At 35.9% G+C, this 72,089-nt stretch overlaps 1 protein-coding gene across 1 annotated transcript; it reads left to right on the top strand.

Moving 5' to 3' along the window:
- The first annotated feature begins 26,174 nt into the window (after positions 1–26,174).
- LOC131065104 (plant cysteine oxidase 4) lies at positions 26,175–28,628 on the top strand. Its single transcript, XM_057999507.2, has 5 exons — positions 26,175–26,464; positions 27,123–27,325; positions 27,414–27,555; positions 27,679–27,888; positions 28,420–28,628. The coding sequence occupies exons 1-5, from the start codon at positions 26,353–26,355 to the stop codon at positions 28,539–28,541; spliced, it is 789 nt and encodes a 262-aa protein (XP_057855490.2). The 5' UTR covers positions 26,175–26,352; the 3' UTR covers positions 28,542–28,628.
- Positions 28,629–72,089: the final 43,461 nt, after the last annotated feature.

Raw genomic sequence — 72,089 nt, forward strand, 5'->3', positions numbered from 1 at the left:
AGGGGATGGATTAGGCTAATTAGGAAGGGGTTAGAAGAATCTAGAAGGGGATTAAATTTTGCAAGTGGATTTGGTGGGTGAGGGAAAATAGGATTTTATTAAAATAAAAATTCATTTATTTCAATAAATGTGTGCAAGTTGCATTTGTAGGAAAATGCAAGTGGGGAGGGATAAATGATTTAAATAAATGTTTGATTTAATTTATTTAAAAGAGGAATAGGGGATTTAATTAAATAAATTGATTTTATTTATTTAATTGAATGGAATTTAATTTTAATGAATGAATTAAAATAAATTGAATAATTTATTTAATTAATAGGAGAATGTTTGGAGATGAATTAATTAAATATTTATTTAATTAACTGATGGCTAGTGGATTTTTAATCAAATAAATAGCGAATATTTATTTAATTAAGCTGGACAGATTTGTGTGACTGCATTTGCCCCTTTTTGAGACGGTGCGGTTTATCGCGTCGTTTCAAAGAAAGAAAAACTAGTGTGAGAAAATGCCCCATAAAATGTAAATTTAATGGGTGGGATGCCCCCTCGAGAGATGGGTCGAAATTTTTTGAAAAAACTGGCGATCTCTCGAAAAAGAATGAAAATTGGCAGGGTGGTAGAAGAGAAGAAGTTAGCCATACGGGTGAACAATAGAAGAAAACGGGGGAAAAATGGAGAAATTGGGGGCTCGAGAAATTCATGAGAACCACGACAGTGAGCGGGGGGAAGTTACGGTGACGGCGAAGGGTATAAATGGGGTGAAAGGAGTGAAAACAAGATCATTTGTGACCGCGACCAGTGTGAAACTGGAGCTCTGATAGTGACCTTTTGGAGGAGCGAGCAGCAGTCAGGATGCCGATACCGATTGCAAAGTACAGATTTGAGCGAGTCCGACAGTTCCAGCACCCAGATGACTACGGACTAGCGGTACGCAAATTTGAAATTTTAATTTTTATGCACTCTTGATACATTTTTAGTTGAGTCCAAGTCGGGTCAGAGCAAGAGTGCTAGAACTACGGTTTTGGCGCTTTTGCTTCATGAACTAGCGTTACTATGCTGCAATAGCGCTATTGCCCCTTTGTTTGAGCGCTTTTGCAATGTGTTAGCGCTATTGTATGTAAGTTTAGGCACTATTGATTAATAAGCGCTATTGAGTGCTTAATTGAGCGCTATTGATCCTAATTAGTGCTATTGTGTAGTTGTTTTAGCGCATTTATAGTTTAAGTGCTATGGGATAGCTGATTGAGTGCTTGTGTTAGGGTTGTAGCACTATTATTGGGAAACTAGCGCTTTTGTTGGTAAAATAGCGCTTTTGCCTTAGGATAAAGAGATGCCCCAGTTTGGATGAAGAAAATCTCCCGATGCCAATGATGGATGGAGGGCGATGTGGAGTGGGAGTCGTTTTGAACCATAGCAGCCTGATGAGACTTAGGCCATTTGTAGGATAAATGCCTGTTGAAGTCTAGGTGGCCATGATTGCTTACCTGTTGAGACCCGAAGATACTTGATCAAAGTATCTGATGATAGTCTAGGTTTAAACTTAAGAAAGTTTGAAAATAAAACAACTGATGGTGATTGATGAATGTCCATGTGCAAGAGGAGCTAGGCGTGTTGCAGTTACGCGAGCGCCATCCTGTGACACAGGGGTTGTGGGATCAATTGACAGAGGCAGAGATTGTTTGCATTGCCGCAATTGGACTATATGAGGTGATGCACATACTTGTGATTCGTATGAATCACGGATTGATCACAACATTAGCAGAGCGGTGGCACAGCGAGATGTGCACCTTCCATCTGGCTTAGGGGGAGATGACAGTGACCTTGGAGGATGTGTGGCGCATCCTACGGATTCCGATTTGAGGGGAGCTGGTCACATATGACAGATCATGGGGGACTCTTGCAGTGTAGAGGATTTTTGATGAGGATGTTTTCATTGATGATGGCTCCATTGCCTAGGAAGAGATAGCTGCTTTATATGAGCTTCTTCCAGCAGTCTTATCAGGTATTGTGGGAGGACTTTTGTGTCCGGACAGACGATCACATGGTTTGGCCGTGGGGTGGGGACAGGTGATTGAGATGATGGTGACCGAGGGGACTTGATTTGCGTGGGGGGCGTGTGTGCTAGTGCACCTGTACCAGGAGCTCCATGAGGTGGTTTATCAGGAGAGGGGTTCCTTAGTAGTGGGCATGACGTTGCTGCATATTTGGGCCTGGGAGCACCTACTAGTGACTCGACCAGTGAGTCTGAGATTCCACGCAGTAGACCAGCCGTACATGTTCATGTATAGCGACATGATGAGTCAGCCCCACCTGGGGAAGTTAGAGTGGTGGCGGTGAGCATTAGACGATCTGGATGCAGTGATATGGCGGCCATACTTGGAGTGTGAGCCATGGGATGATGATGCAGAGGCACTGCCGTATGTTTTTATGACTCGATTCCTCATTGGGAGGACCTCATACCATGTGGAGAGACAGGTGCTCGGGAGAGTGCTAAGATAGTTTGGACGGCAGCAGGGACTGCCCAGTGGATCAGAAGAGTATGCTCGGGTTATTCGGGAGAGGTACGCATGGGGCCCAGTGCTACCATATGATCAGGCACTGGTAGAGTTCTATACACTACAGGCGAGACCGTGGGATATACGACCGAGGGTCGTGGATGCAGGTGTTATAGATGAGTACATGCAGTACCAGGCAGCGCACCCTATCCTATGGATATCGGATCTAGTAGAGCCGATCCCAAATTTTGAGGATAAGAGGGGACGGAGACGAAGGAGAGAAGGAGGTCGAGGACCCAGGGCAGGTGGAGGAGATGGAGGAGGTGGAGGAGGAGGTGGGGGAGGTGGAGGTGGAGGAGGAGGAGGTGGTGGTTTGGGGATGCGGAGTCAGCAGAGAGGGAGAGGTGGACTGCCTCTATAGATATCACAGGGACCATTGATACAGGGAGGAGTTCAGCTGAGTGGGAGGGGGATGGAGAGGGAGATCCTGATGGATAGAGGGGAGGGGACTACTGGAGAGGGTGGTACAGGTGAGGCAGCGATGGACATCGAGGAGGGAGCCACTGGAGATCTGCGGGATCATATGATAGTACGCTTGCAGACCCGGATAGAGGATTTGGAGGCGGAGGTGGCAGCTAGGGATGTGCAGCTATTTGCACGGGAGTCAGAGCTGATAATGGTGCTACAGGAGAGAGATAGTGCAGTGGAGAGATTGGTCAAGCTACAGGAGAGAGTCCGGGTTGGAGTACGAGCACAGGGTCCTACAGGGGAGGTGATGAGGGAAATGCGGAGAGCACAGGAAGAGATAGATTACTGGCGGGGTTTATATGAGCAGGTTGTGCCAGTTAGTCAGCGAGCTCTTATCTATTCTCAGATGCGGCAGGCCAGATCAGAGCAATCGCAGAGGACGCAGAGCAGTGGGGGTGTGATGGGTCCTCTGAGAAAGGAGAGATCAGGAGATGCAGGAGTGAGTGGGGATTCGATGAGGCCTCCATGGAGAGATGGATCAGGTGGTGCAGGCACCAGTGGGAGAGCAGGTGGCGATGGTGGTGGTAGTACAACATCTGGCCAGAGTGGCATTTGAGAGAGCATTTTTGCATATATGTATTGTATCATTGTTTATTTATGGACTGTATCTTGGATGGCTCTTGGTAGCCGATTTTGTAGACTTCATTGTACTTTGATATATTAGATGATATATATGAGGAGATCCCATATTTGTGATGATATGCAGTGGATTATGTATGGATGTTTATGCAGGATGATGAGTTTATTGCTTAGATGGATTTGTGTATATGTATGCATTTGATGAGATGTTTCTTATATGCATGTTTTTATGATGATGTATGATGTGGGATACTGACATATGAATGCAGGTTTATATATGTATGATTTGGTATGATTTTTGATGTAATGCTTTATGTATGTAATGCTATGATGATTTATGAACAGGATTTTGGTGTTTCCTATGCAATGATAATGATGAGATAATGTTAATGCAATGGTTGAATGAATGATTTTTATGTATGGATATGCATCTAGATGTTTTTAGATGAATGTAATATGGATAAACAAAATGTAAAGTACAAATGTTTATATGATAATGCCTTAATGAATGCATATGTATAATGGATATATATAATGGTATGAACTAATGGCTGAAAAACAAATGGATTTATGATGCTAAATGCTTAAATATGTTTTAAGTAAAAATGATAATATGATGATATTACAATTGGTGGTTTTAGTTACTGCACCTTAATGCAATAAAAAAAGGATAATGAATGCAATGTGAATGAATCTTAAAAATGAGCGTAATAAGATACTTTAATAATGGATGAATGAATGCACTTTTTCACTAATGAATGTATGCAATGATAAATGATAAAAAAATGATGAAATGATGATGGATAATTTTGACACTAAATGAATGTATAGTAAACGTTTAAAAAAAAAAAAACACAATCAAAGACAATTTGATCCCATGAATGAATCTAATTATTTATGATTGATGCAAATAATTAATGAAAACTAATGTTAAAAATGAACTATATGCAATGTTAAGTTAAAAAGTGACATGAATGTTCTTAATGCAAGATGCAACTAAATGTGATGATGATATGACCATGAGGAATGCAAGCCTTTTGAGACTTTGCATGATGCATTGATGATGTATCAAAGTACTTGGTCGTGATTGTATCTAAGACCAACTTTTAATGGTCACTTTTGTATACAAGCCTATATATGAATGGATGGGTGATATGCAACGGAATGCAATATATAATGGATGGGTGATATGCAACAGAATGCAATATATAAACAGATGAGATGAAATGACGATCCATAGTGCTCTATTTTCATCATTGAGCTTTAAAATGTTGGAAGAGAATACAAGCATCTTGACATAATGATTCAAGATGACCTGAGTATTCCTTACATGGATTTTTATATAGCAAGTTAATACAAACGACTTGATATAAGGGTCAAGTCGACCAGAGTATTGCTTGCGGAAGAGACAAGGATTATCTCCGTTTATGCATGACTTGGATTGTCCTCCTTGATCTTAGGCTGATCATATCCTGAGACAAGTGCATATCGTACTAAGAAATAAAACCTTTATCCAATTTGGATGAGGAGGAACCAAAGAATGAGCATTGTACCTGCAAACAAACAGTATATACATAAAGAATAAAGAATAAAAATCCTTGGTAATGGTTCATGTTCATATGGTCGAGGTATACACTGTAGTTAGCAAGCCGTAGTGATCTATGACTGAATTTTGCATAAGATCACGTAGCTTAGTGAACTTCCCACGTAGACACCATTAGTATATGCCCCAGAATTTCATCGGAAATAATGCGCAAATGATACAAAATAATGCTGAAAGATCTCGATACAAATAAACAAATGATTGTACTCACAAATCAACCAAGTATTTGATAGCTTAACATAATTTTCTGGTCAAAGAAAATGTCACTTTTGTCTTTGTTTTGATAAGGAAGGATGCATCATTGTTGAAGATAGTTTGATTGTTGATGTCGATTGTTTTGGTCAATTTTGAGAAATGATCATCGTGCGAGTATTTTATTCAATGTTTGTTTTGTATCTGCTTGGATGAGTATGTACAATGTGTTGCCATGTTTTTGTTTGATTTTTTTTTTTGATGGTTTTTCGTTGTTTTTGGATTTTGTGAAACATTTTTGAATGTTTTTGGATTTTGTGAGTCACCAGTAATGTAAAATCCACTTCCATCATCTAGATTTTTAAGGGTATTGCCCCCAAGTGTAGACATGACTATGATAGAGTGGGATGCAAGACGCATGAAGTACTATCTCTTTATTGCAGATCAAATAACAAGCCATGGTTTGGATGGATGGATGAGTGTATGTATGAATGTGATCGCAACGAGCCTGAAAGATACTGGAGCCATTGTCATTACGAGTGGTGCCTATTTGCCAGGTTTTCACCATCGCATTTACCCAAGGTGCCACCGGAGTGGTTGTTCACCGTTTGGATGCATGATTTTTCTTTACTTTTTGAATGTTTTTGTATTTCTTCAGGACATTTTTCTGAATGTTTTTGGTATTTTCTGGTATGCAGGGGAACTTGATGCTTTGTGCAGCTTAGGTATAAAACTGTTTGAGGTGCATGTTGTTGATTGGATCTGCGAGCGGTTCTCCTTCTGATGTAGCCAACTGATATGCCCCAGACCCGAATATAGTAGTGACAACATATGGGCCCAACCAGTTTGATTCAAACTTGCCCTGATGTTCTCTGTTTGGTTGGTTGTGAGGATTCTCTCGTAGAACAAGATCACCTACCTCAAATGTACGAGATGTAACTCGATGATTGTAGCTTCTACTCATGCACTCCTGATAGGCTTTGAGGTGATTGTATGCAGCTTGTCGCTTCTCATCTAGTAACTCTAAGTCCTGAAGGCGTGAGACTCTATATGCTTCATCATCGATGAGATTGTGCAAGGAAACTCGTAATGATGGTATCTCAACCTCAATAGGCAAGATAGCTTTTGCACCATAGACCAATGAATAAAGAGTTGCACCTGTAGGGGTTCGAATGCTAGTTCGGTATGCCCATAGCGCTGGATTTAGTTGAACATGCCAATCATGACCGGCATCATTGACTGTCTTCTTTAGGTTCCTTAATATGTTTTTATTGGATGCTTCGGCTTGACCATTGCCTTGTGGGTAATAAGGAGTGGAAAAACGGTGTTGGATATGAAATTTCTCACAGAGTTCATGGACATCCTGATTTTTGAAAGGAAGACTGTTATCTGTGATGATGGACATGGGCACACCATACTGGTAGATGATGTAGTTGAGGATGAATGAGGCTATCTGCTTGCCGGTGACTTGGGTAAGTGGAACAGTTTCGATCCACTTTGTGAAATATTTGGTGGCGGTAATAATGAATTTATGGCCATTGGATGAAGATGGATGGATCTTACCCACAAGGTCAAGGCCCCATTGACAAAAAGGCCATGGTGTTGTGATTGGTTGCAGTTCCTGGGCTGGTGCATGTATCAAGTCGCCATGAACTTGGCATTTCTTGCACTTTCTAACAAAGTAGTAGGAATCTTTTTCCATAGATGGCCAATAGTATCCATTGCACAGGAGTTTCTTGGCTAGTGATGGACCACTTGAGTGAGTCCCGCAAATTCCTTCATGTACCTCTTCGAAAGCCTTTTTTATCTCACCCTGTTCTAGACATCGAAGGAGAGTACCATCAAGACTGCGTCGGTATAGGGTTTCAGCAATAATAGTATATCGAGCAGTTTGGCGAATGAAGGTTTTACGTTGGTTATTAGATTGGTTGGGAGGAAGGGTGTGATCGCGAAGATAGGTGTAGAACTCACCATACCATGGGGATTCAGAACTGACAAGGCGACATATCATTTCGGATTCGGGGATATCATAAGCAAGAATCCAAAGCTGTTCTACCAAGAACTTGTAGCGTGTTGAATTCTGTGGAAGATCTAGGAGAGATGCGATGGTAGCCATAGTGTCAGCAGCTTGATTCTGATCTCTTGGTATCTGCTCAAAAGTGATAGTAGTAAATGATGTTTTTAGATTGTCCACCATTTGCTTATATGGCATGAGTTTATCATCCTTGGTCTGATATTCATCTATTGCTTGTCGAATGACCAGTTGGGAGTCGCCATATACTTGCAGTTCTTGTAATTTCCATTGTACTGCTAGCCTGAGTCCTGTGATCAAGGCCTCATATTCTGCTATGTTGTTTGTGCATGGGAATGTGAGCCTGTAAGACTTCAGGATGCTATCACCTTGAGGTGTGATAAACAGAATGCCTGCCCCAGAGCCATGCCTAGTGTATGAACCATCAAAGTATAGTTTCCATGGTTGTGTTGTTGTGATCATGAATATCTCTTCATCTAGAAAATTGGAAATGAGAGGATGATCGCCTATGAGGGGTGCATCGGCCAACTGATCTGCAATAACCTGCCCTTTGATAGCTTTACGATCTACATACTCGATGTCAAATTCACTTAGAATCATCACCCATTTGGCCAAGCGGCCTGTCAATGCTACTTTGCTAAGTAAATACTTGAGTGGATCAATTTTTGCAATGAGTTGTACCTTGTGTGTTAACAGATAGTGCCTCAGTTTAGTAGCTGCCAAGAATACTGCTAGGCAAGCTCGCTCAATAGGTGTGTAATTGACTTCATAGCCCACCAGTGTGCGAGAGATGTAGTAAACAACACACTCTTTTCCTTCTGTATTATGTTGTGCCAGTAGTACACCCAATGATGTACTGGTTGCTGAGATATATAGTAACAACGGTCTACTTGGATTTGGTGGCATCAGCAATGGTGGATTCATGAGATAGTCTTTAAGCGTCTGAAATGCTTGCTGGCATCTAGCATCCCACTGAAAGCTGATGTTCTTGTGTAGCAGGTGTGTGAATGGGTGACACTTATCAGCCAATTGTGCGATGAATCTTCAGATGGATTGAAGTCGTCCTTGTAGTGTCCTTAGCTGACTGATATTCTTTGGAGGTGGCATGTCCATGATGGCTTTTACCTTTGCTTGAGATAATGTATCCTAGAAGCTTCTCGGAGGTCACTCCAAAGACACGTTTCTTTGGGTTGAGTCGAACATGGTATTGTTCTAGTCTATCAAAGATTTTATCTAAGATGTGGAGATACCCTTCTCTAGTGAGTGATTTTGCTAGTAAGTCATCAACATAATCTTCCATCATAGTATGCATCATGTCATGGAAGATGGTGGTCATTGCTCGTTGATAGGTTGCTCCTGCATTCTTTAGACCAAAAGGCATTACATTCCAGCAATATGTGCCCCATGGACATGTGAAGACTGTCTTATGTTTATCTTCTGGTGCGATCTTTATTTGATTGTATCCTGAAAAGCCATCCATGAGTGAAAGCATGGCATGCCCTGCTGTCAGATCCACTATGATGTCGATATTTGGTAGGGGGAAGTCATCCTTAGGACAGGCTTTATTCAGATCTCTGAAGTCAGTACAAATGCAGATGCCCCCTTTTGGTTTGCCGACAGGCACAATGTTGGAGATCCATTCTGCATAATCAATTGGTCTAATGAAACCAACATCTAGGAGTTTCTTGAGTTCTGTTTTGACTAGTACTGCAATTTGAGGATGCATCTTACGAAGCTTTTGCTTGACAGGTTTGGCTCCTTCTGCAATGGTAAGGTGATGCATGACTAAATCAAGATCAAGCCCCAACATGTCTGCATATGACCATGCAAAGTTGAGCTGACGCTTCTGGAAGAACTCTATAAATTTAGGCTGTTCCTCTAGAGTGAGAAGAGATGCTAGATGTATGAGATGAGGATTTTCAGGAGTCCCCACATTGTATTCTTTGGTTTCCTCGATGAGAATCATTGATTGTTCCTATTGTGTACTAGCAGGGAGAATGTAAAACCCTTCATCCTCAGGCGCCTCAGAGAGGTTTTCACCATTGGATACGCTTTTTTTTTTTACTTTTGTCGGATCAAACAGTGCCACAGTGTGGTTTTCACTGGAAGATCCATGTTTTATAGTTATATTTTTGCAGCTGAAAGGTTTGGCATCCACCCTGAAGTATGCTGCGCTATTAAGTTCAATGGCGAATCCAGCTTTGTGATCCTCGCTTGGTAGGTTATCCCTTAATTCCAAAAAGTCAATGATAGCCTCATCGTTTTGGAAGAAGTCAAGACATGGGGGATTTGGTTGGTTCCATTCGATGAGTTCAGGGTGAATAATGGGCATTACTTCATCGATTAGGTTAAGTGTGTTAGATGTATCAGTGAGGGTTAACACATTATGGTGGAGGTCGTTGATGGTACTCTCCCTATCAGAATCAGGCGTAGGATGAAACATAGGGTCTGTGGAAGATGTTTCCAGTTTAGGAACCCAAGTAGTCTTTATCTGTGCTTCTCCATAAACAAGGATGTCTTTGCGTGGCGGAGGTGGTGATGTGTCTTCCTCATCTGAAGTATTAAGCTGTACAGAATCAAATTCCCATTCATGTGAGTCGGTCTCTGAGTCACTTTCCAGCATCCGATTACTATACCATACTGGGATGTCTTTTGAGTTAAATACTGCAGGTGTGATTGGTTGATGTACCTTTGTAGTGATTGGTGCTATAGGAAGGTTGATGGGGATTAAAGAATCTGGTACAGGTAGGATTGGTAGTGTTGACTCAGTGGCTTCTACTGGAACTGCTAGTGCCATAGATGCTACTGTGGGTTCCGATACAGTTGTTGCTGCTAATGGTACTATTGATGGGATGGCTGCTGCGGATGGGATTACTGGTTCGATTGGTAGTTTAGGTGGTGGTGTTGGGATTTTGAGCCTCGATGGGGCGGTTGGGATGGTGCTTGATGCTGCTTTGATAATGAAAGGTGTCCTTTTTGCAATAGGATGACATAATGGTTTGCTGGGTTTTCCTTTGAATTTGAGTTTAGGAAAGATTTCTTTCTCAAAGCCTAGGCCTGTATTACCTTTGGGTTTTAATTCTGGTAGCAAAGGTTCATGTCGTCCTTGTTTGCAATATCCCAAAGCACTCTGACCATCATACCCCATTCTTTGCATAATGAGGAGAACTTTGCCATACTGATCTGTAGGCAGTTTAACTTGCGGTATATCAGTGGTGATGGGATCTTTATAGATCCAGTTCGCTAAGTCCTCATCTTGGGTTTCTTCCTCTTGACTCTTTCCAAGGATGAAAGGTGTCAAAGCACATGCTGGTGTGATCAGTGGTTGCTGGAGTAACTGCTGTGGTTTACCATGTGTTCTAGGAGAAGTGGGCATTTGTCCCACACAAAAGAGTTGACTCAAGTTGTATTCCTCGGGACCTTCCTCTGCTATTTTCATTTTAAGCTTTTCTTGCTTGGGTATAGTGGTGTTTGAACTGGCAAGAGAGGCTGGACTTATATATGATGTGGAGGAAATGGCTTCTCTATTATTAGGATCAGTAATCTCTGGTTGATGGCTGATATTATGGCAAAACGCAAAGGGATTTGCATCGCCCAAGATTGTGATCTCTGCACCGTTATGTGGGAATTTGATACATTGATGGTAGGTAGATGGAACAGCTTGCATGGCATGTATCCAAGGTCTCCCTAACAATAGATTATATGGCAGAGGAAGGTCCAGAACCTGACAGATGATGTGCTTTACCACGGGGCCTACTCGGATTGGTAGTACCACAGCTCCTTTGGATGAACGCTCTGCATCGTCATAGGCTTTGATTGTGATCTTCTTACGAGGATCCACTGATTCTACTGCATATCCCAATGTGGTGACCAACTAAAGTGTACAAATATTCAGGCCTACTCCATTATCGATCAAGACTCACTTGATCCTATGCCGATTGACAAGGCCTTCAATGTGTAGCGAAGCGTTATGAGGTTGCTGGAAGGAAGAGTTGTCACTTTCAGAAAAGGTGAGACAAGGTGATGACTTTAGACTTCCAACTATGGCTTGAAATTGGTCTGTATTTAGATTTGTAGGGACTAACGCTTCTTGGAGTGCTTGATCCAAGATAGTTTTATGGGATGGCGATAGGCACAATAGCTCTAAAATGGATATAAGCGCAGGCGTTTTGTCTAATTGTTCCACAAGATTGTATTGCTTTGGGATGGAGGTGGTGCCTTGTGGAGCTGCTTTTATGGTGACCTTGCCACGACGTGTAACAACATTACAATTTGAGTTGGGATTTTTGAAGGTTATAGTTGCAACTTGTTCACTGACATCATACAGATGATTTACAGTGTAATTATACGCAGCCTATGTATAATTAGTGGTATCAGTGCCTCGCCTGGAAGTGGAAGGACCTCTTTGATCTTGTGATGGAAGTGGATTTTTGAACATCAGATGATCATTATTGGTTGTTTTTGGGTCATGTCCTTCAATTTCAATTTCTCCTCGATCAATAAGATCCTAAATGAGATATTTCAATCGGTGACAATTACTTGTCTTGTGCCCTCTCCCTTGATGGAATTCACAGTGTTCAGTATCTCTCCACCATGTCAGTTTGACCTGAGGCTCATAGTTTGATAGTTTAGGTAGAGTGACCAAATTTTGAGAAATGAGTTGTCGCAATACTGTTTCAATGGGTTCCCCTAAGGGAGTGTATGTGCGTTTTTGTTTTTGCTGACGAGGTCTTGGTTCATCATGAGATGTGATGCGACCTTGATTAGAAGGAACATTTGTGTTATTCTGAGGTGGAGGATTCTGTCCTGCAAACTGAACCACAGGTTGTGCAGTTTGTATAGTCCTGGCATCCACAACCCCATCGTTGACGATATTCTTGTTTTTGTTCTAGAAGCTTGGTTTATCACTATTGAAGCACGGGCGAGGACCATCTTTTGGTTCATTAAAGATTTTGATGAGTCCTTTCTTGATGAGTGCCCGTTCACATTTCAAACCTTTGGTGATCATATCATTAAAAGAGTCTGTGTCTTTGACATCTAGGTGAAATTCCATTTCTTCGTTTAAGTTGGAAATGAATATTTCCACTAGTTCTTGTTCAGGTAACTGAAGAGAACGTCTGCTAGACATTTGGCGCCATCGTTGTAGGAATACTGAGAATAGTTCACCTGGTTTTTGTTTGGTGTTGCACAGATCAGCCATGGTGATGTCGTGTTCAATGTTATGAGAGTAATGAGCTAGGAACTTCTGGATGAGTTCCTCAAATGTTCTAATGCCACCTGGTAGTTGGGAAAACTATGATGTGGTTGTTCCTCCCAAGCTTTGGGGAAAAAGGCGCATTAGGTAGGTGTCTTCATATGCTACTTCGAGACAAGCGGAATGAAATTCTCTGACATGATCACGGGGATCTCCCTTTCCTCTATATTTTTCAAATTTGGGTGTTTTGAATCCTCGTGGAAAGGGTGGCATATAAAGATTCCTATCAAAAGGATAGGGACAGATGTCATTGAGTGAGAATTGGTTAGTCTTGACACCACTATGAAGTTGTTGGGCGAGATTCTCGACTTGTTGCCGCAACATCTCCATTTCATTTGGAGGAGGAGGTGGTGGGTTACCTTGGGGAATGTTATATCTGATGGGATCTCTACCTCTTTCCTCTTCATGGCGACTTTGTCTTTCTGATGCTTGTCTTAATTGGGCAAGATCAAAGTCAGAGGGGAGTTTTGCTCCTTCTTGAGCGAGTCTTAAGAAGTGAGCATCCACATTGCTCCTGAGTATTTCGTCAAATAGTCTGTTAAAGAGAGGGTTATGCTGGGCCCTTTCTATTGTTGCAGGAGTAGGAGTACTTGAGTTTTCGTCATTCGCATTTCCTCTAAGTGCTTCTTGAAATTCATTGAGATTTTCCTCTTCTTCTTCTTCCATTTCTATTTCTCGTTGCCTCGACCGTGATCGGGTTTGAGCCATTTTGCTTACAAACTTTTGTTGAAGTTGAGTGAAAATGATGATGATTTGTTGATGAAATGAAAGATTGATGGTTGGTGATTTGTGTTGCATGTGGATCTCTAGCACTTTTAAAGTAGATGTAACCGAAATTCCTTCTTTGAATTGCTTGCTTGTTTTGATAAGTTTTGATGTGATAAGGTGTAGAGCAATCTGAGATGTGTTACAGATTGAACTACCTAGTAATGAGAGGATTCACTCATGAACTAGTTTTAACCTGCGTAGATGTGTCTCTTAGGATGAGCTTATCCTAGATGTAGAAACAATCTAAAAAAGTGATGTGATGTGTTTGATTCAAGCAATATCTAAAAAGAGAATTTTAGGACAAGAACCTCTTAATGTTTTGAGAGTTGAAACGGATTGATGATGAAGTGATGATGTATGAATAAGATGATGGATGAAAATGTTTTCAACTTTCAATAAAAACTTTGTGTTACAAATGGGACAAACTCGACCTCTTCCCTTTCGGGTGTTGGTGGTATTTCTCGAGCTGTGTTGTATGTGATACAGACGTTTGGGAAGAAGTTGGGATTAATCTTACCTCCTTGGTTTTTGTGATAACTCAGAGCTCTATATTGCATAAAAGCTCTGCGGTTCAATGATTCGGAATCAAATTCATTTGTATGGCCTTGAAGGTAGAGACGCATGTGACGTAGAAAGACTCTATGTGAGACAAAGATTTGTCTATTTATATAGAAGAATTTCCTCCTTTTGATCAAAGCCTTTGAGCTTAATGGTCTTCTTTTCAAGTTGATATTCTGATGATGCTTCTTCTTTCGCAAGATGTGAAGAATGGTCATAAATTTTGACTCTTTGTTTGTTTGCACTTTGTTTTTGATGTGTTTGGTTAGATGAATACTTTGTTTTGGAAAGTGATTTTCTTTTGGATGTTTCTTTGACAAGAAAACAAAGCAAGCACACAAACACAAGAATGTTGCCTAAAAGGCACAAATGAGTATGGGTCTAGATCAACCCAATCCTTGGACTTGTATATGATCCTTCCTTTAGATGTATTTTAAGATGTATTTCCCAAAGCCTGAAGTCAGCTCAATTTGCACTTGGTCTTTAAAACGAACACACTTCAAACACTTTTTATCCCTAAGGTCAAATGGCCAGTTGTGATAAATTTAGCTCACATCTTGATATTTCTTCGACTTTGGTACTACATACCTTATGAATTCCGCCGTGGTAGGTAAGGATGTGATATACCAAGTCTTGCACGAGCATAACAAATAGATTATCCCTATGATGGGGGAGTCACCACTTTTATCAAGCCACAAGTGACTTTTCAAAAAACTATGTTTCTACTCAAGGAAATATGTATGGTGAGTATCTTGGGAGCAAAACCATCTATGCTCTTGCACTAAATTATATCGCAAATATCCTCAATCAATAGAATGGGTGGGCTACTACTTAAAGGTGTTTAGTCATGTTCGATGTCTTTGGACATAAGTTCATTCTGCAGTGACTCACTTAAGAGCCTTGTAACTGGTGGTGGGGCCCATTTGTCCTTTCGGCCAGTTACACTGTAGGAACAGCTATACCCAAGGCTACAGCTTTCGCTCTCACCTGATTTTTATAGCGGCTCGAAGGATTTACCGCGCGAGGTCGTTCCCAAGAGTGATGTGTCTCTTGGCAGACCTCTTTTAAAAAGATAAATTTTTTTTGAGTGTTACTAACACTTTTCTCTTGCACCTAGGACCACGAAAGCCAAGGGAGAGGATAGTGTGTGTTAGAGGTAGGACCGCTCGACTAACTTTTTGCACAAGTGTGCCAAGCATGAAAAACACTTGTTCTTTTTAATCCACCATTGCAATGTGATCTAACTATTTGGAGATATTGCTCCAATAGCCATGGTGTTCTTTTTAACTCTCAAAGGCAATGTGTTTTGTAATCTAGAAATTGGAAATCCTGGTCAACTTAATGAAAACACGTCTTGCTTGAAGTAAAATTATTCTTGAGCTTGAAGGAAAAATGGCCTATTCTTTTTAGATTGCCCAAAACAAAGTGTTGATTGTAGATTTCTTTAAGTTGATGCAAGAAAATAAATTTTGTTTTGTTGATTTTAAGCACCAAAATGAAGTTTGTTTCCTATCTTGCAAAAAAAATAAAGTTGTTTTGTTCAATTTTTAAAGCACCAAAGACAAGTGACCCTAACTAGAAAGCACGAAAATTTTCTTTGTTTCAAGTTTTAATGCACCAAAGGAAAATTTGTGATTTTTAATGGTGAGTTTTAACCTGCACAAGCAACAAATTGTTAGTAAAATCTATGTCCAAGGGGGGGCTTCCACAAGCCTAAAATTTTCACTTTTTTCAGTTATAAGGTGATTTTTACGACATTCTGTTACAATAGTGCTAGTCTGTGTTTGAACAGAGGCGTTAAAACGCGCTGAAAGAAGGGGAAAGACAAAGAGGTAAAATCGCTGAAAGAGGGTTAATAGCACCAAAACAACGTCACAAGTGCCAAAACAGTTCCAAAAGCGTTGAACTTTGGACAATAGCACTATTGTAAGAACAATAGCACTAAAACAATAAGTATCGATAGCGCTAGAACGAGTTCAATAGCGCCAAAGCGCAACCTGTGTGACACTTTCAACATTCAGACATGTTAGTTATGAAAAAAATAATGATTTTTTTTTTGGTGTTTCGATTCACGTCGGGTTCACCAAATGATGCCCTGCAAAATGGACAAGGTTAGTCAATGATAAACAACACAAGAAACCAGAAAATCGTTAGTGTTAGTCAATCAAAAACTAATCTAAACAGGCATATCAAGAGAGACACTAAAAACATGAAAGTATATTTAACTAAAGCAGCAAATATGATGAGGCATCTCCAAATACCTCCTAACATGCTCTTAGCTCTTTCTCCCTTGTTCCTCTCCTCTCCAAGTTCCAAAATAATGTAGCTCTCAGTAGCTTTTTGCACTATGGATGCTTATGGAGGATTGAAATTGTAGTATTGTGCTCCAAATGCAAAATGAAATGCTAATATTAAGCTATTGATACTAAAATGATTTATTTTATCCAAAATGACAAGATATTAGTTGATTATGCTAAAATGCTCTCTTAAAATGCCTATAGGTTAAATGCATTCAAGTTTTCAGGATCTAGATTATGAAGAAATGGGCTCTATTTATAGGAAAAATGGAGCAATGGATGGTTGAGATTGAGTAATCTCAACAAGGGTCAGGATTGAATGATTTCAAATTCATGTGAGGGCTTTCAACCCAATCCCAAGATGACAAGTGTCAATGTGAGATAGGTTGAGAGGAGAGGGAATAAGCATTAAATGCTTGATATGACCTTGGGAGTTAAAGTCAAGGTTGGTTGAATGAATAAACTCTTTATTCAAAGAATAAAGCTTTTATCCAATGGATAAATTCTTGTACAAATGTGAAATGGATGAATATGGTCAAAACAATAAATGTTTGGGGAGACAAGTTTGAAATAACCATAAATGGTTATGTAAGAGCCATAAATGGTCATGTAAGAGGCATTAGTGGTCTTGGAAGACTTTGGGGGTTAATTTGTTGAACACACAAAGCATTAAATGCTTTTCAAAGACTTTGGAGTCTTTGAGAAGTGACTTCATTTTGCTTAGGAATGTGACAATAATTAGGGGATGGATTAGGGTAATTAGGAAGGGGTTAGAAGAATCTAGAAGGGGATTAGATTTTGCAAGTGGATTTGGTGGGTGAGGGAAAATAGAATTTTATTAAAATAAAAATTCATTTATTTCAATAAATGTGTGCAAGTTGCATTTGTAGGAAAATGCAAGTGGGGGGGATAAATGATTTAAATAAATGTTTGATTTAATTTATTTAAAAGAGGAATAGGGGATTTAATTAAATAAATTGATTTTATTTATTTAATTGAATGGAATTTGATTTTAATGAATTAATTAAAATAAATTGAGTAATTTATTTAATTAATAAGAGAATGTTTGGAGATGAATTAATTAAATATTTATTTAATTAACTGATGGCTAGTGGATTTTTAATCAAATAAATAGCGAATATTTATTTAATTAAGCTGGACAGATTTGTGTGACTACAACAACATCTACCTGAAATCTGAAGGTGATCAGATTTTGATTTGTGAAGTATTTGTAGATGACATAATCTTTGGAGGAGATGATGAAATGAGCCATGCATTTGCAGATGAAATGAAGAAAGAGTTTGAGATGTCTCTCATTTGAGAGATAAAGTTCTTCATTGGTCTACAGATCCAGCAAATGAAAGAGGGTATCTTTGTTACCCAGTCCAAGTATGTCAAAGATGTATTGAAGACCTTTGGCATGGAGGAGAGCAAACCGGTTGGTACATCAATGGTGATCGACTGTAAATTGACTAAGGAAGGTGATTCAGCGTTGGTGAATTAGTAGGAGTACAGGTCAATGATCGATAAGCTGCACTATGTGGTGCACAATAGACCAAATATTGCTCATGCAGTGGGCATAGTAGCTCATTTTCAGAAAAGTCCAAGAGAATCCCACTTGGTAGCAGTCAAGAAGATTCTTAGATACCTGAAAGGGACAGTTGATTATGGATTGTGGTATCCATACAATGGTGATTTTAATCTCAAGGTATTTACCAATGCAGATTAGGGAGGTAATGTGGACGACCGGAAAAGCACAACCTGTGGAGCGTTCTTTCTTGGTGGAAGACTAGTCTCATGGACAAGTAAGAAGAAGAGCTGTACTTCTCAGTCTACAGCTGAAGCAGAGTATGTGGCAGCATTTATGAACTGCACTCAGGAAATCTAGATGAAACATGTATTGGATGGTTTCAAAGTACCTATATCTGAACCAGTGTGTATATTTTGTGACAATACTAGTGCAATCGATATTTCCAAGAATCCGGTATTGCATGCTAAAACTAATCACATTGAGTTCAAGTATCATTTCTTGAGAGAGAAGGTTCAAAACAGAGATGTTGTATTACAACATGTTTCCAGTAAGGAGCAGCTAGCAGATATATTCACTAAGCCCTTACCGAAGACTACATTTACCTATTTGAGAGGTGAATTAGGGGTTTTGCCCCTTCATGAAGTAAACTAAAGATGCGTGCTCCACATCAGCTAGGTATTATAGTGACAAATCTTGCAAGATTGATGCGTTGAAGAATGCTACTCCACAAGGGGAGAAACATAGTGGAGTATGGAAGCTTGTGCCTCCACTTTGGTATTGTTATCAAAGGGGGAGAAGATATATGATAGGGGAGAAGATATCTAATGTATGATATAAGATGAAGATATTTTAGTTGCACTGGTCTATGATGTTTTTACTTGCAATGCTACACTAAGTATTGCCATCAATGCCAAAGGGGGAGATTGTTGGCATATGATGAACCGGTATGATAATATGATAGTAATGTATGTTGTCATTGATGTCAATAAGTACAGGTCAACCGGTATGAAGATTGGAAGAAGTTGTTATTGATGATCAAGTTGGAGAACCGGTATGAAGATTGGAAGAAGTTGTTATTGATGATCAAGTTGGAGAACCAGTATGAAGAGATGTAGTGAACCGGTGTTAGAGTTTCACTAAGTGTGACTACTGGTTGGTAGTCTCAGCTCTAGGGTTTCCGGTTTGGAAATCTAGCTTGTGCGATGCAACCAGTGATATTATGTGATGAGTTAGCTAAGAAACAAGGATGAGATCGAGATGCCACGTCAGTTTTGTGCATGTAAAGGATTTCCTTGAGGATCTTGCATATGAAGATCGACTGCATTTAATGACTATCTCAGGAATGAACATACTTCTTAGAGGTATGAGAAGAAAGCGTGATGGGTTACTGATTTTTATGTGCGGTGAAGAATGGACGATGCAAAATGACTTGTGATCTGTTTGAGATTGTTTCATTCTATGTAATGTGTTTGTATGGTCAGGATTGGACAACTTGTAATTGTAAATCTAAATACTTAGGGTTTAGGGTTTATGTTACCGACCTAATTGTTGTCTATAAGGTTGATGATGTTTGTTATTGTAAGTGTTGGCAAAAGTTGTGTGTGTATTCGAGTGATGAGATACTTGCCACACCAGCGAGTGAAAACTGTAGAGTGTGATTGCATAGTAGAGGAATTGAAAAGGATCTACCTTAGCATGTAGTGTTGTTATCAGATCAAAGCTTTATCTATTGTCTTCTAACCATTTCAAACAGTAGGAAAATCCCTTGACCGGGTAGCTTTAACAGGCTTATTATAAAACCTCTAACTAGGTGACTCAAGTTCATTGAGTTCTTTAAATCCTCTAGCAAGGTAACCTTTAATAGGGTTTCAACCTTTAACAGGGTATATAGCCATCCCTTAACCGGGTGATCTTTAACAGGATCAGTTCCTAGCAGAACCTTATTGTAAAGTCTTTAACTGGACTAGGCTCCTAATAGAGCGAGCTTCAAAAGAGTTCAAAACAAGCTTGTGGGTATTCATCCCCACCGTGTTTTTTTCCATTTGGGTTTCCACGTGAAAATTATGTGTGTCATGAGCTGTGCATTTTTCATGTGATGATTGAGTATTCTTTGTTTAAATGACTATGCATGCAGAGCTAATGATTATGGTATTATTGATACAATACTTGCACATATGTATGGGTGAAGTAGTTATCAAGTATTGAATGATATTTGAAGCATTTAGTTTTACAGGTTTGAGTTGTCTGAAGTTTTACTGTGTTTAACTGGTATTGCCATGGTTAAGTTTAGTAATGAAGACAATCGGTTAGCATTATTTTAATATGATAATCTATGGAGAAGTTTTTATATGTACTGATTCACCCCCTCCCTCTTAGTACCAGTTAGGGTATTTATTGTTCATCATTATTCATCATATTTCCAGGTGTGTTGAAGAAGAGAATGGAAGATTTATCCTTATTGATCAACTGACCCAAGGCGACATGATAAACATCCAAAACTTTGCACAGATTCGAGGCTTCTCTAATCCGGGCTAGTCCCATCAAGGTCGTGTCATCAACAAACCACATAACACTACCCTTCTTCTCACACAACTCTGAAATGGCATTAAAGTCTCCCACCATAATCCAGGGATGAAAAGGGAATAGCCTTCACATAAAAGATATATGAGACCATAAATTTTGCTTACCTTGAAGATCAGTGGGGGCATAAATGTTAGTAAACAAGATATATCCCCCAGTTTCGAGACTAGAGGCAACCTCAGATAAAGAAGATCTGGAAGCAACCCACAGAATAGGATGAATCCTCAAGGGGTTCCAAAGGCAGGCCACCCCTCTAGAGGAGTTAGCTGCCCCAACACACTGACACTCGCCTCGCCCCCATAGCTTCGACACCACTCCCATCATACTTTCCACAAAAAAATTAGTTTCCTGCAGGAACAAGACATCATGAGAATGACTCCTAATCAATTCTCGAACAACTTTTTGTCTAGGGCTGCTGTTCAAACCTCTTACATTCCATGAAAGCACAATCATTTTGGGAGATTGGAAAAGTGAGAATCTAGAGTCTTTACTGACCTTGACTCAACCAAATTCTCCCCCATCAATTTGATCTTATCCAAATCCTTCTTTCTGCCAACCTTCAAATTCTTCTTTGAAGCACCTTTCTTAATATCTTTCTGATGAAGACCCAGGTGAACGAAGGTCTTATTACTTTTACCCCTAGCAGGTTCCAATTTCTGAGTTGTCGAAGAACCCTCCCCCTAGCCAAATTTACTTCCGCACCAGAAGTGGTTCCCAACTGGACCACTACTGGCTGATCCATTTCCATTTGCTAGCTTCTAACCACTTGCAAAGCCTGGGTAGAGTCCCCAATCACGCTTCCCAAAACCACCCCTGAAGCACCTTGATCCATAGGGATTAGCCCTAGATTCACTTCCTGGTGGCTAAGGTCATCCAAGGCTTCGAATCTGTTAAAGGTATCCTCATCCTATCTCTCCTGCAAGGACCTCTTTTGTCCTCTATTCATGTTCTTTGTCTTAACTGGGACAAGCCCATCAACACCTACTACCTCATTTGACATAGCAACCTTTCCTTTATCAACCCCATCTAGGTTATGGGTCGTTTGCTGAGGTTGGCAGACCACTGGTTTATATCTAGGGTACTTGTGCTGTAGATGATCATACTCATGACACAGACGACACCGAAATGGTAAAGTCTCATAATCCAACTACCGAAACCAAGAATATGATCCTGCACACATATCTATAACATCTGGCAAGGGTTTACTAAGGTCAATTTCAACACAGATACAAGCAAAAGTCATTACCTTTCTCCCCAGGGTTTGCGTTGAGGATCCCACTGGCTTCCCAAGCAGCGAGACAAGCATCCGCAACACATCCTCTTGGTAGCATTCCACCAAAAAATGCGGTAAATGAACCCACACTGGAACCCTATTTGGGAGCTCCTCTGAAGGGTTAAACCCCGCATGCCAAGGTTTGATGAACAAACCCACCTGGTTGTAAAAATACAAGCCTCCTTAAAAAACCCTATTGCGATCCTCTATGCAGTTGAAAGTAACCATGAAGTAGTTGTTTGCCAGCAACATAATCTCCATTTCCCCTTCCGGTGCCCAAGTCTTCTCCGCCCAGTTTTCCAAAAACTGTAGAGAAACCCTCATCCCCAAAAATTTGCAATATAGCGAGTGCTTTGAAAAGTATTCAACATCTTCAGCTATCATTTCCGGACGAATAGCCAACCTCGGCCTCTCACTGCATCTCTCCAGACAACCATTAATCTTCGCGATCCAAGAGCCACCAGCACTACCAGACCCCGAGTCTGAGGAAAAAAGATTATTATTAAAAGTCTTCATACTTTGGGATGGGGATTTTGAACCCACCGCAACACGAAAATCCATGGTAGGAATTGCCTTCGAGGCCTCACCACCAATACTTGACATTGGGCCTCATACAAAAAATAAAAAACCCACACCCCAAAGGGGGCAAGCAGGAAGACCCGACAACCAAGGCCCCACCCCTCCCCAACACCTGCAAAAAACAGTGCCAACCGCAGCCCCTTGCTCCACTGGCCAACCACAGACCTGTAGAAGAGCCCACACCCTAGCCGCGCACAACACAACCCCCCGCCCTTAGCCCACCATTCAAACCCCAGCCCCTGCAACTCCGCCTCTCCCTGCACAACCTCCATTGCCCTCCCCGCGATGCACCAACAGACTATTGGTCGCCCACAAGCTAGGGCCTCGGTGCCCTAGCTCGACCACCAGCAAGCTCCCGCACGCATGACATCCGTTCGTCCAATCAACAAAGCACAAAAAGTTATTTAGACTTACCCAGGTAAATATCTTTGAACTGTTTCTTCAACTTAATCACTAATACATTCCAAACATGAGAGGTCGATGATTGATTTGTATTACTCTTATTTATTTAGGCAATTGTAATTTATTTTCACTTAGAATGATTTTAACAAATTAAAAGAATTGGTTTAGATAAGTACTACCAAAGGGGTAGCTTCCTATATTAAATCATGGAAGAATTATACTGCATCATGCGAGATGGTCATCATCTCATCCGTCAATTCATAAATCCTCTCAATTTGTTATGCCTTGTACAAACCTAAAGTTTTTCAATCATATGTTTCTTCTTGGCCGCTTTGACATCAATAAAACCATTTCTTGGGCTCATTCGGAGCTGTCTATCGAAAACACAAAATCTGTAAATCATAATAGATTTTTACACAATTCTACTGGTTCAATCCTCTTAATCTGCCTTCTCAATACTGTAGAAATACAAAAAATTTGTTAAAAAACAATTATATTATGTAAATTTATATTTTTAATTAAATATTATTTTGTATGAAGAATAACCATTACCCACTTTTATAAATAATATTGATATCTTCACCTCAACAATCTCCTCCTTAACCCAAAATAGTAGCTCGATGCATAAATCTTGTTACCTGAGCGACATTGGTGTGAAATATTTCTAGCACAACGCCATCATCTAAATGCCCTCCTTCCAAACGCTGCCCACCAATGATTTTCTTGGTGTTCTTGTCACATCTTTCTCAACCTTGAAGAGCCTACACAATTGTTGGTCTATAGTCTCGTCCTCACATCTGCAACTGACTGCAAAATATTTTCTCCCATCCATTGTCATACTACCTTGCATCCCAAAACCAGTCGGATTAAAAAGCCACAACAGTTGGTCCAGGATCAAATCCCAAGGTCAAGCACAATAATGAACAAGATGGGTAGGAATGAGCCAACTACCAAACTAGGATTAAAAAATGTAGCTACCACCATCTCAATGGATCTTAAAGCAAACCAAACTGTTAGAGGACTTCCCTTGAAACTCAAAAGACTGATCGGGACCACACTAGGCAAGCACATGATAGCTAAGATAATCCCAATAAGATTACCAAGTACCCAATCCAATCTAACATCTGACAATTGTTCCATTCGGCCAAGATTACCTTTTGTAAACCATCCCAACTCTTAGACGTATACTTAATTTGTTCTAGCTCATTTTTAGCCACACCTTGTTTTTGAAAAAAAAAATAGCCACTTTATTGGATGTTTAATTGAAAAATCCACAAATTTGTCCAAACATTCCCAAATCCTTCTTATTAAGCCCTTCAACTTCCAATTCAAAATCTCCTTCGATTCTCCTTCGATTTAAGTCCATCAATGCTAATGAGTGAACCCCCTTCAATGTCAAGCCCACCAACACTTTTACTTATACACAACCATAACCCTCTCACCAACGCTTCTAATTTAACCTCATTGTTAGTAGATCAATCGATTTTCCTTAAAATGATCCAAATCACTCGGCCATTCTCATCCCTTAACACCCATCCTATTTTGGCTGGTCTCAAATAACCTTTTGAAGCTCCATCGAAGTTGATAGAGGAAAGAGCCACTTTGTGCATTTTCAGTCCTTTTTATTGGTCTACATAATACAAATTAATTGAATTTACTTTCAATAAAGTAAATTAATTTGAAAGTAAATTCTTTACGAATGTCTTATATAAATTAATTCATATGAATATTAAAGTAGGAAAAAATGTAACCATAAAATATTATATTCATGATATTTTTCTTATATTTTGGGTCCACTTTGATAATCATAAAATATTACATTGATGATATTTTCCTTATATTTTGGGTCCACTTTGATTACAACATCTTTTATGTTGAATAATAAATCTATAAGTGACATATTCTTGCACAAACACAACTTATCACCATATCCTATTCTAATTCCACAATCACTTGTGTCGAAAAGTTTATTTTGATCCAAGTCATTTTCCTGACCATGGACATGAACCTTCAACTTTTATATTTAACTTAAATTGTATTGACTCCCTTCTATTATTTATTGTGAGTTGACCTAGTGCATATTTGTATCAATTTGTGTGTTATGTTGTTGTATTTAAATACATTCATTCATTCATTTTAAAATCACATGAATCATTAGAAGAAGCATTCATATGAAAGGATAATAGTATTATCTTAATGCATTCTAATTGTATCATCAACTTGGATCATTATCTTAAGCATACTGCATGCTCGTTTGATGACTTTAAGATTGGTTCATTATCATAGAATTGATTTGATTAACATTTTGATTGAAGGGAGACAATCTTACAAAACTATAGATTTTTCAAAGGTGTTTGTAAATGCCACCACTTTTCCTAGTATACTTAAATATTAAGTTGAAGTGAAATTGCGATAGACGATCATGTCCTATCAATTTTCTTTTGCAAATTTATATTGAATTGTGCAAGTCAAACCATTTTTGCACTCATAGAGATCAATTCCACATACATAGATACAAAGCAAAACAAATTACAAATCAATTTATAAACATGTGAAGATGTTCATCTCTTCAAACAATAAAATACCAACATATCAATGAATTGATTAGTAACATCTTTAATATCATTTTCCTTCCTCAAAATCCAATAAATAATGCATCTAATTATTAAAATTTTATAAATTTAATTCTACATTTATTCTTCAAATCCTGTCTCAAGCATAGTTGATTAATTATTCAATTACTTAGATATTTAAGTTAAATTATTTCCACTAAAATCCTTAACTTTTCTAATCAATTTTAACCATTATATAACTGTGGTCCTTTTTTCCATTTGATTAATTCTAATCCTTAATTTTAAATTGTTAAATATTAAAAAAAATTATTTTCTTAAATATTAAATCAATATAATTTATACCATTGAACTTTTATATTCAATTTTAATTATTAATATATATATATTATAATAAATACATATATCTTATATTTATCATTCCAATTCCAATGACTTAAATCTAGGGTGAGGATAAAAAATCCTCCATAAAAAACATAAAAATAAATCTAGGTTGATTAATTTAGCTAAATAACGTTCTTATTTTATATTCATTTTAACTGCTATTATTTGGACGGTACGAAGCGTGTTATCGCGCGTTTTACACTGTCGATTTTGCAATTGACTAACACATCACTATCATACTATACGAAAGCAGAACAACCATGGCCCTATTACTTGAACATTAGTAAATGCTCACTCATCTTGAGACCAACTAGTCAGGCATAAATGTTTTAAATAATGGCAAAACGAGGAGCCAGTTTTCTGAGTGAAAAGTTCGAAGATATTTAAATGATGGAAACTGTGGGCGATGACCAGATTCGGCATGCAAGTTGTGGCATTTCATTACTAAATCAGGGGCTATTACAACTTGCAGAAACGTTGAGCTATACCGATTCCCAAATCAGGGGGTTATATATATATATATGCTTTGTTCAAAAAATTGTTTAGCATAGTGCATAGCTTATGCAGAGAGGAAAACATTTATAGTAATGTTTAAAAGGGTGACCCCGTGATAATATTAGGAGAGGATTGAATTGTAGTGATTATAGATTTTCATCTACAAAATCGTTTTAGTTACTTAAATTCATTCAGAGTATGATCTCAACATACATTTTGATAAAACAGAAAGATGACCGATAGCTGCGCAGTTCAGAAGCTGTATGAGATCTGTAAGGAAATCTTGTCGCCTGAAGAAGTGGTACCTCCACCATCAGATATTGCCAGATTGAAGGCTGTTCTTGGTATGTGAATGTTTTTATTCTTTCCTGCTCTTTTTCTCTTCCTCTAATGTTGTGGCCACTTCAAAATATTGATTTGCTTGAGGTCTGTTTGTTTCATTTCATTGGCTTTTTTGTTGCTATGATTAGTTTAACATGATCTAAGCACAGAGTTGCTCTGTTCTGTTTGAGGAATGGGTAATCGTATTACCTCCAATTACATTGGCTTTTTGGTTGTTATGATCAGTTTAATATGATCTAAGCACAGAGTTGCTCTGTTCTGTTTGAGGAATGGGTAATGGTATTACCTCTAATTTGAATTTTTTTCAATGTCTAAACAATATCTAAATATTTGTCCTACATAACTGCAACCCCTAAGAGTTTTACTTCTTTAGTAGATTTTTTTTTTTGTTTTCTATCTTTTGAATTCTTTTTTCTTACTATCTGTCTTTAGGATGGATCATAGAGTGATCCAAAATGTTGATTTTATTCTTACAGCTCTCTGATGATAGATCATAAAGTGTAATTTGAAACGTAAATGCAAACAAAATCACACACAATATAAAATATAATCCAGAAACATAACAGTAACAAAAAAAATCTACAGAAGAACGTACATAGATGTTCCTTTATTCAGTAGTAAGGAATATAATAATTCTATGGGGTGTGAATGAAATTGCAGATGCTATCAAACCAATAGACGTTGGGCTTCAAGGGAATGAAAGAGTGAGCTCAGGCAATGAAGAAGAGAGGCTGTTTTACAGTAATTTGGGTGCACACAAGAGACAAAGAGTGAGCAGGGGCACAGCACTCATAGCTTCCCCACAATCATCTCATCCTCCGCCTGTCACATATGTGCACATTCATGAATGTGACAGTTTCTCGGTAAATACAACTAAACCCTCACATTTTCCGCCATGGTTTAAGTTGCAGAGCTTGCAGGTACCTATCATATAAGAAATCTTTGGTGCAGATGGGGATTTTTTGTCTGTCAAAATCAGCAGTAATCCCTCTGCATGACCACCCCGGAATGACTGTGTTTAGTAAGGTTTTATATGGCTCAATGCACGTTGCTGCTTATGATTGGGATGACCAACATCATCATACTCAGCATTGTAAGAAGATTTCATTCTACTTACAGCTTTTGTCAGGCTTGTGAATCAAAGATTCAAGATTCACTGCAAATGTTTTCTAATTTGTTGTCATTAGTAACTGGGGATGGGTATATTTTTGTGCAGTTTGTGGAATGAGGTTAGCCAAATTGAAGGTGGACTGCATTTATAATGCTTCAAGTGGGAGTTCTGTATTATATCCAACAAGTGCAGGGAATATACACTGTTTCACAGCACTGACATCCTGTGCAGTATTGGATGTCATCTCTCCACCTTATGCAGATGGGGATCCCTCCTATTATGCTCTCCATCCTTATTTGGACCTTTCAAGAACATGTATGCTTAATGATATGTACAATTCATAATATGCTTAATGCTGTCTTTTGGATTAGACTATGTGCAAATTTTTTGATCAATGTTTGAGATTACACTTTGTAATCCATCATCAGGATATAAGAATGTTAAGAAAGACATAGGACTGTGTCCAAGTTTTTTTTATCAACGTTTTGGATCACTCCATGATCCATCATGAGGATATAAGAATCTTAAGAGAGACACGGGATCTTTTTTATCAATGTTTCTGATCACACTCTGTGATCATTCTTATCTCTTAATGATGGATCACAAAGTGTGAAATGTTGATAAAAAAGATCTTATGTCTCTCTTACTATTTTTATATCCTGATGATGGATCATAGAATGTGATCCAAAACTTTGATTAAAAATCTTGCACACAGTCTAATTCAAAAGACAGCATTCAACATGTATGCTGGTTATTTTGTTGATTTTGTTTCTATTGAAAATTAATAACGAGAGATATTTTTTGTTAAATTTATTGATTAGCAGTTGTATTTGGTCTTTTTGGCAGGGGAAGAACTCATAGATTACAAGGAGTGCCAGGATTTTGTGTGGTTGGAAGAGATAGAGAAACCACATAATTTCAAAGTCGAGGGCCAAATATACACAGGTCCCATAATTAATGTTATTTGAATTTTGTTTTATTTTTGTTAGAGTTTCATTTTGATTGCGGGTTTTCACTTTGACAATTGTAGGATTTGAATTTGTGACATCTTTTTTCAAGAGTACAATATTTTTATCATTAGATCAATTCAGGGGTACATATTTGCCAAGTGTTCAATGGTATTTATTGAGTTGAAATTTGAATTATTTTTTAATTATGTTAGTGTTTGGAAATATAAAATTAGATAAGAATGCTTTTGGGAAAAAAATAAAAATAAAACTAATGTTTATAATTACTATAAATCTAGTTAAATTTATTTATTTATTTTTTTTAAAAAGGTGGCAGTGCCACTTACTATATTTTATTTATATAAAGCTGATTCAAAGAGCTCCCGGAGAAAAGAACCAGTAAGAAAAACTCCGATTCTTGCTCTACAATACATAGAAAGGTTGTGAGATTTAAATCTCAAATATGCTAAAAAATGCAATATCTTATAATGTCCAGAATACCGAGTGCCACAAAACATCCCCCAATATCGAATGCTTTCTGGAATATATTGAACAAGGTGCAGTCCGAACCAAAACATCACGAGAGTTGTACACATTTACATAGCAATCCACAATCTGTCTCACTTATGCATTTATCCAACTTACAATCCAGCACACTTCTCAAATCGACATCCATTCACAACATACAGATACAGCAGAACCATAGGACCCTGCACTTATAATACCACACATACCAATTTATATCATTATGAAAAAGACCACTACATAGCTATATGTAGTATTATCTTGTACCCATATCCTCCAAAATTTTCCCCTTGAGAATTGGATAAGAATCGAAATCACAATTCCGACCCATCATATTAAGTTCCTCCTTGGAACTTCCCATATTTGCCAAATGATCTACAACTCGGTTCCCTTTTCTATACACGCGTGAAATGGTAAAGTTTGTAAATGTATCAATTAGTGTCCATGCTTGTTCAAGTAAATATCTTATCTGCCAATTATCAATATTTCTCTTTATGCAAGCGTTGATAATAATAGCTAAATCGCCTTCAATGTGAATATAAGAGATGTTCAGTTTTTTTACTAGTAGAATGCCTTCAAGTAAAGCATATGCCTCTGCAAAGTTGTTAGTACCCGGTGGAATAAAAGCAAATTTCAAAGCAAAAACACATCCTGTGTGATCCCTTATGCATACTCCTATCCCTGCATCACCCAGATTCCCTTTAGAGGAGCCATCAAAATTTAATTTGAAATGCATTGAATCCAGAGGACACCATTTCACTTTATTTCTATCAATTTTACTAGTTCTCACTCTCGGAAGACAAGGTGATACAGGAATAGAGATGCCCTTCCAGCAATTAATAACTTGACCATCCCAAGAAGTAAATTTCCTATTTGAATTGAATTGATTTGAAACATGAGCATTAACCAGTTCTGATACTGATTTTTCAATATAATTGAAAACATCAGAAAGAGGAGATGTTTGCTTTCTAAAAATACGCTTATTTCTTTCCCACTAAAGTGATCATACTACTATGGATGGGAACACTTTCCAAATACATGCAAAAAGAGAGGATGAGTATAAGACTGGCCATGACTGGAACAAATCCCATACATTATTTGGAAGAGGGGTGTTAAAGGAAAGCTTATCAAACACAAACATCCAATAATAGTGAGCAAAATCACATTGGAGGAGGAGATGATCTAACGTTTCACTATGTTCACCACAATGTACACAAGCAAATGGATGTGCAATATTCAATTTAACAAGTCTCTCATTGGTGAGTATTCTCTTATGTAGAGCAAGCCAAGCAAACATCCCTACCTTGGGAAGAACACTGTTGTTCCAACAAAAATTGTAGGCTCTTTGTGAATAGGATTGAATAGACATTTGATGAATTGCTTTATACCCTTCCTTGATAGAGTACTTTCCATTCTTCGCAGGGCACCATATCAATTTGTCCAAACTATTAGAGATAAAGATAAGACGGTTCTTGAGAATCAAAGAAAATTTTACCTTTTGACTCGGGGAGATTGGGAGTAGAGTTGGCTTCTTCCAAATGACACGATTTGAAGGCTTCTCAAGATCATCTATGTAATCGTAAAGGTGAGAACCCCAATGAGTAGTAAATATAGGGATCACATTTACTAGGGATTCCTCAAGATTAAGAGGGGGGAGACCACTCCATGAATCATGCCAAAAGTTGACTTCTTTGCCACTATGTACTTGCCACGATAAGTATCTAGTAACCACATTCCTAGAGTCCATTATGAAGTTCCAAACTGCAGACCCTGATGGAGGATCAATGATAGTAAATATACATGAAGGGGTAGGAATATCTAAATACTTTTCTTGCATAATTTGACACCACAAAGCATGTGATTTTTCATATATATTCCAAACTAGCTTTCCCCCAAAGGTCTTATTCCTTTTTGAAAGATCGTGCAGACCCACCCCGCTCGTAGATTTGCTTGGAGTCATTTTGTTGAGAGACAGAAGCAGGATCTTTTTATCTTCTGAAAGATTACCTTTCCAAATAAAATTTTGAATAATTTTCTCGATATGAGAGACAATAGATTTCAGGGCTTGAAGGACTGCAATGTAGTAGTTTGGAATTGTAGCCAGAACAATTTTGACAAGAAGGATTATGCCTGACAAAGATAACCATCTAGCTTTCCACACATAAATTTTTCTTTTTAATCTTTCAATCACAAAATTCCAAAAAGAAGGTTTCCCTGCTCCCATAAAGAAAGTGATACCCAAGTACGATGATGGAAGAGAATCCACTGGAAAGCCCAATGTCTGGATAATGTTGTTAGACACCATTTCAGAAGTATTGAATATGAATAGTTTAGATTTCTGCGCACTGATTTTCTGTCCAGATCCAAAAGTATATATGGCCAATATTTTCTTAATATGCCTTGCTTCTTGTATATTGGAACAACCAAATAAAAGTGTATCATTTGCAAATAAAGTGTGGGTGATAGAAATTGAGGTATTAGGGATGCATACCCCCTTCTAAAGACCCAGACTCAACTGCTTATTGACCAATCTGCTAAAAGATTTTGGCATGATAATGAAGAGAAAAGGTGATAGTGGGTCACCTTGTCGAACTCCTTGGGTGACTCGAAAAAAATCAAAAGGATTACCATTAACAATAACTGAAAAATGTGCCCCAGAGAGGCAATTTTTGATCCATTTGCACCACTTATTAAAAAAGCCAAACTTTTTAAGCACTCTCAAAAGAAAGGACCAACATAATTTATCATATGCTTTCAACATGTCTAATTTAGCTATAAAAGCAGGGAACTATGAAGAGTTAATTGAGTGCAAAACTTCATGGGCCACAAGCGCACCTTCTAATGTTTCCCTACCAGGAACAAAACCTCCTTGTTGAAGAGATGTTACTTTAGGTATCAAGGATTTTAACTGGAGATAGATAGCTTTTGTGAAAATCTTGTACACTGAATTACACAAAGAGATAGGCCTAAAATCTACAAAAGATTGAGGGTTATTGGATTTGGGGATAAGAGCAAGATGGGTTAAATTGAAGTTCTTGAGAGTAAAATATTTTTGTCTTAACTCCTCCAAATCCATTAAAAGATCAAAGCCTAAAACGTCTCAACACTTTTGAAAGAATAGTATGGTGAAACCATCAGGGCCTAGAGACTTGTCAGGAGCCATCGAAACTACCACCTCTTGTAATTCAGCAAGAGAGAAAGGTTGCATCAGATAGTCATTATCACATTGTGAAATCAGACAAGGATTGGAGTCTAGCAATATGTCGACACTGGACTCCTCAGGAACAAAAGGAGTGGAGGGAGCAAGAAGATTTTTATAAAAGAGTTCACCCTCTTCCCTAATTTCTTGTTCATTAGTTAATTTTACCCCTGAAGAAGAGGCATTTATAGAAAAGATAGTAGATGTAGCTTGCTTAATCTTTGCAGATGCCTGGAAGAATTTAGTATTTTTATCCCCTTCTTTTAGCCATAGTTCTCTTGATTTTTGTCTCCAATATTCCTCCTCTCTAGAGCACAATTCTTCCCAGTAGCTTTGTAAATGCTTCTGCTTTGAGAAAGTTTTTGGATTAATCCTAGTAGAAAAGATAAGTTCATTGACGTTCTTAAATTCCTTATCTACCTTTGTTTTTTCTGCAAAGATATTTCTAAATACTTCCCTATTCCAGACTTTGATATTTGCTTTTACAAACTGCATTTTCATATAAAGTTGAAACATTTTGTCCCCCCTGTAGAAGGGGGCACTCACCCACCATTGACGAAGCAGAGCATGAAAGTGTGGGTGCCAAAACCACATTATTTGAAACTTAAAAGAAGATCTATGATGAGAAACTTCATGTTTATCTAGGCATAATGAGATAGGAAAATGGTCAGAACCAGAGAACGATAGAATTTTAGAGCTGAAAGTATATTTCTGAAGGATCCATTCATATGAAGTGAAAAACCTGTCCAATCTACTTGCAATTTGAAGGGAAGTTCTTTGGTTTGTCCATGTAAATTTACCATTAGAAGGTGAAATGTCAGAAAGGGCGTTATCAGACAAAAGATCTAAAGTCTTCAATCACCTTAGACACTATAGGATTGCCTCCCTGTTTCTCATCCTAAGACAAGATGGCATTAAAATCACCTCCTAAGATTATTTTCTGAACTCCCTGTTGTTGGATCTGACAAGTTATAGTATTCCAAAGAGCATGTTTCTCTTGAGGAGTTGTTGGGCCATAGATATTAAAGAGAACAAAGGATAAATCAAAATTTTCAATAAGAATAAGATGCCAATTTGTCCCTTGGCTCAAAGTTTTTGCTTTGACTGTCTTGGTATTCCACAAGGTCAAAATACTACTGGAAGCCCCTACTGCAGGAATATGTATGAAATCCCATAAAGTCCATTTTTAAAAAATCTTTTGAGAGGCTTCATCTAAAAGCTTTATTTCTTGTAATAAAATGATGTCTGCTTGGGAGGAATCCAACTGCTGCTTGATCCATCCCCTCTTGTCAGAGGCATTCAAACCTCTGACATTCCAAGATATGATCCTCATTTCATCTGAGAAGAACAACATGTTCTTCTCGGTCTTGTGTGGGGTGAAAACTTATCTATAATTGTAGTCTGGATACTTGTTGCGATCTCTTCTTGGGTTTTAAGAATCTTTGGCTTCCAACCTCTTTTTTTAGGTGTTATATAATAGAGGAGATGAAGAAACTATTTGAACAAGAGAGAGATGTTGAGCAAAATCAAAGTCAAGTTGCGTGGGAGGCTGAAAGGGCTCATATGAATTATCTTCAGCCACAAGTTGTTCAACGTGACTAGATTCTAATAAGGATGAGGAAATGGGTGGTGAAGTATTGAGAACAAGAGGCATAGCATCAACAATAGGGACACCCTGAATTTCTGTAAATTCCTCAAGAGCAATTTCATCTATCAAGTTTGATGCAACAGAGATAAGGATATCATGTGCCATTAATTCAATATTTGGAGTATTCGATGAGGATCCAACAATGGGAGGACTGCGATGAATCACATGGAAAGGTTGGCAATTAAACATCAAGCTGTGAATCAGGTCGACCTTTGCATTCTGTGATATATAGATTTCCTGGAATTGAGTATCTGAGGTTCCCATATTTTTTAATTTTAAATTGCTGTAAATTATTCGAATATTTATTAATTTTAAATTAAAGAAATTAGTAGAGATTTTTTTTAATATATAAAGAGAGTAGTGATGGAAGGGTATAGTCTTTTTGGTTATTGATTCAATTATGTTCTGATTAATTAGAAAAACAGGTTTTAAGGACCCAAAACCTTTTACAGAAAGATCAAAAGATAGTTCAACAAAGATCAACTAGACCAGCATAAAGACAACAAACAAAAGATTGACAAGAAAGCCAACAACCTGAACGGACAACAAAAAACTAAGAACAACAAAGTAGAAAAAACCGGAAATAAAGACCTAGACAACTAGCAACACCTACAGAGACTTAAGAAGTTCAGCAGATTTAATGACCAATAGGTTATAATTCGCCGAAGCAACTTTGAGCTCTTCGATTTCCTTGTTTGGCTTTTTCTCCCTCTTCTTGCCTCTAGTCCTCGTTCTTGGTCCTTGCTCACCTTCCACGCCCTCCATGTTAGGTTCCTGCTCCAGGGATCCCTTATCATTCTCCAACTTACTGATCAAGATTTTGATGTTGTTAGCTGAGGCCTTTAGAATGTTATAACTTTGTTCAACAATGCTTTTGAGACAGGTATTGATTTTGTTGAGTCTATTTTCAGTGTCCACCATTCTCTGGTCCCTAGCAGTGTCATTGTTTTTTATTTCCTCCAGGACCTTCTCCACTTACTCAAACCTTGGATTGAAGGTGTCCCTAATCTCTTCAGCTCTGGCAATAGTCTTTCCCAAATCATCAACATACTCAGCCATGGATTTACCTTCACCAATGCTAATAGTCTCAGGAATTTGAATCCTATGACTCAGTTTCTTGTTTTCCTCCATAGCTTTCTTGTGACTGTTTATGAGCCAGTCGAGGGTGTCCACAAACCCCTTCAAACCCTCAATAGAGGTTAGAAGGGGGCCTTTTCCACTCACCTTGGCCTGATCAGTTATTGATTCAATTATGTTATTATGATTTGGTTGTGTTAGATTAAGAGAAAGAACTTGGAACTTCTTTTATGGTTTTATTTTCTTCGTTTTTGGTCTTTGCATTGGGAGGGTGAATCTACACCTGATTTCGTATGTTCTAGTGCAAATGACATTTATACAACCATGGTGATGTTTTGTTTTGAAGGAGTCTTATATGTGAATGGAAGCACAAATGTGGAATGTACTTCTTGCACTAATCTATGCGAGGATGTATGCAAAAAAATAAAAATTAATCATATAATTATGTGGAAACAAAAAAATAAACAAAATTCCACAACATTGTGATTTGTGTGAGGAGAACCTTTTTGGAAGAAAAACTCTACACTCCAAAGAAACTTAATGTCATATATGATTTTATATTTTGAATGTGGGGGACCAAACTTATAGAAACCATCATTTTTTTAATCAAAATTCTTAATAAGTACTCATTTTTTAAAATTAAAGGTTTCCAAGAGGTTTATGTTTTTAAAACCATCTTGCTCCATTTAGGATCTATTTTTCATTTTTTTAGGAGTGAAAATGAACTTCCAGAGCCTTCATTTTTATGTTCCATAGCTTGAAAATTATGATATTTGTTCTTTACATTATGATACAAGGTTACGACATCTTTATTAACATTCTCTCACTTTTCAAAGTTCTTACAAGAATAAAGTGAATACTAACACTATCAACTATTTTTTACGAGTTGAGAAACTCATGGACTTACTATATCACCCAAGCTTCGAAGAATCAATTGGCTTCGTTAACGCATCTATGGCATTTTATAAAGTGTCAAATATTTTTAGCATTACCTTCTATCATGTCATAAAAAATGATACTAGACATCTATTTGCTTCATTCTCACATGAAATGTTAGACTTTTATCCAAACATATGGCACTTTGACTAGCATAGATAACTCTGAAAGCTTATTGAATCAACCCCACATTTAAACACAATCCCTTGTTCTAGAGGACCTCCTTATAGACATGCCTAGTTATCATATACCCTACCTTTGTAATTGATGAATGGAACATAACTTGTTGCTTATACATCCAACTAATAACACTGCCAAATAAACTAAATAAATATTTGATAGTGGATCTTTTGTTTTTGAGATATCTTGCCCAATTTAGAATATTCATTAAGTTTCATTCCAATGTAAAATGACCATGATAAAAAAATAGAGTACTCAAAGGTACCTACAAATATTTGTTAATATAGAATATTCCATGGTATATTCTCTTGCAAGGATTTTTTCTTTTTCAAAAGATAAGCTTGCATAGGTGTCTCTTTTAATCTTTTTCTCGCATAGAGTTTGCAAGCCACTTTTGTAGACAAAAATTGCTCTTTTTATACTATATATGTACATTTTCTCATGAGTTTATTTATTCTCTATTTTTTTGTGTTCATCTCTTCTCATCCTCATTTGTACACTTTATTTTTCAGTTAGTTTGCAAGACATGTGATTGTTCATCATTCATGGCCCAACAAGTGTCACTACTCTACCAATAGATCTCAAATTTGACATTATATCAAAGCCATACTGGATTGTTTGTAGTCTAATTTTTTATTGCAGAGTTTAAATTAAAAATGTTATTTTATTTTACATTAATAGTGAATTTCTTTTTTCTCCCTCTATGTTTTTTGTGCATTTTTTTTTTATAGTAGAGAGCCAAGGTAAATGCAAGTAAAATTGAAGGGTTTTGCTAGGTCAATCTTTCCTTGCAAGATTATGATTAAATTTGTGTAGATCACACTAAGCTATAGTTGGAGGAAGGCATTGATCCTCCCTCCAAGGTTATATTGTCTTTGTGTGCTTTATCTCCTCTATGTGTGGCATTTTACCAAAGGCATGTGGTGTGTGGTGCAACGACAAGCCATGAAGAAGACTTTAAAGACCTTGATATTGTTTTCTCATATTGTTTTGCAGGCATTGATGTGGTCTTTTGTCTCATGACCTTATTTTGTAGGTATTGATATGTCTTGTTTGTGCCTATCTAGGTCATAAGTGGCGCCTTTTGCTCTAACATAATCTATGGCTTCCCTTGTGCAAAGTGTGAGTTTTTTTTTAAATTATATTTTTAAGACCAATCCATCGGATATGGTTTTGTACTATTCTTATGAAGTTCCATTTTTCCTTTCAATTAGACAAGCAATCCAACCCCAAGCTCCAATGTCCATAATGGCATGTACAACTATTGGTCCTAGTTCCTCAATATTTCCTAATGCCTTCACCACCCCATACTCACATCCACTCATTCTTAAACATTGAATATGCTATCCAACATACATCCACTATCACAATCACTTAATCCCAACTTTTCCATAAATTGCTTCTTCCATCACCATGTAGCCTACTTTCCATTTCTCTTAGTAGCTTCCACAACATAAGAGCTACACAAGTATCATGTTTATATTTTGGAGAATCCTTCTTACCCATGAATTGTTTCTACCAACATTCTTAAGCCCAATGATAATTGACATGGTCCTTATGACACAATTATTCAACAAAGAGACACCACCCTTTCAATGTGAAAATAGACATGTAAGTCCATCCATCCATATCCCTCCAACACTTGTCCCCCTTTCAGATTCTATTCCAACAAGCCTAAAACCAAATCTATCTATCTTATCCCATCTAAAATAAATAAAACAAATCAAAACAACAAAAATAATTTAAATAAAAAAGTAAAGAGAATAAGTGTCTAGAGGTGAAAAACATTCCCATAATTCCTTGGAAAAGTGCCTTATTAAAACAAATTTGTGGGTGTCATGTGTAAAAACCCTATTTGTGAGCATCCTCTACTTAGGGAAAAACTTTTCCACAATGGTTTTAATATATATTTTCTTGCTCTTTGATGCAACTTTGAACTTCTGTATAAATAAATCACACAACCCTCTCCTTCCACTTATTGCTTCAACCTCCTAAGTAAGTTCACAACTTTAGACAATACAAGCATTACTTTTTCTACCATCCAACTAAGTTCCCAATTGTATCCTCAATCTACGCAACCATATACATACTCTATCTATCTCATCATATCTATCAAATCCCCTTCTCAGCTGACAAGGATAGGAAAATGCTATTAAAACATTCTCAATGACATTGTAGCATCATCAACTATAACCCTACATAGTTTACACCACCTCTTGTGCTCCTACTTTAGTGTGTCCATTTTTGGCCTTTTCACCTTGAATTTGATGTCATTTGTTTGCACAAAGAACTGAACATGAGTCTTGGGTTGTGCACCCTAATATCCCACTTACCTACCCTATTTTTGATGGACCATGATTCCTAGAGCATCTCGGTCTTCCTTAAACATGACCTAATTTAAATAGGTCGGTGCACTTCCCCTCCCTAGTGATTTTGGTTCTTGGTGTCTTAGCTTGACCATTGGAGGTTGGCCTAATTGGTAAATTACCTTGGGAATCCTATATAAGAGAATTCTTCCTATTCATTTTGACATCCATTCATATCATAAGCATTCATTATCTTTCAACATCAAGCATCAAGTATTCAAGACAAAATTTCATCCCACCACATCCTTCAAGAATCATGGAGCAGCAAATCTACATCAATCTTCATGCAGGCACGTATTCATGTTATTGCATCAACACTTGTGATCACATCTAAAGAGCATTGCATCATCATCCATTATCGATTATAATAAATTTGAAGTATATCATTCAACATTTACTTCATTATTTCAAGTTCAATTTCAATTCAACTCAAGGGTTAATTCTAAACCCGGGGTTCGACCTAGGCAAACCCCTATCAACAATACTATTTCCCTTCGTTTTATGTGTAGGTGATAGATCCAAGAGCCACAAATGAAGATTTTGGTAGAGGAAACGACGGGGATTAGTTTTGACTTTTGTAGAGGCAAAAATCAGAGGACTAGGTTGCTAATTGCCACACGATCCTGCATTTTCGAGTCAAATTTTCTATCAAAGGCGCGTCTTTGTTTCTTTTGATCAGACTTAGCTCTTTGTCTGTATTTTTCATTTGTAGCTCATTGTTCCTATTGTTTTTTGTCAATTCTATATCATTCACCCTAGATCTAGCATTCAAATACATTCAAACTGATTTCAACTAAACAAAGGAAAAAGAACTTGATCTGCATTAGATCCTTTTGCATTGGATCAATTGAGTTCTTCCATCATCTAATTAATTGTTTGGAAATTTTGGTCATTTCCTTGTTTACAAGGCTTAACTTGTGAAACCCTAATTTTCCATCCAATACATACATATCTTGATGTACCTAATCTTTCATACCAAATCCTACCACCTGCAATCCATAATATTGCAAAAAATATCATGAGAAACATATTTAGATAGAGCATGTTCTTCCTAATTGATGTAGTTCTTTGGGATCACATCTTGAACTCCTCTATCCAAGTAAATGCACAAAGATGAGGGACCAAAAAGTGGCTACTCCCCCTAGAGACCATAATGCAAGTGCATTTGGTTTGGATTGACCAAGCCTCAAACATGACCAATTTAAACCATAATTCGAGTGCATTATAATGTTCTCACATTACGTTCTGTTGAACTATAAAATTGACCATAAAAATAAGAAAATTGAACCATATAGAGATAGAAGAGAGGGATAGGGAGTGTAAGGCTCCTATCCTTAAATATCTCACACAATAATTCATTTCTCATTAAACACATAAATAAGGATAAATAATAATCTACTCCAACAATTACATAATGTCATAACACACGAAGTTACAAAAAACAAAGTCCATTTTGAAACCAAAAACTCAAAAGTTTTTACATACTTGTAACCCTAGGAAGTCCTTACATAGTCTTCACTATCATCCTTAGTCCTTGCATAGTCCTCATTAATGTCCTCATTATCATCCTCATTATCATCCTCATATACATCCTTGTCTAGACCTCATATACGTCTATCTTAATTCGTCGTCATTTACATAATTATCCTAGAAAGTCATACCCCAAACGTCCAAATCACAATCAGAGGATCAATCAAGCTCAACCTCAACTCAAACAAGTTTGTCAAGTTCAACAAATTAGACATTATCGCATCCAGAGAAATGGAGAAAACATCTTACATGTTATGATCCTAGGTCCAAACCAAACAAGCAAACATCATGGATTGGCATTATACATTTTGTAGGGAAGGTGGACGATTCATCCCTTCCATTCCTATTCCATCACCATCCATAGAAACCTTAGCTCAACAGATCAAGAATTTGCAACAACAAGTGACATACATGGCCAGTCCTGACAACCATAGGGGCTGGTTAGAAAACATGATGACAGAAGTAATGGCCATGAGGGGATCAGTATCAGACCAACCTTCTTCTTCTTGTGAGACCATTCAAACATGCCAACCTTCATTCTTCAACAAAATTGTTCCTACCTTAGTTCAACCAACATTAGAGTCATGTAAACCTTCTTTTTCTTTCAACCCACTATATCAATCATACTAGTCACATCAACCCAACATTCAAAATTCATTCAACCAAAATCACACCCCTTTCAACCAAAGTCAAAATTAAATTCACATCAATCCAACATTCAAACCTCTTTCAACCAAAATCACACCCCTTTCAACCAAAGTCCAAATCAAAATTCACATCAATCCAATATTCAAACCTCTTTCAACCAAAATCACACCCCTTTCAACCAAAGTCCGAATCAAAATTCATTCAACCAAAATCAAACCTCTTTCACCCAAAATCATACTCATTTCAACCAATATCAAATCCCTTTCAAACAAATCCCAAATCAACCATATCTATCCACCATTTCATCATCCCCTAAAGTCACGCAAGACCAATCCATGCCATCTCTATCTAATAACACAACCTCCCAATCGTTATTCATCATACAAATCCAATCTAATTCAAGTCATGATTCAGAGGATCATCCAAAAGTAGAAGAAATGAGTCCTGAAACAAATAAATATCAAGAACAACCACTTCCATCCTACCCAATTTTTGATCAAGATCCCATTGACCAAGAATCTTATGATGATCCCCTCGCTCTTTTCTATTCCATTCATAATGACACCCTTCCATCTCAAGAACATAGTGTCCTTTCAAGTCCCATCCAACATCCACCTCCTAAGCAAGATCAAGACATCCCTTCTATCCTTCATAATAATCCCTTTACAAACCAAGATCAAATCATAAATTTACCTTCATGTCCTAAACAAGATCCCATTATTTCTCCAAATCCTGATCAAGGTCCCTCCATCCCTTCATCTCCATGCCATAGTCTTCCATGTTCCTCACAAGATTCCCTCTCAAACGAACTTGCCATTTCTCCTAGTGATCTCAATACCTCTACACAAGTTGTTCATGAACCCCTTATTAATGAAATCACCAATCTAGATCATACTACATAGAACAACTTGTCAACAATTGTTTCATCATCTTGTTCAAGCACAATCGTAACATCAATTAATGAGATCAACACCTGGTTGACTTCATCATCCTCTTCAAGTGCATCAATAAAAAAAGGCATAACACCTGCTCATGTCACAACTTCAGAACTAGAATCAATTTGCCTCATACACCCACACTTGATAACTGGGGGCAAGAGAACCTACCACGATTGGATTTCTTTGAAAATGATAAAGCTATACCTAAATTCATGGGTTCTAGAGCTAGATTTCCATCTTATGATCCACATAATCCATAAAATAAGAAAATCAACATTGGAGATGCTAAACATATACACTTAGCTGAGTCCTTATATCCTATTGGAAAAGACATCTTTATCCAACTTTTCAAACAAAGGCCAATGAACTACCTACACAAATATTATACCTAAAGGTTGGGTTAGTTTAGGTTTTACTTTCCACATTGCATATCATTTTATTCAAAGCACTACATTACATACAATTTCTTTCCAAGAACCATCATATTTAGAAGTCACATTTGCAAAAGTTTCTATATTAGCATATAGAAGCATGAATAAAATAAGACAATTGTTCAAGTTTATCATTCGTTTGCATTCAAGAGAATCAAGGTCATCTCCTTTCTTAGATATTAGGACATGAAGTCTTTGAGATCCTAAGGTCGTTCATTTTCAACATTACCCTGTGACGATGCTTTACTTCTAGTTGGGTAGTGATTTCACTATTTGAGACTTGTTAACCCAAAATCTATCAATTGCTTTATCTCAAACATATTAAGAAGATCTCTAATTCATTCTAGACATCTAGTTGATCATATGACTAGTGAAAAATCTAAAATTCTACTTCTGCACTGCTGCAATTGTCACACCCAAGTAGGTTTCATTACTTACAAGTCAAGGCAAGAAAACAAAAAGAAAAAATGCTATGCCAAATTCATCTCAAGGCAAAAGATCAATGATATATAACTGAAATATCACGCATGCAAGTGCGACCAAAAAGCTTGACTATGGGAACATGCAAGTAACTCCATCAGGGCTATGAATGCCTAATGGCAATGGAGCAATATTTGAGCAATTACAGTCTATAACCTCGTCGGAGCTCTCAAGGCTTGCTAACAGCGAGGCTCTATTCGAGATGCTTTTGAAGTTAGAATAATCCATGTACCTAGTCATATAGGATGCTAAGGATCTTTAGTGAACACAAGAGTAGGAATTAACTCATCTGTACACACATGGACAAACGAAGATCAAAGTTTCAAGAACTAGTGGGGAAGTTTTTTGTGTCTCCATTTGTAAATCCTAGTCACTAAGTGTGTTAATTTGGATGTTCCAAGGGACCTTAGGGATTGATTGACTGCTTATCTATGAAATGTTTTGCACCTCCATTTCAATTGGTGTATTTCAAATGTTAAAACAAACACAGTCAACCTTGTTCGAATAGGAAATGCATCTTCATCATGCATATTGCATTAGCATAGGTCATGCCAAAAATTCATTGTCTCCACATGCATTCTGTAGATCATCATGTCATACAGGTCTGCACACTAGGGGCATAACTGAAAAAATCCAAAAAATCATATAAAGTCTTGAAAAATAAAAAATAAAAAATCTAAAAAATCTAAAAAATCATATAAAGTCTTGAAAAAATTCAAAAACAATGAAAAACTCAAAATCCAAAAATAATCCTTCAAAAAATCCAAAAGTATCGGATAAAGTCCTGAAAAAATCAATCAAAAACATGGAAAACATAACAACCAAAAACATCTGCAAAACAATCCTACAAAATCCAAAAAATATCGGATAAAGTCCTGAAAAAATCAATCAAAAACATTCAAATATCAATCCACAAAATTCGAAAACATCGAAAAAGCTCTTCGAAAAGAACTAAAAATAAAAAATCAATCAATCAAAAAACTTGCAATAAATTATCTTGTGAGAAACAAATACCCTAGCAGATATCCAACAAACGCTTCGCATGAAGTTAACAAAAGACACGACTATCCAGTCAAACATTTACAATCAACTGATCAAACTGTCTTATCAATCATATCATATCCATATCAATGTGATCATTATCTTGTCTTAAACAAAAGAGGATACACTCGAAATTAGACAGGTCAATCTTAAATGGGATTCACAACTTTTTGAGATCAGACATTATCAACCATCACATCAAGCAACTGAGAACGAAGGCACAAGATCAGTATAGCTGCTGAATTTTGTCCAGGTCAGTCTTTATCTTTTATCATTTGGTGATAGATTATGTTTCTATGCTACTCAAGGATGTCCACAAGTGACTAGAGGAGCCATGATGGGCATTATCTTTTTCTTTGTTTGCTGCTTGTCTACTACATGTTTGTTTCTACAATGAGATATCTTTACATCTTGGTTCCTTATACCCTGATGTGTTAAGCTTCATTGTTCAATAATAAGGCTCAGTGATGAATATATATTGCGCAATAAATAATGACACGGGTTTGTGATTCATTCAATTTCATTTTCATTTTCATCTCATCTGTTTATTGCTAGTTTGCTGATTCTTCTCTCATCGTCTCTTTCTTAATCATTTTCTATCATCTAACATTATTCTATTTCATTCTAAGGTTCATTCTCTCATATTCTATCTCAATATCATCTTCACATCACCTATCTCTATCTCTAATCTGCTAACATTCTTATATCTTTCATTTGACATTCTCCTTTTTTTTGAGAGATCATTCATATCTTTAATGCACAAACAATCTCTCGAGGGGGCATATTTACACTATACAGTAGTACCAAGGCATACTGGGGCAGAATTTTTTATTTTCTTTGAAACAACATTGTTTCGACATTGTCTCAAAGAGGGGCAAATGTAGACACCTAAAAATGTCTCATTGATCATGTACTAATTATTCCTCTAATTGATTAAATAATTCTTTAATTCTTTAATTAAGTTAATTAATCTTATTCTTCTAATTTCATATTTCCTCATCATCTTACTAATTATTCTATTTTTATTCTTTCATCATTTAATCATTTTAACCATTTTCTAATGTTAATTAAATATTTATTATTTAATTAAATTCAATTTCTAAATAATTAAATAGTTTCTTTAAATTATTTAATTAGATAATTAATTCTGATTTTTAATCCCCAATTTAAATAATCTTTATTATTTAAATAAATTAATTCTCAATTTCTATCTCTAATCATTTAATCATTCAACCCTCTTCTAATTATTATTATTTGATTAATTGTGATTTTATCCTTTAAATTAAATACTCTTTATTATTTAATTAAATACAATTTCTAAATAATTAAATAATTTAATTAACTAATTAATTCTTCCATTTCCAAATCCCCAAATTTCATTTAATTTCTTATTTCTTCTAATTTCAATTACATGTGCATGATTTTAAAAACTGAATTGAAAATCAAAGTCAAGTTCTAAATATATTCAAATACCAAATTGAATTAAAATAAATTCAATTATTTGAATAAATCTCATGCAAAGATTAAATTAAAAATCTAAGTCTAAATGCATACACATGCTAAATTAATTAATTCAATCAATCAATTAATTAAATCATTATCTTTCCAATCTCTATTTCCATCTTTCAGTTAGCTTTTTCTAAATTAAGCTTTCTTTGTCATCCTCTTTATTTCCTCCAATCATTCTTTTTCTTCCTCCAGTCAACTTTTTCTCAATCAATTGACTCAATTGATCTATTCAATCTATTGAGTTTCACTCCTACAATCAACAGCTCAACTATCAATTTTCATGTGAGCTCACCTGAGTTCCACCTCTTGATCAATCTGTTCCACCTTTCAATCAATCTCATCCAAAAATCTATAAATTGAGCATTCAATCTCCATTTTCAATCCTAGACAATTTACTCTGAATCATGAACTTTAAATCTTTGTGTCACTTGTAGGTTACTAGTGCAATATCTAAGAGCCATCATACCATAGAGAAGAGAAGAGCAATGGAAGCTATACACAGTCACGAAATAGGGAGTTTCATTGAATGATTTTAATTCCTATTTGTTTGATATTACATTATTTCATTGTTTGTTTGTTAGAATTCTTTTATTAGATAGGGATTCGTGATTTCCCTTTGTTTCTAATTGATATTTTATAAAGATGAATTTTACAGGTGACAACACGTACATCTCGTCTACCGGTGGTCATCCCATACCAGTTGACATCAATGACAACACAATGCCAACACCTTTTAGCTCTCACTCAACAAATACAAGCACTTTAAACACAAATTCGAGATATGCAAAGAGGTACTCATTGTAAAATATCTGTTCTTATTCGTTTGATGGAAATCTAAACATGATACCATTCCCTCCAAATTGTGAAATCCCTAAATATGACAAATATAATGGTAGAAATGATCCACAAGACCATGTGAGGCAATTTTGCACAATTAGCATGGAGTTTTCACATGAAGACACTTATCTAATGAGGTTATTTCCAAAGAGTTTAGGTAGACAAGCCATGGAGTGGTTCTCTAAACTCCCACCTGGCATCATAGCATTTGACAAATTGGTGGATAAGTTTGTGTCTCAATACTCATATAACATCCAACATAAGATAACCATGCTAGACTTGTGCAACACAAAACACAAAAGTGGAGAACCATTCATGACATTTTTACAAAGGAGGAGACAATTATTTGCAAGATATCCTTATCATGTGCCTGATAATGAAAAGATGGACATTTTCATTGACAATCTAAATGAGGAAATGAGCTATAGACTCAAATTGCAATGTCCACCAAGTTTTGACAAGATGATTGAAAATGGAATAAATATTGAGGAAGCTTTGGTTAAGAAAGGAGTTTTAAAACTTTATAAAGGAGGCAATTCTTCCAACAACACTAATATCAACAATGACAAACCCAAGTTTTGGAACGAGAATAGAAACATTGTCAATGATGGAATAGTGGATGCTAACAATTTAAAACCAAAATAGCCCATATTCAATCTATCAAGTCACACAACAATGGTTAATCAAAATAATAGTAAACCTAAACCACCTTTCATTAATTTTCGTAGAAAATTCACACCTATCAGTGAACCACTCGAATTAACATTAAAAACACTCCTTGCAAATAAATTGATTGCTTTATCGAAAGCGAGAGATTTTGAGCCAAAGGTTAAACCTGCATGGTGGAATGCCAATCATTATTGCAATTATCATCAGATTAAGGGACATCAAATGAATGATTGTCAATGATTGAAACATGTCATTCAAGACTTGCTGGACAACAAGGTTATAACCATAAATGGGCATACAACAAACAAATTACACATTATGTTCAAAAATTCGTTACCCAATTACAAAAAGGGAGAAACCTCAACACCACTAAACAACAAAGGCAAAGAGAAACTGAACTATGCTCATACCTATGATAATGTGGTCAATGTTATTATAGTCAAAGAAAAGAAACAACTAGAACCCACGCATTCCATCACAAGAAGTAAAGCTAAGGTCACTTTGTCGGGTCCTACAACCAACACACCACCCACTTCTAAATAGTATAATACAGTGGACCAATTGCAGAAGACCCCCATGTAAATATCAATACTAGAGATTTTAAAATTGTCACTTGTGCATAGAGAGCTTTTAGAAAGATCTCTAGTAGATACAATCATCCCCAAAGATTTGGGTGTTGATCAATTCCAAACCATGGTGGGACACCTAACAATGCCCCATTGCGTATCCTTCATTGGATATGGTGACATGCCATTACAACATCAAAATAACACTCCCTTGCATATTGAAGTTCTTATCCATAAAACACAAGTTAAATGTGTCCTAATAGATGGAGGAGTTGGTCTAAATATTTTATCATTAAGTCTTGTTCATGCTTTAGGTTATTCCGAAGATGTAGTTGATCCTTGCAAAAAGATCACAATAAAAGATTACAATGAAGAAGAGCATTCCTCCAAAGGAATCATAGTGTTTTCGATCAGAGTAGGACCCGCACAAAAAGATATAGTATGCCAAGTTTTGGACTTGAATTTATCTTACAATATACTTTTGGGAAGACCATGGAATCATGACATGCAAGCTATTCCTTCAACTTATCACCATTGTTTGAAGTTTCCCTACAATGGACAAGAAATCATAATTGCAGTAGACTCAAATCCTTTTCAATATGCAATAATTTGAAAATAGTGCAAGAGGTTATTGTTCCACACAATAGAGAAGCATCTTCTTCTAGTGCACCACCCAAAGTGAAGGCATTTGCCTCAATCTTGGAAAGTTTTGAGAAAAAGGTGCAACTAAAAGACAAAGGGGTAGAAGAATATTCCTTACCAGATTTACCATTCTCTCCAAAATCATATGGAAAGCCATTGACGTCAAGAAAACAACCAGCCTCAAAACCACTTAAAATACTAGATCATTTGTCAAAGTAGGGACTCTAGCTAAGGAAATTGAGGATAAAGATGTTTTGCAATGGTTATACAAAGATGAAGAAGAAGTTCAACCAGTGGTTAACAATGTCAGCATCCCAATAGAGCAGTATGGAAAAGGATATGATATCATGCAAAAAATGGGATATGGCGGCAGTTGTCCTATAGGAAAAAGAAAAGAAGGTATCTTAGAACTCATACAACCTCCTTCTCAACATGCTAATGAAAAATTAGGACTAGGGTTTGGATAGAGCAATTTGGATCAACAACAAAAAGAAGCAACTCACATACAACAAGAAGACGAATATGAATGAAAAAAAGAAGAACTCGCCATTAGGAGAGAAGAAGAAGCCACACACAAACAACAACAAGAAGCAATTTGCAAACACCAGGAAGAGGCAAAGGAAAGACTGGAAGAACTTGCCATAAAGAGAGAAGAAGCTACTCACAACCTTTATGAACAAATCCTTAGATTGCAAGCTTCTAGTGAAATAGACTCCAATGAGTGGGAAGGGGATTCATATCATTCTAAAAAATCCTCTGAAGACTCATTTTATCAAAAGATGTCAATGACGATGTAGTTCACTCGTATGAAGGACAAATGTCAGAGTATAGACCACTTGAATTAGAATCACAATCTATCAATTCTGACTCCAAGGACGATTAGGAACTACTCGCTAGTGGTCATTCTAAGGAGGGTAATATCCTGGACCTAAAAATAATTATTGAAGACTTTGATATCTCCATTATGACCTTTCATGCCTTTGACACATAATAATTTGATGATTGACTAGGAAAACAATGGACCCATTGAGATAGATACCTTTCCTAATGATCATTCCATTGCCCTATATCTCAATGGAGTAGAACCTAAAATAAATTCCACCAATGACTTTGCTAATGCATCTTTCTTCTAATCGAGGGGGGTGCCAAATCTCTCAGTCGTAAAAGTAATATATATATATATATATATATATATATAGAGAGAGAGAGAGAGAGAGAGAGAGAGAGAGAGAGAGAGAGAGAGAGAGAGAGAGAGAGAGAGAGAGAGAGAGAGAGAGAGAGAGAGAGAGAGAGAGAGAGAGAGAGAGAGAGAGAGAGAGAGAGAGAGAGAGAGAGAGAGAGAGAGAGAGAGAGAGAGAGAGAGAGAGAGAGAGAGAGAGAGAGATACCTTTCCTAACGATCATTCCATTGCCCTATATCTCAATGGAGTAGAACCTAAAATAAATTCCACCAATGACTTTGCTAATGCATCTTTCTTCTAATCGAGGGGGTGCCAAATCTCTCAGTCGTAAAAGTAATATATATATATATATATATATATATATATATGTTTAGATGTCTCTCCTAGAGCTAAACTAGTAAAACAAAAAATGAGAAAAATGCATCCTCGCATAGCTTTACTTGTTAAAGCATAATTAAAGAAACTACTAAATGTGGGGTTTATCAGGCCTATAGCATATTGAGAGTGGGTATCAAATATAGTTCTTGTTTCCAAGCCAGACAAAAGTATCAGGGTATACACAAACTTTAGAGATCTCAATAAAGCGTGTCCAAAGGATGACTTTCCTTTACCAAACATAGATATCATTGTGGACTTAACAACTCGACACACCATGTTTTCTCTGATGGATGGTTTCTCTAGGTATAATCAAATCAAAATAACACCTGAAGATTAGGAGAATATGTCTTTTACATGTCCTTGGGGCACTTTTGTTGGAACATCATGACTTTTGGAGTCAAGAATGCGGGGGCTACATACCAAAGAACGATAACAACAATTTTCCATGATATGATGCACACCTTTATGGACTATTATGTTGATTACTTATTGGAAAAATCATACAATAGAGAAGCACATCTGGAAATCCGTGTAAGATCTTTGATCAATTGGAAAAATACAAGCTATGGCTCAATCCAAAGAAATGAATGTTTGGAGTCAGATTTGGCAAACTTCTGGGATATATTGTTTCAGCACAAGGGATAGAAGTGGACTTGGTTAAAGTAAAGGCAATCATGGAAATGAAATCTCTTAAAATATCAGTCAGGTATGGTTTCTTCAAGGAAGACTCCAATCCATCAGAAGGTTCATCACTCAATTAGCTAATAGGTGTCATCCCTTTACTCATCTATTACAAAAAAATGTTCCTTTCAAATGGGATGACAAATGTGAACAAGCCTTTGACAAGATAAAGGAATATATGATGAATCCACCTATGTTAATGTTGCCAATTGAAGGCAAGCCATTGTTGCTTTATATATCAGCCATTAATGTATCACTAGGAGCTCTACTAGCACAAAAAGATCATGAAGGGAAAGAAAGAGCTATCTATTACATTAGCTTAACCTTAGTGGGATACGAGCTCAACTACTCACCTATTGAGAAAGCATGCTTAGTTGTAATACTTGCATCCCAAAAATTATGACACTATATGCTAACTCACTCAGTCAAGTTGATAGCTAAAATAAACCCATTAAAATACCTTCTCAATAAATCAACATTGATAGGAAGACTAGCAAAGTGGGTTATGATCTTGAGTGAGTTTGATATTGAGTATGTTGATAGAAAAGCTATCAAAGGTCAGGTGATTGCAGATCAGTTAGCTGAAGCACCACTGCATGATGACAATCCATTACATTTTGAGTTCCCAGATGCAACTGTCCTTACGGTCATGAAGACAACCTAGAAATTATATTTTGAGGGTTCTTATACCCAGCATGGATTAGGAGTAGGCATGCTATTTATCACACCTCAAGGTCACACCATTCCAAAGTCATACATATTGAGTTTCCCATGCACCAACAACATGATAGAATATGAGGCATTCGTTACAAGAATTAAAATTTCTATAAAATAGAATATCACCAACTTACATGTTTATGGAGATTCTTAGCTGGTCATCAATCAAGTCAATGATGATTATCAAACAAAAAATGATAAACTAATGCCTTACAAAAAGATGGTTGATGAATTCAAAAGGTATTTTGTGGAAATTAATTTTGAGCAAATTCCAAGGAATGACATAAAAGCAGTAGATGCCATAGCTACAATTGTTTCTTTGCTCCAAACACAATAAAATCAAGATCGTTATGAATTCCTGATGGAAGAATTTTTTTTGCCTCACCTATGATTGTCTTGATACCCAAATCATCTGTTACCTAGTCGGACCTGATTCCTCCCACTATGGCCAAATCTATACATACTTGAAAGATAACACTCTTCCTCCTGACCTATCAAGGAATCAAAAGTGAAACTTCATTCGACAATCTGCTCGTTATACTATCATTGCAAATACACTTTATAGATGCAGTCTGGATGGTACTCTCCTTGGGTGTCTTGAGTGGGAAGATCTGAAAAAGCCTTAAAAGAAGTTCATAATGGTATTTGTGGCACTCATTTAGGTGGTCTTACTCTAGCAAAGAAACTCATATGATTGGGTTATTATTGGCCAACTATGGAAAATGATTATTTTCAGTTTGCTAAAAAGTGCAAGAAATGTCAAATTCATGGCAATCTCATACATGCACCATCTTAGGAGCTTCATACCCTAACAAATTCTTGTCCTTTTTGTCAATGGGGTCTTGATCTAGTGGGAAAAAATTATCCTCCTTCATGTAATGGTCATAAATTCATCCTCACAGCTACCAAATATTTCACAAAATGGATTGAAGTGGTACCCCTCACAATGCCATAGGAAAACAAATTGTTTCTTTTATTTTGAATTATATCATTAATTTATATGGCATTCCTATTGCTATCATCACTGATAATGGGTGACCCTTCAAGAATCAAGATGTACAAGGGCTATGTAAAAAAATTCAGATCTAGCATAGATTCTCCACCCCATATTGTCTGGAAGGGAATGGTCAAACATAAGTGTCCAATAAAACAATTTTGAAAATCCTGAAAAAGACATTTAATGACGTTGGTAGACATTGGCATGTTTAGTTGAATCCTGATCTATAGGAATATCATTCCAGTATCCACACATCCACAGGTTCCATGCCATACTCTCATGTTTATGGATCTAAAGAAATATTACTTGTCGAGGTGCAGATACCTTCCTTATGTGTATCACTCAAGGATCTTATTCCAGATGAAGAACAATGGGTATCCGGGCTACAAGAGCTAGAATTGTTGCAAGAACGTCACTAGAATGCCTTTGATCACTTGAAAGCATACTAACAATGAATGTCCAGAATTTACAATCACAAGGTCAGGCCCATGACATTTTAGGTTGGAGCTTTAGTGCTAAAAGAGAATCCACATAACCAACAAAATCGAGAAAAGAAAGGGAAGTTTGAGCCAAACAGGTTAGGCCCTTTTGTCATCACAACTGCATATGGATCTGGTGCTTATCAATTATCGATAGTCGATGGGGATTCACTTGAAGAGCCTATCAATAGTTTGCATTTTTATGTATGAAAAAGCGAAAAATACAAAAAAAATCTGAAAAAGTAAAAAATTAAAAAAATCATGAAAAAAGCAAAAATATACAAAAAAAAATAATAATGAGAAAAAGTACAATAAAAATAAATGGTGAAAACCCATAAACAAGTTCTATTTATCGGTTACCTCTTCCATCTATCGGTTCATGTATCCTTCCACTCGCATCCATTTGTAGCAATTGTACATATCCTTAATAAAGCCTTTTATGCATAATCAAGCCTCATGTATAAATTCTCGTCATGGCTTGGATCATGGTATATATCCATAATTAATGATTGTTTCTAGACTGGGGGCAAAATATTGAACCTAGTTGGGGGCAATCCGCATCGAGCTTAAACATAATAGGTAGAGCAAGGACAAGATGACACTCACAAAACAAAAATCTCGACATACAACACTGAACATTGATCAAAACTTAAAAAGTATCAAAATCAAACTTGAACATTACACAAGACAAATATCAATAGATTATATCTTCTGAATCATGATTGAAACACTTTAGCAAGAATGTTCAATTTTTGTATCTTGATTTTTTACTATCATGCTTCCTGAGTACAAGGATGTTTCAATCTAAAGGAGAAAGGAAGGAGCATGATCTTTTCTTTGTTTGTTGTCTGTTAGTTAATCATTAGTATTGTGTGAATTTTTCGCAGGACATGATCAACCATATATCATCGATAGCATTTCAGATTTTCATAGTGAAATGATTAATGTTTATCTCTTGCACGCAAGCAATACTCAGATCATCTAGGTTTAATCATACCTCAATGCTTGTGTTGACTTGTAATATCAAAATCCAGGTAAGCAATACTCAGGTTATCATGGTTCAATTATACCATCAATGTTTGTATTAGCTTACCACATTTCAAAGTCTCAATTATGATAAAAAGTATGATCAAGTGACCGATTTGATGGATGCATTGCATTAATTAGTGTTTGCATAAGTAGCATAGATTGCATTCATATTGCATCTTGCATTTCCAAATATTGAGGATTCAAAAATGTTGTTATCTCTATTTATAAGGGATTGAGTGCACTAGACATTAACAAAAATATATAGATTGTCGCATTAACTTTAGCATTAACATGCATTCCATCATTGTAATTATTCGCGATAGGCGCTTCCTTGCATTAATCATCATTTTTCATCCATCATTTCATGAAATTCATTTTTGTTTGCATGAAGTAGCATTAGAATTTTTGTATCATAAGGGTATGTAATTACATTCATTTCATCTACATTGCATTGCATTTCACATCATTTCATGAGATTCATTGTACATATATCATTCATTAATTTAATCCATACATTACATATACCATTTATACCCCATCACATTTTATAACATATAGCATTTTATATCATTAGTACATCATTAAGCATATATTCATTTAACATTAATCGCATCATATCTCATTCATTTCATTACATTTGGCATCATACATAAAGAAATTCATGCAATCACATGTTACACAATCATTATTTCATATTCATCCATGGTATAAAGCCATTTCATAAATTCATGATATGTATTATCATATTCATAGTCATTCATCTCATAATCATGTATATATGTATAAATTAATAACCATTGCATGTTATCCATTGCATCCTAACATCATAAAAGTGCATTACATAATATATAAGTATCATTTCATCATAAGATTACACTAATCATGATATAGTCCATCTCATAACTCAGTAAATAGGCTTAAAACATCATGCATAGTATCATCACGCATTGCATCTCATAAGGTCATCTAGATAAGCAAGTAAATGTATACATTCATTAGGTAAGTCATATAAAGCATGTAAAAAGTATATAATGTAAATGGTTGCATCCATCACATCATAGAGAATATAGACACCTCATCATGTCTTCACTGCATCTCATATAATCAAAATAATCAATGCTAGGTGTATAATGATATCTCATCAGTATAAGAGATACATAAAAAAAATGGCGAGAATCATGTAATGTTTGAATCAAAATGTGTATACATTAAAATGATATAGCATGTGTGGAAAGTGAGGCACAAAATATCAAAATATCCATACATCAAGTGGGATGCTAAGATGAGCTCTCTCCAAACGTTCTAGGTCTTGTTGATCCTCTTATTGCTGCACCTCTAGATGGGCCCACACTAGGATCTCTAGGATCTCCATGCAGTGGCCCCACCACAGCTCCACTCTCGGTCCATGACCAACTCTGTTTTGATCTGGTACTAGTAGCCTATGCAAAACTCATAGCTTGCTACTCTACATGAACAATAGTATTATATAGCTATCAGTAGTACTCTGTCTCCCGGGCAGAATGCTGGATGGCCCTAATAGTCTCACCTAGGTTGGTACCCTCAGCCAACCTCTATACTCTCTTAGTTCTATCCACAACCGCATCTCTATCTATTGTCACAGAGGCAATCTATGCATGGGCCTAGGTCAACTAACCCTGTACTTGTGCTAGCTATCTTTGTAAGCCCTATGCCATGGACTATAAAGCAACTACCTGTGCTCCCTATTGATGAGATGACACCCTAATCTGTACAACTTGTTGTGGATTATCTATGCTTGTGCTAGTGCCTGGTTAGTTGCACCCACTATCCATGTATCTTGTCTCATAGCTCCTATAGTATCTGTGCCCTATAAAGGAAGTCACCCAGATCTCCTCCTCACTACCTAGGTCTCCCAGTCAATAGGTAGCTATCTCTACTCCCTCTGCTACCTAGAACTACCATCTCCACCACCATCTCCACCTCTCCTCCATCTCGGTGCCCTCTGAGTTGGCTTGTCCTCCACATCGTCAAATGCTGGAATGGGCTCATCTGGACATGATAATCTAGGGAATGAATGGGTGAGAAAATATTGAGAATACTCTCTCACCATATCCCATCATAAGTGCCTGTTAGGTAGTCCCAAGCCTGTGCGCCAAGAGAAATGTAATATGTACAAGCTAACTCATAGGAGATGGTAGGTCCCCAGTCTTCCACATCCTATCATTGACGTGCATACAATGCAATCCCCTATGGGAATCGCTATATCCAACCATACTATCTCAGCACAAGGGTGACAATGAAGTGCTCAATAATGAAGGGATTAGATCCAATTAGGTATTTGGTACTAAACATGTATGGCATCTTGAGTGCATCCTCTACTCATGGTTCACAATCTAATTAAGGCCTACAAATCACTGTGTCAAGATCATCCAAAACTCGTTTCCAATACTAAAGTTTGTCCAACATCCACTGGACAACAACACCTATATATCTGAAAACATAGGGTCTCCCTACTGGTTGCGCTCTATTTGCCAATGGTCTAGTAATAGCCAGATACTCCTATGCCTAAATTTTTAATAAAGTGACGCCTGCTGATAAACTTGTAGCACCAAGGTATACCCAATGAAGATCATGATATAAATGAGCGAGAATGCATGAACCCCAAGAATATTGCATCCCATGTGTGATCATCCTCTCCAATACTCAACCCCAACCAACAGGCAATCCCTTTGACCTATGGTCAAGATAGGGGAATCCACCAACAAACCCAACAAGCATAGATGGTAAGGGCTCATATAGATCAAACATCTCTTGCTAGGAGATATCCTAACCACACATTTGGTTATCATAGAAAATCGATCAAAGTGCATTAGTCCCACCCTACTTGGTCACGTCATACATCACTATATCACTAATCACATGAATCCGCAAGATCTTGTAGACATCCTTTGGTGTCACAGTCATCTCACCGGTGGGTAAATGAAAATTATTATGCTCACTATACCATCTCTCGCTCAGGCTGTCAATAAACCCTAGTTAATCATATATCGAGGTATATCAAGCAATGATGACAATCCACATCTAGCGATAATATCGAGATTCTCCTATGCTAGATGAGCTATCAACTACCATGTCTTCAAGAAACATTCCCGAGACTAGAGAGTACCTAAGTCCTCCTACAATCATATCACATCATTGTATCAGTATTCAACTTATCAATCTATCTATCAACCTACTTAGCTCATGTGAGATTCAATCAATCTTGTTGAGCATTCATTATCGACTCTCATTTATCATGAGATAATTATCATCTATCCTATCGAGCAATTAACATCATGATAACCAGAACTTATTAAAACAAATCAAATGGGAGGACACAAAATAAAATGTTTAACATTCTGGTCCAAAAAGCTAAACTGTCCTATCATAATGCTACAAAAAAACATCATAACGCTAAAAAATTGGATATGCTACTCTGTGCCACTAAAATGCTAAAACTCAGCATCAGAATGCTAAAAATATGAGAATGATAAAAGAATGCCTTAGAACGCTAAAAAAATCACCCTATGCACTAAAAATCATGAAAATGCTAATGTTTGTGACTGATACGCTAAATAATAGATTGTATGCACTGAAACATGCAAAACACTAAAATAATGACCAAAGGCACTAGAACAGATAACCAAAACACTAAAACAACAAGTTCATGTCGGAAAAAATAGAAAAAATATGCTAAAAGTCATACAATAAGAAGATTTTGAGTACGTATCAGAGGACCATACTCTAGAAGCCGCTGGCATCATCGTACTCGCTCAAATCGGTGATCTCGGTATGGGATAACTATTTTTTCTTTAGATATCCTATCTTCAAATTACCAAGTGCAAATGAATTACAATGGTAACACTTTTTCACTTTTACCCTTTTAAGAGGTGAGAAGGGAGGGAATTAAGTGGTATTGTTTTATTTTTCAAAGCCTCCTCATTTTATCCTTTCTATTGGGAGATGAATCGATTGAGAAAATTAAAAAGAAAATTTGAAATTTTTCACACAATCAAAATTTTTCAAAAAATCAATAAAAATGTCAAAAATCTTTAAAAGTTCAAAAAATTTCAAATAAATAATAGAATTTTTAAAAATTATTAAAAAACCCTAAAAATTCAAAAAAAAATCCAATTCATCTCCTAAGGGGGCATACACGCATTGCCATGCAATTATCGAACTCTAGGGCAAAAAATAGCATTTTTATCAAAATCCGGAGTGTTTGCACATCAAGCAAATTTTTCTTTGAACCAATGTGTTGCCACACATCACTTCAAAGACATGCAAAATGTATACAACAAAAATTGGTCTGGAGATAATTGATTAAATACAAAATTATTTAATTGATTAAAGTCTTTTATTCCTCTACTATATAAATGAATTTAATAATTTATTTATATAGTTCATTATTTCTAATTCCTCCCACCTTAATTCATTTCTTCTATTTTCCTAATTAAATAGGCAAATTTAATTAATTTTTTTATTTAATTATTCATCATCATTAAATTTAAATTTTTAATTCAAATTTGGGCAATTGTGGCTTAAAATTTAACCACCTAACCTAACCACTTTCTAGCCTAACCCATCCAACCTAACCATGGGTTTAACTAACCCTATCTCCTCTAACTTCCTCATCCTAACCTCTTGTGGGTTGGTTATCTTCTCTTGAGGACACATTGCATCTTTGCCACATGTCCTTCATCTCCTTGCCACTTGCCTTCTTGTTGGCATTTGATGGAGATTCCTTGACACTTGTCCCTCTAGGGATAACAAGTGTCCTATCCTTCAATCTTCTCTCTAAGTTCCTCATTTTCAACCATCGATCTCTCCATACCAAATTCTCAACGTTGAATCCTGCTACCTTAGCTTTGGCTTTGGAAAATCTATAAATAACTCTCTTCTCAACCATGAGAGGACCCCTTAGCAATCTTAGCATCATTAGCAACATTCTTATAAACATTTTCAAAGTTTTAGTATCATAGCATAACATATCAATAGGATCATTGAATTTTGATAATGGCACTCATTGCATTCTTAACATAGCTATCATGATAATTTAGAATTGCACATCATCATATAGATTATAGAATTGCATCATTTCACTCTCATTTCTTAGGTAGTCATCTTGCGATCATGCATCTAAGAGCTAACATGTAAACTCACAAGGTCCTTAAGAATAGAGAAGAATGGGACGATTCGAGGGAGTTTTCTAATTCATTTATTTTGTTTTACTCTTGTAATGTTTCATTGAATGTGGTGTTCAATGTTTTATTTAATAGGTTAATACACAAAATTTTACACTACAATAAGATTTATTGATGCATTTGGCATCCAATTCTTTATTGAGGCTTGGTAAAATACATGTAACAATGATACTTATAATGGCATGTATATATGTGCATATATCACTATGCATGTTCATATGTGTATATCGATATAGACACATGTATACATGTATATTATAAGTATATATGTATATATGTGTCTACATATGCACATATATTTGTGTTATCTTATATATATATATACAAACATATATAGTCATACACATTTATATAATGATATAGAAGGATAGAACATTATACACTTGATATCAAAAGTATCCATTTATGAAGAATGAGCATATATAAAACATTAAAATATTTAGGTAATAAAAGATAGAAAATTGCATTTGCAAGGAAATTTAACATGTATCTGATATCAAAACAAGAGGATACATATATGTCTACATGGATACAAATAAGGTATGCAGATTTATTTTCATTTTAAAAATAATTAAAATAATACAATAATGATTATAAATTTATATGCATCATCAAGTCATTCAGAAAACATCTATCATTTCATTCAATGCAAGTTTTACATGAAACTGTGTGGTGTGTGAATAGGTATCCATATCGTCCATTCTTTACCAAATGAATAGAATCCTCTTTGCAGCCATGTTCTTGCCTTCAACTCATACTTGCACTTAATCACATAGGTGTGTATATCAATTGATCAACTCTCAAAACCATAGGCGAAGCATACACATGGTAAGAAAAACATAGTAATATCATAATTTAATTTTCATCTTTTCATGTGTATTTAATAATTTAATCTATTTTATTACACTATTAAAGTAAGTAAAAATATTGGATGTGATAGGGTGTTGGAATCCAAGAACACTGAGAGAGGGTGGGGGGGGGCGGTGAATCATTGTTCTATTGGAATGTTAAATTTTAACCTTATTATAATATGCATTCACCAACCGGTAAATCGATACATATATAATTGAAAGAAGTAAAGAAGTCAATGAACCATAAACCCTTACCAGAATAACCTTCACATTACTAATCTAATCACACAACATCCTCATTACCATCATATCTTTCCTTACCCAAAATGATCTAACAACTGACCTATACACCCTTACAATCCTTCATGACTCATGCCAGCTTACATAGATATTACAAAATGATTATACATGTTGGTTCATTACATATATACATAAATAACAAAATGAATTATCGATTCTCAGATCTCCCAATGATGTCAGCCTCCAATGCCGGTACCTTGTATGCAAATCATGTCAAACTCCAATGCTGACACCCATGGAGTCCTTCCTACCGGTGAAGATACCTGCCAGTGTTGGTGAAGTGTCTGCTGATGAAGTACCAAACCAAAGAATGAAGCCAGAACATGTTACCATTAATGCCAACTTATGAAACCAATCAAATGAGTGTCAATTGCCAACATAGGGAGGGATAGAGAGGGAGGAAGGAAGAGAGTGAGTACAAGGGAGGGAGGGAGAGAGGGGGTAAGGAGGGAGAAATAGGTAGGCCCTCAACCTTCCATTATCAATTATCAATCATAAACTCTAAACCCTAGACAATATATATTGAACCCTAATTTCCAAATTTTGAACCCTAGGATTTAAACTCTAAATACTAAGCCATAAACCCTAAACACTATACACTAAACCCTTATTCCTATGCTCTAATCCCTAAACATAAATTACATCCATTGAAAAAATCCTAAACCATAGAGAGAGAGGTAGGGATCTAAGAAAGGATTGGTAGAGAGGGAAGTAGGGAGAGAGGGAGACCCTGAAACCTCCATCCTAAAACATAAAACTATACATTGAATAATAAACCCTAGACTCTAAACCCCAACCCCTAGGCATTAGAAAGGGGGGTTAGGAGGGAGGGAGGGAGGGAGAGGTATAGAGGGAAAGAGGGAGAGAGATACCTAGAGAGGGGATAGAGAAAGGTGAGAGAGAGAAGTTGGGAGGGAGATTTAACTACTTTGAGAGGGGAGAGATAATAAGGAAGGAGAGAAAGTGACTAAGAGAGAGAGGGGGGGAGGGATATGTTATGATTTGCATAACACACCCCAAATTTTTGTTTCCCAAGCTAGGGTCCTCCTTTTGTTTCACCTTGGTTGTGTTTTGTTTCCCTCTCCTTTTTTGGTTTTGTAGTATTCCTTTGTTTTCTATGGAACCTTGGTTTCGTAGTGTTTATTTGTTTCCTACAAAACCCTAGTTTTTAAGTGTTTATTTGTTTTCCTATGGAACCTAGGTTCCATAGCATTATTTTTTTCCTAGAAAACCTCAATTCCCTAGCATTCCTTGTTGCCTATAGAATCCCAACTCTAAAATGTTCCTTTGTTTCCTATGAAACCCTATCTCTGTAGTGTTAATTTATTTCATATGGAACCTCAACTTCATAGTGTTCCTTTGTTTCATATGAAACCTTAGCTCCGTAGTGCTCCTTTGTTTCCTATGGAACCCTGACTTTGACTCCATAATTTTCCTTTGTTTCCTATGAAACCTTGATTCTGAAATGTTCCTTTGTTTCCTATGGAACCACAGTTTTGTAGCGTTCCTTTGTTTCCTTGGTCTTTGTCATGCTTCGAGCATTCCTCATGGCTTGTGTTATTGTTGTGTTGTTCATTTTCCCTTCCAATTTGTTTGATAGTTGTAGGTTTAAAAGTTAAGAAATCTTAAAAATATGAAAAAGCTAAAAAAATAGGAAAAAGATTAAAAAAAGAAAAAAACAAAAAAATCCTAAAAAGTGAAAAATGACCTTCAAAAACCTAAAAAATTGAAAAAGCAAAAAAATCCTAAAAAATAGGAAAATTTGACCTGAAATCCCAGTCTCCGAAATCCCAATTTCTGAAAACCCATTATCCCATAATCTTGGACTCAATAATCCTAGACATTGAAATTTTGAATTCAACTCAAAAGGATAGTCTCTCGGAGCTTCAAACTTTGTGGAAGAAGGCAAACCTTTTCCAAATTGAACAAACAATAGACCAACTCCCAAAATCTTGAACCCTGAAATATGGAGCCTAACACAGAAATAAGCATTCACTTTGATTTTTTGGACTTTGGGTAACTAGGCAAACCTTTCCTAGGATAAACCTTGAGTACCCATCTCCTTGAACTTTAAAGTCTAAATTCGCTTTACAAAATGCCAGACTATGAAATCGTAAATTACAAAATCTTGGACTACAAAATGCTAGGAAGTACAAAGTTGAGTCACACTTTTATAAAGGAAATGGCCAACACTAATTCAACTTTTTAAATTGAATCAATCAAAATTGACAAAGAATTTTGAAATGATGTAAACCGATAAAATGTATATGTCTTAGTGTATTTTATGTTTGTAATTTTTAAAAAAGTTTAGAAAGTTATTTGAATATAGTTTTTATAAAGTAAACACTAAAATTTAGATGTTAATAAAATGTTGAAATTAAAGTTACACAAGACCCCACATTTATACAGTAATTTTTTATTATTTTTTCTTCAATTTTTTTGTGTGTATTGATAACTTGAAACTTTAGTGCATGGATATATTTTTCACTATTTTTTATGAATATATATTTTTAAATAAATTTGAAAATTTGTATGTACTAAAATAAAACTCTTTCCATTTGGCACCACCTTTTGTCTTAAATATTTATCCAAAATAGAAAAGAATTATATCATCTTGAGTTAGATTCTATTCTCTACTACATCAATATAAAAAAACAAATTTAAATAAATTTTAGTATTTTCTTTGAAGAGATCATCAACATTATATTTTATTGTTGATTACCTACTTTCAATCAAAATAAAATATAAAAAGTAAAAAAAATATTAAAATATTAAAAGATATATATTTTGGAAAATTCAATTATAGGTCTACAGAAGGGTATTTTTAAATTTTAGAAAAAATTTATTTATAAGAGTAGGAGTTGTTGAAACATCGAGTTTTCAAAAAAAAAAAATTGTTATTGGACACAAAGTGGTATAAAATCTATATTTACTATACACTTCTGATTGGAAAAGTTGTGGTCCAAATATAACTTAGCTATAATGAATCTATATGGATGATATGTTGACTAAAAAAAATTTCTGGTTAGAGATACTTAAATTCACTTATGCTAATAAGTTGACCTAAAATGTGACACCACCAAACTACGAAATGTTGAACTATGAAATCCCAAACCCTATAATCCCACAATTTGAAATCCCATGATCCTCAAAGTTCAAAATGAAGTTGAATTTTGGGACCCAAAGGAGCATTGAAACAATATCCAAAATGGAAATATAGTTGGGAGTGAGCTGTGTTTGAAAGTGAAAAATATGCATAAGGGAGTATTTATTAAATTTTAATTTATTTTAAAATTGAATAAACTTTGAATGTATTTTGCAATAATTTAAACCTTAAAAATGGTTAAATTAATAGGTTTAAATTATTATGTTTAATTCACAATAAGAAAAATCTTGTTTTACTTTAAAAGTGTGGATTTGTTGAATAAATTGACATGCTTATAATAACTTAAAATGTTGTATTACCATCTTCTAATGTGCAAATATAAAGAGGATTAGAAGTGAATCAAGAGTGCACTCAAATTGGAGCTAAATTGGAAAGTTATTATTTCAAAGAGCTTGCTTGTGCAACCAACTGAAGATGATTTTATAAAATTTCTTTCTCGAGTGCTCACATGCACTTCGGAGTTGGAAAGTTTTAATATGTTTCCAAAAGTACATTTTTGGGTTTGAAAGAGTTTATTATCTTCAAAGCTATAAATTGGAGCTTGGGCTCATTGTAAAGGGTTAGATAGTTAGACTTTTCTCTGATTAGAAGCTTAAATTTTAGTAGTAGATTTAGGAATTAATTTTGAAAACTTACAAAATGTGGATGCAAGCCATTTTGTTTTAGTTTTCATTGCATTTTCATGTTAACATGGCTAATAATAATTTGACAGAAGACAAAAATTATATGTTTGTTGTGACAAATATGTCAAACTACATGCCTCACTTGAAGGTGAATTTGTGAATTTTAATGCAATTTCTTGCTTCTTTCAACTATTCTTCATTATATGATGTGATGTTCTGTGTTCATTTTCTCTGATTTAACTTTATGAATTTTGAGAGAATAATATTTTCTTCTCATTGATCTATGCATTTTAGAAACATTAATGTTGACACAAATGTGGTTCAATAATTCCTTCCTTTGAGTTTAGCTTCATTAATATGTTAAATTAATAGTTTGTATTTTAATGTATGAATATTCCAATGTCCTCCAAATAATTTAGTTGATATTGTTGAATCAAATGAATGTAGAATAAACATCATCTCCTTGCATTCCCTTTTTGATTTTTCTCTTTCTTTCCCTCTAGTTATTTTAGTTTTAGTTTTAGTTTTCTAAACTTGTGTAGATAAATCAGAAGATCCAGAACCAGCAGGTCACTTAATAGGTACAACTATGTCAACCACCGAGTTACCTAATGCCATCCTAACCCAACTACAGAGAACTTGGAGTCATCAATCTTTCAAGATTGGTTACTTTTAAAGGCCACGACTAAAATGGCTCCAAAAAGTGCGTGTTAGTGCACAATTTCCACATAACCTTCATATTAGTAAAAAATTACAGATCCTTGATCATGATTGATAGAACAAGCTATGGCTTTGATTTTTCCAAAAAGTAAATAACACACACTTTTGGAGCCAGTTTAGCTGCGTCCACTTTTCAGGAGAGGTGGTGTGTGCATTCATGTTCTACCTTTCTGTTGACGAGTCTATCAAAACTCCTATCAATAGGAGAGAGAGAGAGAGAGGGGTTAGGAGGAAGGGAGAGAATAGACTATCAACTCTCCATCATCAATCATAAACCCTAAGCCTTAGGCCTAAAATTGTAAAACTAAGCACTAAAATACAGGCCTTAAAACCTAAACACTAAGCCATGAATAATTTAGAGAGTGAGGGAGTGTGGAAGAGGTAGAGAGAGAAGGAGGGAGGGAGAGACCTAGAGAAAGAGAGAGTGGGAGGGAGAGGTAATGATCTAAAAAGGGAATAGAGAGAAGAGAGGGAGAGGGAAAGAGAGAGACCTAGAGAGAGAGAGATGGAGAGAGATCTTGGGGAGGGAGAGAGAAGGAAGGAGGAAGGAAGTGGTAGGGTAGAGATTGGGAGAGAGAAGGTGAGGACGAGAGACAATTTTCCACAAAAATGTGAACACATTATGATGCACTAATGTTATTATTTTTCTTCTAGGAATTTCTAATCCTTTGGGTTGGATTTTCCCTGGGCATCTAACCCAAAGGGATGGACATATATTTCTCTGCACAAAGATGTGTTTTGTCAACTTGTAAAAAAATTGACACAATATAGAGTATGCTCTCCATCAGGTTTGCATGTATTTCAATATCAAGTAAAAAAATAATAGTAATATTTAGTTCTCTCTTAACATTCAAACTATGTAATTTTTTTTCCACACTTTAGTTATGTTAAAGTTTTGATCTTTAATTTCTTTTGCGAGTGTCTCCATTTTTTGTCAAAAACTTGTGTATGGTATTTTTCATCCCTTTTTAACTCATTCATCAAAATTTGAAACTAGATTCTATTATACACACATTAAAAAAAATGATTTTTGATCTTAGTTTTTAAATTTTTTAGGGGGGGCATGCTCAATTTTTTTATTTTTTAAGATGTCTACACTTAAAAAATTAGTTTAAAACATATAATCATTTCTAAAATTTTGCATAAACTACATCACATTATCTAATATATCATTGAAGAGATTTTTAAAATATTAAAAAAAATAACATTCTAAGAGGGTCACACTAGACATTATGTCATGTTTTTTTTTTATAGAAATAAGACCACTTTGTGAGGAACCCCTTTTTAAACCCATTAATCTCCACCATTTAAAAAAATAATAGTAGTTTTAAAAGTAGATTTAAAGCACTACAACTCTTGTTCTTGTTACATCTTCAAATTTTGGGTGTAACTATCTTCAATTTCTCATCCAAGATCAATTTTTTTTATTTTAGAAAAAATGTGGCCACTTAAGACCATCTTTTTGTTGTAAATATGAGTTTTTGTTGTCATTGATGTCAAACTTGTTGATTAGGATGAGCAACTTGGTTACAATCTTTGGTCTGAATGTGGTCTAGTAGAGTATAGTTACATTGGGGTAGCAATGTGATCATGCATATGCATGGAGTCTATTTGTGGTTGTTCTAGAAGGATTTTAATGATGTATCTCAAATTTTTCAAAGCTTTGATAAAGGTTTCTTGGATCTATAGTTGGTGTTTAGTCAAGTGTGACTGTTCTAGTGTCAGTGTATAGAAACATGAGTTGCATTACTATAGTACTTTGACACGATCTATAATTCAATTATTTAGTATTATGGATATTTGTTGATGTTATCTTGTGCATCCACAAGTTCCCTTAATGGTCCACATTGGCAGTGTTCTTTGACAATTTTATCTTTTGTACCTAATCTATAATATTATATTCTGTGTGGTTGTTGTGCATCTATGGGTGACAGTTTAGGATGGATAGGAAGGTGTGTTGACTTGGTGTGAAGCCTCTCTCATCTCATTTTCCCTTCCACATTGAATTAGGCTATCCTAATTAATGTCATTGAGGTTGCAGTTGTTATATAAAGGGTGGAATCATTTTGTAAAGATATAGAAAAGTTACATGTGTAGTTGTAAAGTATATTTCAAGTAGTACATTTGTTTGAAAGCGTTAAAAAGTAGTGATGAAGATAGATTTTGATATGTTTTGAATTGTGAACTATGATCAACATTTTAGTGAATGCAGTTCTTTACAATTCAATCTTATTGATGTATCTTTATCTAAAGCATTGTGGGTAGTCTGCATTAGAAAAGAGTGGTGCATGTGCGAACAAAGTGAATTCATCTTTCTGTGTGGTGTGTTGAGAAGAGATTGGTGAAGGGTAGACATTTAAGCTTAACCAGAACTGTCATCAAGCATTAACAAATTCTACTTTTGCAGTTCAATCTTTTCGGATTGTAGTCTGAATCTTATTGTAAGGTAGTGAACCTTCCCCGAGGGTTGGTGCCTTTTGGTCCTTTGTAATTTGAGCACTGAGCTCTGAGAAGTGTGCCTAAATGCATGTGCATTACCCATTGTAATATTTACACATACTACCTTAGAGTATTATCTCATTGTGGGTAGTGTCGTATGCTAACATTCATAATATAAACAACTAGAAATCAGAGGGAAATCACGAATCCCTATCTTAATAGAATTTAAACAAAACTCAATGAAATATAGATGCATATAGAATAATTCTAAACAATGTAGAACTCCCCATTGTGCATCATGGCTTCTATTGCTCTTCTCTTCTTTGTGGTATGGTGGCTCTTAGATATCGTGCTAGTAACCTACAAATGACACAAAGATTCAAAGTTTGTGATTGTTGAAAATGGAGATTGAATGCTCAACTTATAGATAATTGGATGAGAATTGATTGAAAGGTGGAACAGATTGATCAAGAGGTGGAACTTAGGTGAGCTCACATGTTGATTGATAGTTGAATTGCTGATTTGGAGGTGGAACAAAATAGATTGAATAGATAAATGAGTTAACTGATTGAGAAAAAAGTTGATTGAAAGATGAAAAAGAATGATTGGAGGATAATTAATTGATGACAAAGAAACTTTATTTAGAAAAAGCTAACTAGAAGATAGAAAATGAATGATTGGAGAGAATAAAAGAAATGATGCAATTAATCAATTAACTGAAATAATCAATTAAAATAGATGGAATACTTAACTGAGATGACTGATTGAAAGCTTTATTTAGAAAAAAGCTAACTAAAAGATAGAAATAGGAATTGAAAAGATAATTGAATTAATTAATTAATTGATTGAATTGATTAATTTAGCATGTGCTTGCACTTTGACTTTGATTTTCAATTTAATCTTTGCATGAGATTTAATTCAAATATTGAATTTATTTTAAATTCAATTTGGTATTTGAATATATTTAGAACTTGACTTCGATTTTCAATTTGATTTTTGAAATCATGCACATGTATTTGAAATTGGAAGAAATTAGAAGAATTAGAATTAGAATTTGGAATTTGGAATTTGAATTTGAATTAGAAGAATAAATTAGTTAATTAAATAATTTAAAGAAACTATTTAATTATTTAGAAATTGAATTTAATTAAATAATAAAGATTATTTTTATTTAAAAGATTAAAATCACAATTAATTAAATAATAAATATTTAATTAATATTTAGAAAAGGGTTAATGATTAATTGAATAGAGATAGAAATTGAAAATGAATTTATTTAAATAATAAAGATTATTTAAATTGAAGGAATTAATCAAAATTAATTAAATAATAAATATTTAATTAACATTAGAAAATGGTTAAATGATTAAATGATGATAGAACTGGAAATGAAATAATTAGTAAGATGATGAATAAATATAAACTAGAAGAATAAGATTAATTAAATTAATTAAATAATTAAAGAATTATTTAATCAATTAGACAAACAATTAGTACATGAATAATGAGACATTTTTAGGTGTCTACATTTGTCCCTCTTTGAGACAATGTCCAAATGACGTTGTTTCAAAGAAAATGAAATTTTTTTGCCCCAGTATACCCTAGTAATGGAGGTCGGATGCCCCTCAAGAGATTATGCATTAAAAATATGAATGATCTCTCGAAAAAAGAAGAATGTTAGATAGAAGAATAGAAGAATGATTAGTTGATTAGAGATAGAGAAAGGTGATGTGAAGATGATATTCAGATAGAATATGAGAATGAACCTCAGAATGAAATAGAATAATGTTAGATGATAGAAAATGATTTAGAAAGAGATGATGAGAAAAGAATCAACAAACTAGTAATAAGCTATTGGAAACCAATAACAGTGAGGGGGGGGGGGAGGTGAATGAGTGTTATACCAGAATAGAAGATTTTAGCCTTAAAAAAACATACATACACCAACCAGTATACCGGTATAAACAAAACTGAAAGAAGTAATGCAACCAATAAGCCAAACACATAAATTAGAACCATAATTCACAGATTTATACGTGGAAAACCTCAATGAGGAAAAACCATGGTGAGATTTGTGACCCACAATATCAATTCACTAGCCATATGAAGAGATATTACAATATATGACGGGCTTGCACTTGCAGGAAGGCTTACAGCCTAGAGCACACCGCTCATAAAAAAAGGAGCCTCACTAACTACATAACAATCTAGAAAAGTGTGAACTGCTTAGTATAGCATCTCCTATGCCAGAATATAGTTCCAGTTTAAGCTTTGTTTGTTCCAATTAAAACCCTAAACCTCAGTACCAGAATAACCCTTACAATGAATTCCTCACATACATAGTCTCTCTGATATATTTTGCATTACATTACATCCATCTTCTTATTCATCCATATCAAAAGTGATCTAATCAATCTCCCCTATATACCCTATACAAATTTATGCCTTATGTCGGCTTACAAGGATATATACAATTACATATTACATGTTGGCCTTATAACATAAATGAATAAGCATTAAAATAAGTTGCCGATACCAGATCCAAGATGTGTCAGCCTCCAATATCGATATACTTTTCCATACCATGTTGGCCTGCATTGCCGGTGACTAGAGAAATCTTATATCTTGTTGGTGCCGGTGCCGGTGAAGAGTTTGTGAAGTGCCTGCTAGTACACCATATGAAGCCGGAACCCAAAATCATGTTGGCATCAATGACAACATAATGAAACCTAACTAGTAGAGTATCAATTTCCAACAACCTCCCCCTTTGACATTGATGGCAACACTCATGTGAAAAATGGTCATGGTTTCAACTGTCGATTTCATCCTGCCCTGCTCCCCCTGAGTTGAATATGCAGAATGCTCCAATACTCCAAAATTCCAAAAAATTTGTAACTCCCCCTAATGAAATTTGTAACTCCCCCTAATGTATGCAACCCTTGCAATCCTTTCAACCCTTGCAATCCTTTTTCACATGTATACTACTCCCCCTTTGACATCAATGCCCCAAAATTCTAAAAAGAATGTCAAAGAATGATAACTGTACACTGAATACCTCCAACAAAAAATGTCTTACCGGAGCTTGACCAATTTCAAAGTTTTTGGGTAAGCTTTCTCTAATAAATCCACATAAGTATCCTAGCTAGTTTTGAATGTGTTGGAGATAGATACAAGTCCACTCAGTGAATATGCAAGTAATTCTTTCTCATTAACCTTTGCTGGTGTGGGCTTACCAAGCATATCCATGGATTCCCTCTTATGTACACCAAGTGAATCTAATCTTGGACTAACCAAACCTCTGAGACTTCTGGCTCTCCGAATGATCTTATCTCTTTCTTTTTCAAGAGAAAAAATTTTATTCTCCAAAGTCAAAATTTGTCCATCAATAGATGTGGTTAGTGAAGTTAGTCCATCAAAAGAGTTAGAAATACTAGCAATTTTGTCCTGTACCTCTTTTATCTTTTCATCCACTTTTGTTGTAAGAATCTCTATATTGCAACATACCCTGTATATATTAGTACCTTGTTTCAAAGAATTTTCTATCAAAATTAACCTCTCCTCAATATTTTTCTTCTCTTTGTCAATGATCTAATAAAAAAGCGACTCTCTTAGCCAAGGCAAATTTTTCAAGTGCTAGCTGGTTAGAGATTTATTGTAATGATTGAAAATATTTAGAGATGTGTTCTATTATTACCTTAAGATTTCCACAAGGTCTCTCTTCATTCTCAATCTTACAATTCGGGACCAATCTATGCAAAACAATTATGGATTGATCTATAATCCCTTTGTCTGTGGTTCCCTCCTTCATCAGTTTTTGAGAAACCATCATCATTAGTTTTGTGGGACTCATCTGTGTGATATTTTTCTTTTCCACTAGAGAAGTGTCAGTTGTCAATAATGATGTGCCAACAACTAGTTCCCTATCAGATTCCCCTGTTTTCTCTGGTGATTTATCCTTTATTTCCTCCTCACTTGCACCGGTGACTTCACCACTTGGTGCAGTCTGTGCAACTGCCGGTTCCTCTTAAGGAACAATATCCTTAATCTATACATTAGTATCCAAAGGAAAAGTGTCCTCAATGTTAGTATCCTATACAATGTTCTCATCATTAATCGATGTCTCTGTATTTGTCTGTGAATTTATGTTAACCGGCCGCTCAGTTTCCACTATCTTGATATTCTTCAAAACCGAGGGTGGAATACCCATAATAACTTTAACTTTCTCATCAACCAGTGTATCTACAGTTTCTTTTTTTGTCTTTGGTGAAGTGAAGAATCCTCTATGCTCTCCCAAAAAAATTATCCAATCCTTTTGTGTTTCCTTTACTATCTCATTCATCCTTCCTAACATCAGGCTAGTTATTCTATGTTTGCTATTAAAAACATTCCTATCTGCAACCTCCATTGTCTTCTCCATTTCATCTGGAGCTATAGCAACACATATAGCTAAAAGTTCTTGCATTTTAATGTGTTTGTCTTCTTGCATTGCAGATAACCTTCTAGCATCTAGCATGTTGTATAGCTCTGCCAGTATTTGATTTTCTATTTCAATTAATGCTTTCTTATAGATATCTAAATATAGAAGAATTGCTTCCTCTATCTCTCTTTCTCTGGGACATCATCAATGAGTGCCTTAATGTCCTTAGAAACTTCCTATACAAACTTGCTTGCCTTACCTTCTTGTTTTCCCCTCTTCTTCCGGTTGAACTCAGTTTCAACCTCAAAAGCCTTTTGTTGTGTTGATACACAAGGTTTTTCTGTTTCATCTATGTCTGCATCAAGTAGAATTTTTGCATATGCATCTAGCATTAATGCATGCACCTCATATCCCATTTCCTCTATCCAAATCGTTCGGGGCTTGACTACCTCCATGAGAGCCACATCCTTCTTAACCATGAAACAAATGTCGGTAGAGTACTTTTCTACTATTTTCTTAGGTATCCTTATTCTAGAACTCATAGATTTCTTAAAAGCCTTGAAGTAATCCCATACCTTATCATCTCTAAGACTTCCTAATGCAACAATTGATTTCTTAAGCTATCTTCCTACCGGGATGTCAAAAGCCCATTGCTTCCTTCCAGAACTGGGGGTATCATTCAAAAAGTATAACATTAAGCATACTAACAGATTTCCATATCGGAAGGTGCCCTTGTTTTCACCTTTAATCTTCCCTAAATTGATCAATAACTCCTCAAGCATCCAGTCACAAAGATCTAACTTGATATTTTCTCTCATCATCCACTATGCGGCCAAAATACATGAACTAGAAACTCAATCCAGTCGGTTAGACTGAGTTACTTTGTAGTCTATGATCATGGTGCCAAATTTGATTTTGGTGTCGGTGATAGTTCTCACCTTCATTGATCTCTTATCTGATGTAGCACTGGTGATCTTCCTTACGAATTCAATTGATACTTTCCTATTCTGATGTTGCCATGTTGACGACAAACCAGTAATTGCCCAAATGGCTTCCTTAGTGATTTTGTAGGGTCAGTCCAGCCATATGAATTCCCCATGTACTTTTCTCAGTACATATCTGACAATCTCATCCTTGAATTCCAGAAT

This window comes from Cryptomeria japonica, chromosome 11 (assembly GCF_030272615.1).
Source record: "Cryptomeria japonica chromosome 11, Sugi_1.0, whole genome shotgun sequence".
Taxonomy (NCBI): domain Eukaryota; kingdom Viridiplantae; phylum Streptophyta; class Pinopsida; order Cupressales; family Cupressaceae; genus Cryptomeria; species Cryptomeria japonica.

Coding starts and splice junctions, on each gene's coding strand:
- LOC131065104 (XM_057999507.2), top strand. CDS start 26,353: ATGACCGATAGCTGCGCAGTTCAGAAGCTGTATGAGATCTGTAAGGAA. Junction 27,326..27,413: donor ATGAATGTGACAGTTTCTCG/GTAAATACAACT, acceptor TCTTTGGTGCAG/ATGGGGATTTTTTGTCTGTC. Junction 27,889..28,419: donor TTTGGACCTTTCAAGAACAT/GTATGCTTAATG, acceptor TCTTTTTGGCAG/GGGAAGAACTCATAGATTAC.